General features: G+C 41.6%; 2 protein-coding genes and 2 pseudogenes across 2 annotated transcripts; 1 reads left to right on the top strand and 3 right to left on the bottom strand.

The window, feature by feature from the left end:
- Positions 1-18811: 18811 nt before the first annotated feature.
- On the bottom strand, positions 18812-19213 carry LOC132370032 (protein BEX1-like; annotated as a pseudogene).
- A 5656-nt stretch (positions 19214-24869) lies between these two features.
- On the bottom strand, positions 24870-26628 carry SCGB2A2 (secretoglobin family 2A member 2). The gene is given in 3 exon segments (XM_059929966.1): positions 24870-25030; positions 25033-25239; positions 26574-26628. Coding segments are annotated over 3 exon segments (423 nt in total).
- Positions 26629-39991: 13363 nt separating this feature from the next.
- LOC132370238 (secretoglobin family 1D member-like) lies at positions 39992-42708 on the bottom strand. Its single transcript, XM_059929965.1, has 3 exons — positions 42654-42708; positions 40763-40950; positions 39992-40057 (listed from the first exon to the last, which is right to left on the bottom strand). The coding sequence occupies exons 1-3, from the start codon at positions 42706-42708 to the stop codon at positions 39992-39994; spliced, it is 309 nt and encodes a 102-aa protein (XP_059785948.1).
- Positions 42709-59924: 17216 nt separating this feature from the next.
- LOC132370031 (ubiquitin carboxyl-terminal hydrolase 46-like) lies at positions 59925-61176 on the top strand (annotated as a pseudogene).
- Positions 61177-72089: the final 10913 nt, after the last annotated feature.

Below are 72089 nucleotides of genomic sequence, written 5' to 3'. Positions count from 1 at the left end.
AATTTATGTCAGAGAGTGTTCTGCCTATGTTTTCCTCTAAGAGTTTTATAGTGTCCAGTCTTAAATTTAGGTCTTTAATCCATTTTGAGTTTATTTTTGTGTATGGTGTTAAAGAGTGTTCTAATTTCATTTTTTTACATGTAGCTGTCCAGTTTTCCCAGCACCATTTATTGAAGAGACTGTCTTCCCTCCATTGTATAGTCTTGCCTCCTTTGTCATAGGTTAAGTGCTTTGACTATAGATTGACTCTGAAAGTTGGAGATCAATAGCTCGTGTTTGCATTACTGTCCTTCCATCTCCAAGTCTTGGGCTCTCTCTGTCCTAAATGATTCAGCACCTCCTTCCATTCTAATACTGTAACTCAAATATTTTAGGAAAGAACTAAGATGTAAATCATAAATAAAATCCTGTTTGTTCTATTAATGTATTACTAACCCTATGCTTTATTTATTTTTTTTTAATTTTTAAAATTTTATTTATTTATTTATTTATTTATTTTTGGCTGTGTTGGGTCTTCGTTTCTGTGCGAGGGCTTTCTCTAGTTGCGGCGAGCGGGGGCCACTCTTCATCGCGGTGCGTGGGCCTCTCACTGTGGCGGCCTCTCTTGTTGCGGAGCACAGGCTCCAGACTCGCAGGCTCAGTAGTTGTGGCTCACGGGCCTAGTTGCTCCACAGCATGTGGGATCTTCCCAGACCAGGCCTCGAACCCGTGTCCCCTGCATTGGCAGGCAGATTCTCAACCACTGCGCCACCAGGGAAGCCCAACCCTATGCTTTAAATTTGTCAATATCAATATCTTTTTATCTATCATCTTCTCATCCTAGACTGTAGTTCTCCTGGGGCAGCGATTGTGTCTGGCACTCCCTCCCTCTTTGTCATAGGCTTTTTGCCAAGCAGTTTATTAATAACGTTTGTGCCGTGGCTGATAAAGGAGGATGAGGAGCATGGTGATACCAGGGTTTGAATCTCAGCCCTTTTCTAATGGGATAAATGAGACACTCCTTTGGCTGGGAACTTACAGACTAGGCTGAAGGGACTTCTTTCAGAGAGGCATCATTTCTTACTGCCCTTCCCAGGGGTAGATGAAATTAAGCAGGTGTCCTCCAGGCCAGCTTCTGCCATCCACTCCAGTCCAGAGGTACAGGACGCGGTTACAGCTCTCTGGCCACAATCCGGCACTGTTCCCTTAAGGATCCCCTGGTAGAGGACTTGTGATTATAATGTTGGCCACTGGTGGGAGCTTTCTCCATCCGCAGCCGCTGTGATAACAGATAAGATCACGATCTGTGTAGAGTTCTGTAACTTCCTCTTCTCACTCAGTAATGCATCTTGGACCCCATTCTGTACCAGTGCGTGTATAGCAATTGGTGGTTATTTAGATTGTTTACAACTCTTGGCAATTGTAAACATAATTGAGATGACCATTATGGTCCCTACATTGCTTGGATTGGAGCTGCTTATAACCCACTCTTCGCCTGCTTGTAGGAGAGAGGTTGCCCCCTTCTCACAAGGAGAACTGGCTGTGAAATTGGGCAGTGGATTATGGGGTACGTGAAGCTATGCACCCCCTCCTTGGCTCCCTCAGGATCTGGCTGCTTGCAGGCTACTCATCTCTGCTCCTTTCCTGTCCCAGAGGGTATTCTAGGGTATAATTATCTGCATTTCTTATAACACTCTGGAATGTAGGTAAGGGTGTTAACATTCCCATTTCCCCCCATTTGTACATAACTGCTCTGCTTCTGCTTCCGTGATATTTTTTTGTTTGTTTTTTTGCTTGTTTTATTTTTTCTTTGCTTTCTTTCTCTCTTTAATTTTTCTTTATTATTACTTTTTGTTGTTGTTGTCTTCTTTTTCTTTTTTTCTTTTCTGTTCCTGCCATGTCCTTCAGCTCACTGGGGCAGGCCAGGGGGTGGTGCCAGTAGATGGTAGCTGTTCACCTGAGCTTGGGTAAGTTCATTTTGGCCTCGAATTCAGCTTTATGGAGCTGATCTTTTTATTTATTTATTTATGTTTGGCTGTGTTGGGTCTTCGTTTCTGTGCGAGGGCTTTCTCTAGTTGCGGCAAGCGGGGGCCACTCTTCATCGTGGTGCATGGGCCTCTCACTATCGCGGCCTCTCTTGTTGCGGAGCACAGGCTCCAGACGCGCAGGCTCAGTAATTGTGTCTCATGGGCCCAGTTGCTCCGTGGCATGTGGGATCTTCCCAGACCAGGCCTCGAACCCGTGTCCCCTGCATTGGCAGGCAGATTCTCAACCACTGTGCCACCAGGGCACCCCCTGGAGCTGATCTTTTGACAGCTCTTTTACTCCCATGTGTATTTTTCACTTGATTCAGAACTCGGAGGGGGAGATGTGATTATTCAACACTCTCACAAACAACAGTGTGGGCTCTGGAGACAGGATCCAGTCTCAAATCCCAGTCCTTTCATTTACTAGTTTTGTGACCTCTGGCATGTTACCTTCTCTGATCCTCAATTTATTCATCTGGAACATGGGGATTGTGATAATTAGCCACCGTTAGAGCTGTTTAAATAGTGGATATAATGAACTTAATACATTTCTTGACGCATTAAGTGCTCAATAAATGTTAATTATTTTGACCTACGCTCTGAAACAGTTCAAATGGCATAGAAATTACCTGATCCTTGCAGGTTAGTGAAAATTGTTTAGTAAATCCATCTGGTCTGGGGGCTTTGTGAGTTAGATCAGGGGTCAGGAAGTCATGGCCCATGGGTCAAATCTGGCCCTACACCTGTTTTTGCATGGCCTGTAAGCTAAGAATAGATTTTACATTTTTTAAATGATTGAAAAAATCAAAAGAGGAATAATATTATTCATTTATTTATCTTGGAAAACTATTTTTTTATTGAAGTATATCTGACATATAACATTGTGTAAATTTAAGGTGTACCACAGGTTAATTGGATACATTTATATATTGTAATATGATTGCCAGTGTAGCAATAATTAGCATGTCTGTCATATAATATAATTACCATTTCTTTTTAGTGGTTGGAACGGTTAAGTTCTAGTCTCTTAGCAGGTCTGATGATTATAATATAATATTGTTGTCTATATTCATTATACTGTGCATTAGATCTCTAGGGCTTATTTACTACTTGTTGCAAGTTTGTGTCCTTAAACAACATCTGTCTTATACCCCCACCCCCCACCCCCTGGTAGCCACCATTTTACTTTCTGTTTCTACACGTTTGGCTTTTTTAGATTTAGCATATGAGGATATCATACAGTATTTGTTTTTCTCTGTCTGACTTATCTCACTTAGCATAATGTCTCAAGCTCCATTCATGTCGCAAATGGGAGGATGTCCTTTCTCATGACTGAATAATATTCCGTGGTATATAAATATATACCACATCTTCTTTTATCCATTCGTCCACTGATGGGCACTTAGGTTGTTTCCATATCTTGGCTCTTGTGAATAATGCTGCAATGAACCATGGGAGTGCAAACATTTCCAAAAGAAGAATAATACATTGTGACACTTGGAGATTATGTGAAAATCCAATTTCAGTGTCCATAAATAAAGATTTATTGGGAGACGACCATGCTCATTTGTTACAGACTGTTTTCATGTTACAATGGCCGAGTTGAGTAGTTGCAGCAGAGACCTGTGTGTCCATCAAGCCTAGAATATTTACTACCTGGCCCCTTATGGAAAAAGTTTGCTGACCCTGAAGCAGACGACTGACACCTTCTAATTTCTTCTATGCTTATTATCCTATTCAGAAATATAGTAAGAGTAAGAGAGGAGGATTTTCTCCTTTGCCATGTTGAGCAGGCAGTGATGATGGCATAGCCAATGAGAGATGGTATGTAGATAGCAAATATCTCAATGAGGTTGTCATTAGATTCCCATTAATGTAGAGCAGGAAAATCTTAAAATGAAGCCTGAGTTGTCCATTCCTGTGCATTACAAGGTCAAGGGCCCACATTGAAATCCTGCAGTGTGTGTCTGTTTAGCGCAATCCTGGCAACCTTACTTGTTTCTTCTGAGCTGGACTATTGTCCTCCCTCTGCTCAAATAAATCCAGACCATTCTCTTCCAGGAGCCACTTCAGAATATGTTCCTTACCATCGATCAATGGAAAGAAATGATGTATGTGGAAGTATTGTGTGAAATGTGGACTAGAATAAAATGTTGACTATTATGGTTATTTTATACAAATGCGATTGTCTGGGTTTGTTTGGTTTGCTTGATCAACCCTGGCACAGCCTTTCCTGCTGCTTGCTGAAGGCCTATTTCTGGTTATCCTGGGTTTCGTCTCTGCTGCTGATGTTGGGTTCTGTCCTTTGGATGGAGAAGAGGATGCCTGCAGACCCAGAGCTGCTGTTTATAATCAATACTACTGTTGTTTTATTTTTGTTAACAGAGCTCACCCTCTTTGTCTGATGGAACTCAGCTACCTTCCATCAATGTACAATGACCAAGGACATTGTTATGCCTTTGGGAAAGGGTTGATAGGGGGATGCAACAGCAACTAGGGTGTCAATGACAAAGTCCCAGGTTCCCATCCTCCTATATCCAGGTTAACTGCCAAGCCTCCGGGTAAATGTCTAAGTGTCCTAGACAAGGCATCCTGTATTTCCCTTTTGCTTTTGGATTCTGTCATCGCTGCTCCAGGCAATTCTGTTAATCATTCCCTTTGTCAAGTTTACCCAGGGTTGGGCAGATCCCATGAGCAGATTCCCTTAAACTCACATGCCCCTGACTTGTAAGCCAGAACCATCAACTTCCAGTGCGAACTGTGAGGGCTGGAGATGGCTCAAACCAGCGGACACTCTCCATCGCTGTATGGTCCAGTGGGAGTTTAACACTGGCCTATTTTATGCTTGGGCAATGAGGCCTTGTGCCCAAATTCATAATTTTATATTATCCCTATGTCCCTCATTGTGGGGGGACCCAGAAGTTATAATAACAATCTCTAAAGGCAACGCCTTGGTAAAGTCCAGATAATTTGCCAACGATGTTCTCTCCTTCTGCCCCATTCCATCACCCACTCCCTCCTCCACCCACTCCATTCCAGCCACTGCCACCATAGACCACTGGAACTCTTCTCTCCAAGGTCGACAGTGTCCACTCAGCCACTAAGTTTAAAAGACAGTTTTTCATTCTTACCTTGCATTTCATATCTGCCCTCAAAACCCCCTCTTCCTTACCTCCTGTGATCTTGCACCCGGGAGGATTAGAACACCCATCTCCAGATGCTGCAGGGTCAGTGTGAGGTGTGACCCTCACTCTGGAATTCTGGTGAGTCTGAAGCAACCTCCACATTAGTCAATGGAAGGAGTAATGCTTGGCAGAAACCCCACTGCCAGATCCTGTAGGAAGGAAGGCAGAGGAGCTGAAGCCTTTGTGATGTGGCCTTGGTTAGTTAGCCAGATTAAAACCTGAACTCAAACCTGCATGAGAATCCCTGTCCTCTCTCTCAGCAGACACGTTCACTTCCTGTTTCAGAGGAGACAGAAGCCACGGGCTGGATTCCAAGCGGTCACGTCTAATAAGCCCTTTTCATGCCTTATCTTGCTTGACTCTGCAGATTTTACTTCACCCCTCCTTTCCACTGTGACCCCTCTTATGTCTCTGCCCTTGTTTTATAAGTCTCCTTGGTGGCTTCCCTTCCTTCTGTTTGTCTAGACTTTTCTGACAGTCAGTTCTCTTCTCTCTTCATGAGCTTGGCAATTTAAACCACACTCAGGGCTTCACTTACAATTTTTATGATCACTAAAACCCTGTCTCCAGCCCAGGGCTCTCTTGATAGCTCCATATCTGCTTATTGGATGTTCACGGGACTATTCTAGGTGCTTCCAACTTGACAGGTGGAACTCTGGTTCCTTCTTCCAGGCATCTTGTAGCACTCTGCCCCAGGCCCGACGTTTGTTCAGACACGTGGCACTACCTGCAGCTCCCAGACACATCGTTCTCACGGCTCCCTAGAAGCGGTTATGCTGCTGCGTGTTTCCTGCACCTGGAACTCCCTCTCTTCCTTATTCCCCATCCCCCGGTCTTCTCAAGATTAAGTTCAGGAGTCATTCCATCCAGGGTAGCCTTCCTTGAGTCCCTTTGCTCTTACCCTGTGTGCACACCAGTGTGGAACTCATTACACAGAATTCTAATTGTGTGCTTCTCTTCTTCTTTCCTTGCTGGCTTGTGGTGAGCTCTCTGGGGACAGAATCCCAACGACAGCACAGCCCCACTCTCTTGCCATTCTGCCGTTGACTGAAGGAAAAACGCACAACATAAGAGCTGTGAGCTTGGGTTTTATTTGGGGACCTTACTGAGGACTCTAGCCTCTCAGGAGCTCTGAGAGAACCGCTCTGAAGAGGCAGGGGAGAAGCCAGTATATATACATGATTTTTGGCTGTGGAATACGTGCAGGCAAGCATACATCTCGGTAAGAGATTACGGGTAGTCACAAGGATCAGATATCTCAGTTAATGGTTTGGTATTTTTGTGTGTGTGTATGGGAAGATGCAAGAATCTGGGTTCATTAAAATTCTTCCCGAGATGTCTCTGTCTAAGGGGACTGCTTCTCCAAAGCACAGTGTCCTGTTATCGTCCTAATTTCCTCAGTGACTTAATCCTTGTAGGACTGGGTGGTGAGAAACACCCTTTGTTCCTCTTTGTTTACATTGCTCTGTGTGAGGGAGAAGCTTTTTTTAAATCACAAATTATCCACTGATGTTAGAGTATATTTGAGAGTTTTGGCCAGAGGTTTGCTGTCTTGCTTGTGCAATCAAATCACTTGGGAGTTTTAGAAAATACAGGTTCCCCATGCTCCCCTTTCTGGAGATTTTGACTCAATAGATCTGAGGTAAATTCCAGACACTTGGACTATTTAAACTCCACTAGTGACTCTGTGGGGCAACAGGACTGGGAACCACGGAGAAGGTCCTTTACTAACGAGGGACACGTTGATGAACTGTGTTGTCAGTGAGCACATGGAAGGGTTTGGTAAGTCCCAACCGGGGGGCAGCAGTGGTACCCCCCTCAATCCCACAGGATGGTGGGGAGGTCCTGCAGCCAGCTCTCCCTCCGTCCCCAAGGAGCGGCGGGCACAGTAAGGAGAACCACGGAGACCTGGGTTCATACTGTTTGCAGTCTCAGATCGTAGGACAGTTACTCAGTTTATATAAGTTAATGCAGTTTTCTCATTTGTAAAAGATGGCTAATAAAAGTGCCACACCATAGGTTTTATATGATGAATAAATTGTGTGTGTGTGTGTAAAATTTACCAGTCTGACACAAACTTAACTCTCAATAAGAGTTGACTACTATTTTCTTGTCCTTTTTGTCAAACGTGTCATAGGTTCTTCCTAGTTTAGAGCACTGATGAAAGCCACATAATCACCAATTTTCAGAACTAGAAGGAAACCTAGATTCACTTCCTCTCTCTGAAACAGATGGAGAAGCAAACACAGCTCATGGTTTCTGAATCTGTAGACCCATGGACCCAAGGAGGTAGTCAAATCTCTCTTACAGCACTTGGAGCTGTGAGGAATTCTGCTGAACAGAGCTTGTGCTGGTGCAAGTATATTCCGTTACGAGGACGGGTATCTCTCAAAGAGGATTGTGTCCACATATTTTTATTACTACAAAAGCTTTTCCCACTGGCTCAGGGTTTTCTTTAGCTCATAGCTTATCCTTTTTCATGTCTGCCTTCCTCCTTGCCTAGCTGGCTCTCTATTTCAGTTCAGTCTTCCCATCCTTGGGGAATTGGTCCCTCACTCCCAATGACTTGGTCAGTGTCCTCTTTTATGGCTGGGCTGGTACAATGCGCATCTTTGGCAGCAATGACGGGGTTGTGGTTTACAAAAGTAAACTCAGTTAATGGATGCGAGCCCCGTTGGACTTTAGCTCTGTAACTGCAGGGGCAATATCTGGTTTTCTCTTCCTTGCTTAGAACAGTGCCTGGCCCAGAGAAGAGGAGCAGCAGACATTCTTTGCTGGAAACATACAGTTGTCACCTTCCATACATGCTCTTGGGTTGCAAAAATATCTGCAGCTAATAGCAATGGTGGTAATAGAAAGAGTAGCAACATTTGATTGCTAACTATGGCCAGACACTGTAGAAACACAATTTATTATATTTAATCCTTGCTACAAATGTATAAGCTATAAACTATTACGATTTCCATTGTATAGTTGAGGCAGCCGAGTGTAGAAAGCAAGCAACTTGCTCAAAATTGTACATTTTCAAAGCCAGAAAGTCCACCTCAAGCACTGATGATCTGTGCATTGTAAAGAAAGTGGTACTTTCAGGTGGGATGTCTAGTAGCGGTGACATGTCAGATAGACTGGAGGTGGATGCAAGTTAATTTCCATCTCAGTTGCCCCTTGCACCTCAGTTTCTGATCAAATAAATTTTTCTCGTAGAGGACTCCTCACTGTAGTTCCTTCATCTGTCTCTCTTTAATTCTTTTTTCCTTCTTTCGTTTTTTAGACAAGATTATATATTAACAACAGCAAACACCGGCATGGATATAAGCACCAGAAATTCTCATTCAGTGGGAATGCAAAACAGTACAGCCAACTTCGAAGGCACTTTGTTAGTCTCTTAAAAACTAAACATACTCTCACCGTATAAGCCAGCAATTATGCTCTCTGGTATTTACCCCAAAGAGTTGATAACCTATGTCCACATGAAAACCACACAAGGATGTTTGTACCTGCTTTATTCATAGTTGCCCAACTTGGAAGCAATCAAGATTTTTAAGTAGGTGAGTGGATAAATAAACCATGGCACATCAGACAATGGGCTGTTATTCAGTACTAAAAAGAAATGAGCTATCAAACCTTGAAAAGACATGGAGGAATCTAAATGCATATCACTAAGCGAAAGAAGCCCATCTGGAAAAGGATACATGCTGTATGATCCCCACTATATGATATCCTGTAAAAGGTAAAACTGTGGAGACAGTAAAAAGATCAGTGGTTTCCACAGGTTAAAAAGGAGGAAGAGATGAATACACATGGCACAGGTGACTTTCAGGGCAGTGAGACTATTACACATGGTACCATAATGAGGATAATTAGTATTATACATCTGTCGAACCCCATAGAACGTACAACACCAAGAATGAACACTAAACTATGGATTTGGGATGATAATGATGTGTCAATGTGTTACCAAGTCCAAGCTCATACTGCTTGCTGCTCAGCAAGCCAATAAATCGAGAGACAGGTTGCTGGGGCAAGGCATGACAACTTTATTAAGAAAGCCAGCAGACCGAGAAGATGGTGGACTTGTGTCCCAAAGAACCATCGTCCCTGAGTTAGAACTCAGGCTTCTTTTATACTAAAAGGGGTGGGGAGTAAAGTCAAACATTTCCTGGTTCCTGTCAGACTCCAGAGGGGATGTGTTAATTTCTTCCTTCCAGGAGTCATTCACAGGTGGGCTTTGTCAGGAGGTTTCCTGTGAGCTAAACAAAGGTATTTTAGCTTAATTCTCATTGCATGGGAAGCTGTGTTCCCAGGGATGGGCCATGATGTGTAATTTAAGCTTGTAGGCACATCTCTTTAGTGATTAACTTACAGCAAAAGCAATAGAATACAAAGGTTAAAGTAAAAGAAACAGATCCAATATGGAGTCAGATTTGTTCTTCCCTATTACAAATGTAGGTTCATCAATGGAACAAATGAACTAATCTGATGAGAGCTGTTGATAGTTGGGAAGGCTGTGCCCATGTGGGGAAGGGACTATTTGGGAACTTTCTGCTCAATTTTGCTGTGGACCTAAAACTGCTGTAAAAAATAAAAGTCTACTTTCAAAAAAGGAGGGACATATGTTGTTAAAATACCCTCTTCAAACAAGGGGAAAAAATCCATGGAGAAAGAAAAATCAAGGAATCAGTCATCACTTATAGACAGCTGATCAACTATCGGGGAATTAAAGGCAGTCTATTGAAAACACTATTAGAACTCGTTAGAATTCATCAAGTTAGCTGAATACAAGATCAGCATATAAACATCAAGCACAATCGATAAACCAACTGTTACCAGTACATAACATAATGGAAATAATGATAAATGGACGAAGGTAACGATAGCAACAAAAAAAATATTGCAATATATTTAATTGGAAATATACAAACCTTTAAGGATAACATCATGAAACTTTACTCCTGGATAAAAAAGGGGGTCTACCATGAGGTTTTTGTATAGCAGTCTAAATACACACACACACACACACACACACACACACACACACATATAATATATATATGATTGTTTTAAGTTGCTGATCTCTTAATGTCAAATGGATTTTAAAAACCCTGCATTTGTACTCTCCTCCCATTACAATTACTGTTTTTGATATCATAATTTACATCTAATTGTTTTGCGTATCCCTTAACTGCTTATCGTGGATACAGATGATTTTACTACTTTTGTCTTTTAACCTCCCTATTAGCTTTGTGTGTGGATGGTTTCCTACCTTTGTTGTATGTTGCCTTTACTGGTGAGCTTTCTCATTTCATAATTTTGTTTCTAGTTGTAGCCAAAAAAGGGGTCTAAATAAATGGAGGCACCCACCTTATTTTCAAGGAAATACGAAAGCATTTAATGATGTCAACTGTTCTCACATTACTCTACAAATTCAGTGCAGCCCCCATTAGAATCCTAATATGGTAGTTGTGGGTTTGTTTTGAATTCTAAAGTGCTGTTTGAATGTCTCAAAATTAGCACATACTCACGTATTGAGTGGAGAGGAGGAGCCCGACTTTGGTCCCAGGGTCAAGCCCAGCTCTGGCGCTTTCTGCTTGTGGGGACACCAGCAAGGTGCTCTCCCTCCCAGCCTCAGTTTCCCCATCTGTAAAATAAGGTGACATAATACTGCCTACTTCATGGGATTTGTCTTAGGATAAATAAATTAATACAGGAAAAAATGTCCAGCACAGTATCTGGCAGTAAAAGTAGCTATGACACTTACGTAACAAAAAGGAAAAAAATATAAGTACTAAGTCAAACAAAGTAAATCACCTCTCTCCCAAAGCCAAATATCAAACTGAGTCTACCTGACTTTGCCAGTGAGGAATGTTTACTTATCCTAAATGCTAACAAATTGTGCTTCAGAATTTGGCTCTGGTTCCATTGGGATTTCTCTCAGTTAAGAAGAGACCATTACTTTTTCAATCACTTTATTGTTTTATGGCCAGTTCTAAGTGACTGTTATTGTGGTTTTAATATTCTTAGTACTGACTATAGGAACAAGGGTATAGGAAGGTGGTGGGTGGAGATAGATATTATTTATCCCAAGACACACAGGGACTCTGGCGACTCATGTCTTCAGCAGGATGCTCTGGTCACTCGTGTCCTTTTGGCTGAGGTTGGAAATCCCAGAGATTCTTTAGGTCTTGCAACTGATGAACATATGTCCCACCTCCCCTTTCATAATCCCGCTTGTTCCAATTTACCAAAGACAGTAGGTTTCTGCATCATCCACCAGAATCTTAACACAGAGCCTTGACTCTGCATTTAGAAATCCCTGGACCTCAAAGAAACAGTTTAAAGTCTTATTTGGTGATACAGAAAAAATTTTCTATATCAAGTGATTTCTACTTCTTTCCTCTAATAAAATCAAAAGAGGACTTAATTTAGCTGGGACTGATAAATTATTAAAAATCATTTTGAGTGATAAATTACGATGCCATTTTTAGCCTGTAGTTCAGAATGATTGAAAAAATTGAATGGCATCGCTATCACAAAACTCATTCTTTCTGCAACTGCAAATTCATGTGACAAGTGTTTTTAGAGTTTACATCCATGAAGATGAAAAACATGAATAAAAGTACCTCATTTTAGCAATAATTCACAGTATCCATGCATATGTAAAATCAAAAGAGTCCTCATTCAGTTCATGAAGAGATACATTTATCAATAACATTTTACATCATGTATTTAAAAAGAATCAACAATTGAAATAAATGTCTGGTCTTCATGCAAAGCTGCAAGCATCTCTGCTGGTGCCCAAATCACCAATACACCTTATCTTACAAACTCCTTGAAGCCATTTTATTCCTTCTTCCCATGCCTTTCTGCATTGTGGAACTTATGAGATTTATGCCCTGAGGTTCCTCAGGGAAACGTGTGAGTGATGTAGCCACTCCTTACTACTCCCACAGACCCCCTGCCAGCCCCCCTCCTACACCTAATGCAGCTCAGACTTTGGGCCACAGCTGTGAGCTGCAGAGGGAAGCATAGAACATGGAAAAATCCACTAGGCATCAGAGATTGTTTCCTTCACCTTGTTCACCAACTCTTGCCGTGAAGTGATGGCCCTGTGATGTTTAAATCTCTTTTCTGTGTCATACCTTAGGCAGAAGGAGGTAGGAAAATATCAGAAATGCTTGGTTTGCCCCTGAATTCTCCATAACAGTTACTCATTGTGTGCACTGGGCTACTTGTGCTGTTCATGGTGCTGGGGGTCCAGCCAGGTACCAGTTGAGACACAACCTAGAGTTTGGGGACCATCATCCACTTATAAATTGACTTCATCCACCATATGGCATCAGTGGGGTACTCCCATGAGCCAGTGATATCAGGTACACTATTTGGATGGCCCAAGGCCTCCTCTCCTGAGAAGGCAGAGCTGTGTTCATCACAATACATTTTGCCTCAATAATACAATTTTTAACTTTGTATTTGGAATTAACTTCAAACATGCAGAAACATTGTAATGATATGTATAGTAGAAGACCATCATTCCATTACCCAGATGCACTTATTTTTTTTAAATTGGAGTATAGTTGGTGTACAATATTTTATAAGTTGCAGGTGTACAATAGATTCACAATTTTTAAAGGTTTTATTCCATTTATAGTTATTATAAAATATTGGATATATTCCCTGTGTTGTACAGTATATCCCTTGTAGCTTATACATAATAGTTTTAATTCCTTACCCCTATATTTCCGCTCCCACCCTCCCTCTCCCCACTGGTAACCACTAGTTTGTTCTCTATACCTGTGAGTCTGTCTGTTTTTTGTTATATTCACTGATTTGTTGTATTTTTAAGATTCCACATATAAGTGATACCATACAATATCTGTCTTTCTCTGTCTGACTTATTTCACTGAGCATAATACCCTCCAAGTCCATATATGGGGTTGCAAATGGCAAAATTTCATTCTTTTCTATGGCTGAGTAGTATTCCATTATATAGATATACACCAGATGCACTTATTGTTGATGCATTACTTGATTTACTTTATATACATTCTTTTGGAGACTTCTTCTCACAAAGACACAGGCCAAAGATTTCAATACATGGAAGAAAAATTCCAACAGACATGCACAGCCTTTAACGTGAAATTATACCCATATATTCCACTGGCCCCAAAGCTGTGGCAAGGCCACACATACATAAAGTCGGGGACAATGTAGGGACTAAAGAAACTACAATAAGCAGATCTTTTGTGGTTGGGAACCCTCCCATGTCAAGAAGAACATGTAGGCTGCATTTGAAAGATTGGAGGAGCACTGCATTAATGAAACTTCATGGGCTCCTGATTTCCAGGCAGTATTCCAGAGGTTTCCCTTACCATGTAGAAGACACTTGAATGTCAAGGGCTGTCCCTCCATCCGAAGTCCTTTTCTGCAGGAGTCAAGACTGCCAGACCAAGGTGAGGCACTGTTCCAATATGTCTGTTCTTCCTGGGGAACGGATGTTACCTAAAGCAATTCCGAGGGAGAGCTGCCTTGTAGCAGTGAAGCCAGGTGTTAACAACTCTTCCTGCCCCTCCCACAGTAAGGTGAGCTGGCGTGTCCTTGAGATACACGTTCTCATTGTAGGGCAGCCCCACAGGTGCAGGAGACCCCTGAGGACAGCAAGTCACAACCCCTTCACTGGTCCCTTCCCAAATAGGGGAGTTTGAGTCCTCTGCAAACACAAGTGCCACTTATGATAATGGAAATAGCAGATTTTCGCCATCTTTCCCCTGGAGAAGAAAGGAGTAACCCTATGGTGTCCATGACAGGTTGAATGAAAATGAAGGTTTTAAAAAAATTTTATTTATTTACTTGTTTGTTTTGACTGTGTTGGGTCTTCATTGCTGTGTGCGGGCTTTCTCTAGTTGCGGTGAGCAGGGGCTACTCTTCGTTGTGGTACGTGGGCTTCTCATTGCAGGAGAAGTAGTTGGCTCAGCAGTTGCGGTACGCAGGCCCTAGAGCATGCGGGCTCAGTAGTTGTGGTTTGTGGGCTCTAGAGCTCAGGCTCAGTAGTTGTGGTGCACGGGCTTAGTTGCTCCACGGCATATGGGATCTTCCCGGACCAGGGATTGAACCCGTGTCCCCTGTATTGGCAGGCAGATTCTTAACCACTTCGCCAGAGGGAAGTCCCAATCTCAGACTCTCTTGCCAGCTGCCTTCTCATTAGGTTCTCTAATAGAAGGGACTGATGAAGATAGGAAGGTGGGAAGAGGGCAGAAGTCATGTGCTGCGGTATTGTTTAAGGGAGAAAAGCTTTCTAGAATCCAGTTTAGAATATGTCTATCTGTGGCAGACCACTAATTGGGGACCTGATGCCTTCCCACGATCAATAGAGAAAGAGGCAGAGAAGCCAATCAATAAAATAAAGAATTTGAGGTGTGGCTCTGACTTGCCAGCCCTGGGCTATATGGACTATGTCAGCTTGAGAGAACCAATTTATCGTAAGTCTCAGTAAATGGAGATATACACTTTCTTCTTTACATGAGAGTCTGTATTGTGCACATCTGGTGTATTGAAACTTTTTAATGGGAATCTGGACCTCTCATAAAGGTGTTTTGGTCCATGTATCATTGGTTTTTTTTTGTTTGTTTTTTTTGTTTTTAAAATATTTATTTATTTATCTTTGGCTGCATTGGGTCTTCGTTGCTGTGTGTGGGCTTTCTCTATTTGCAGTGAGCGGGGGCTACTTTTCGTTTCAGTGGCTTCTCTTGTTGCAGAGCACGGGCTCTAGGCGTGCGGGCTTCAGTAGTTATGGCACCCGGGCTCAGTAATTGTGGCTCTAGCGGCTCTAGAGCACAGACTCAGTAGTTGTGGCGCACGGGCTTAGTTGCTCCGCGGCATGTGGGATCTTCCTGGACCAGGGATCGAACCCGTGTCCCCTGCATTGGCAGGTGGATTCTTAACCACTGTGCCACCAGGGAAGCCCCATGTATCATTGTTAAATCAGTCTTTCTGCGAGGGAATAAAGGCTGGGACTTCCGCCATCTTGCTGATTTCACTCTGGGGATATCCTAGTTCCTCTCTAATTTCCAGTAGCTACCACAGAGAGCATATAAAAGCTGCTGTATTTTTACATATTGTTGATACATCTAGCCACCTTACAAAGTATCTCATCTTACTATCTTAATACTGCTTGTTGTATTTCAAGAGCCTGTCTCATGTTTCCTGGCAAAACAATCATGCTCTCTGCAAATGAATGTGTTTTCTCTCTTCTTTGGAAATATTTAGGATTGGTTCATTTTATTATTTTTGTCACTACTTAGGGGGGTTGACACAAAGCAAGGCTGACTGACTGCATGTGACAGGCATATTTTTGTTTATCCTGGATTTTAATGGAAATGTCATTAGCATCCATTATTTTATTTTATTTTAATTTTTTTAATGATTTTTTTTTTTTTTTTTGGCCATGCCACGTGGCTTGTGGGATCTTAGTTCCCTGAACAGGGATGGAACCCAGGCTCTTGGCAGTGACATCACCAAGTCCTAACCACTGGACCACCAGGGAATTCCCACATCCATTATTTTAGAACTGCACTTGCTCTTGGCATTGTAAATTATTTTTTTGTACCTAGATAGTTTTCCTCTATACTTATTTTACTTTAAATTTTTATTAAGAATGGTCATTGAGTTTCATTAAATAACCTTCATCGGGCTTCCCTGGTGGCGCAGTGGTTGAGAATCTGCCTGCCAATGCAGGGGACACGGGTTCGAGCCCTGGTCTGGGAAGATCCCACATGCCGCGGAGCAACTAGGCCCGTGAGTCACAACTACTGAGCCTGCGCGTCTGGAGCTTGTGCTCCGCAACAAGAGAGGCCGCGATAGTGAGAGGCCCGCGCACCGCGATGAAGAGTGGCAAGTGAAGGCCGCGATAGTGAGAGGCCCGCGCACCGCGATGAAGAGTGGCCCCCACTTGCCGCAACTAGAGAAAGCCCTCGCACAGAAACGAAGACCCAACACAGCCATAAATAAAATAAATAAATAAATAAATAAACCCAAAGTTAAAAAAAAAAAAAAAAAAAAAAAAAAAAAAAAAAAAATAACCTTCATCTAGTCATATAATAGGGAGATTTCTTTTTTTCAGTTGTTGAGATGATGGTATTGGTAGAGTGTATGATATTGAACTGCACCCTGTGTATGTTTCACATTTTAATCCAAGGCCACCTCTGGCCTATATTTAATGATTTCAGAGGAGAACTTTTATATATACTCACACACACATACACACACACATTGGCATAATACTGTGGTTCTCAAAGCATGGTCCATGGGCCACTGTGGAACTCTGATATTCTTACAAGGGGTCCTGGGAGATCAAACTTTTTTAATAATAATACTAAGTTATTATTTTTCAAGTCACTCTCATTCTCTTACAGTTGTTCATTGGAGTTTTCCAGAGGCTATGTGATATGTGACACAGCAACAGATTTAATGCAGAAGAAAATATATTTCAGCAGTTTTCTATCAGTCATGTGTTAAAGAGACTTGCAAAAATCTAAACGATGGTAATCCCAATGCAATGCAATTTTTTTGTCCTTTTGGAAAATATAAACTTTTTAATAAAGATATGCTAGATATTAAAATATATGAATTTATTATGATTAAATAAAAAATAAATATTTTATAAATGTCTCCATTTTAAACTCTGTGCAAATGTAGATATTTATAAGCCACTTAAACAGAAGCTCTTTTTTGTGGTCCTTAATCGTTTTTATGGTTATAATGGATTCCCTTTTCTGAGAACCATTGACATAATATAACCACAGACATGTAAGTACATTTTATATATGTATCATTTGAATAATACTAACTACCCTACTTATTGTTTTCATTCCTAACTATCAATACTCATAAAAACAAGGAAGGTTGAGGGACCTCCCTAGTGGTCCAATAGTAAAGAATCCACCTTTCAAGATCCCACATGCCTCAGGGCAACTAAGCCCCCGTGCCACAGCTACTGAGCTCACTCCTCAACTAGAGAGCCTGCGTGCCGCAAACTACTGAGCCCAAGCACTCTGGAACCCACGCGCCACAACTAGAGAAGAGAAAACCTGCACACTGCAACTAGAGAGAAGCCCGTGCGCCACAACGAAGAGCCTGCATGCCTCAGTGAAGATCCCGTGTGCCACAACTAAAACCTGACGCAGCCAAAAAAAATAAATAAATAATAATAATAATTAAAGAAAATACAACAAGGATGGTTGAGAGGAAGTAGAAGTTGACAAAAGGATGATCAAGAAAGATCTCACTGAGAAGGAGACATTTGAGTAGAGACCAAGGAAACAAGAGAAATTGAAATGAGGTTAAAACAGGATTGGTATGCACTGCATATTCCTATATGTGTTCAAAGGCAAATAATAATAATAATAAACTTAAAAATAGTATTCAGTTGTTAGATTGTGTATATTTGGCAAATACACTGCTCAGAGTCAGGACTAAGTGGGCAATTAATAGATTTTTTTTTTAAGATTTTTTTTTGGATGTGGACCATTTTTTAAAGTCTTTGTTGAATTTGTTATAATATCGCTTCTGTTTTATGTTTTGTTTTGTTTTTCTTGCTGCGAGGTATGTGGGATCTTAGATCCCTGACCAGGGATGGAACCCGTACCCCCCCTGCATTGGAAGGTGAAGTCTAAACCACTGGACCACCAGGGAAGTCCCAATAGATCTGAATCCAATAATTCTTTCAGTCTCTGATATTCTTCCTTTACCTCCAAAACACATATATATCTTCATCCTTCTACTTATATTATCTCAGTGGTTTCTCTAAAAATGGTTATTACTGTTACATATGAGTCCAAGTTGGGGGACTAGAGCTGGGGATGTTCCTCAGAACCCATTGGGTGCTGAGAGTGGGCAGTGGGAGTATTTGCACTGGGTGTGGGCGTAAAGAGATGCAGTGCCTGTGGAGCATTTGAAAGTGATGAGTGAAACTGAAGCTTCCCCGGAACCTGCTTTTCTAAATAACATCAGTGACAAAGTACACCTCCCTGAAGAGATATCAGTATAAGTTTTAATACTCGTTCTGCCTTCCATTGCCCTGGAGCAGACCACTCCCAGAGCCCTGTCCTCGATACTCCCCCGACTCCATGCGGTCACTCAGGCACCCAGGCTTTCCTGATGAAGCCCTCAAGCATCTCTTAGGGCCTTAGGACTCTACTGGATCTTGGCGTTAGGTGGCAGATGAGGGAATAGGGAAGGGGCTTTCTGAGACAGGTCTGGAGGTGATGTTTCTCATGACTCCACATTCCATTGACCTGAACTCAGTGACATGGCCACACCCCAGGGAAACAAAGCCAGCTGTGTGTCCTGGTGGCAGAGGAAAATGGCTTGGTAAATAGCTCTCTGGTATCTGTTTTCTTTTTTTTTTTTTTTTCTTTTTTAAACTACTTTATTGACTTCACAATATATAATGAACATCTCTCCATGCAATAGATAAAACTCTCCTGCTGATAGAAACTTACAGATTGGGTCAGAAACACAACATTCAATTAGAAGCTGGTAATAGGAGACCCACAAGAAACAAGTAACACCAAAAGGTTTACAACAAAGGTATGTCACAAACATGTAAGTTTAGGAAGCGGTGTGTCTCCCTACTAACTTCAGGGAAAACATCAGGATTCAAGGCATAAGGCAAAACTCATCATGATGGTCATGGTGAGGGGGGTCAGGGCTAACTGCCCGCAGACTATGACTCGCTGCTTTTCCCTCAGCTGCCTCACATCCTCCCCAATCCTTTCCATATTCTCTTCTCTCATCCTTGCCTGTGGCTCTCCAAGACTCTGAGTCATGTCCCATCTACACTGCAGGATGGGCTGCCTAATGCAGAACCGCCTACGATTTCCTCTAGGTACACAATATTCACCAGCTTCCAAAGGGCCACAGGCTCTCCTTTATTAGCATCTTGCCCCTTTTCATCCTTGTTTTCATTCTCCTGGTTGGCATGTTCCGTGTTGAGATTTTTACTGCTTGTTCCTCTTTGGCCGCCATCGCTCCTGGGCCCATCCTCGCTGTCTCCTGCTCCTCCCGATTCAGGTGCGCCGCCGTGACACTTAGACTCGCAGACCGTTTTCTGTGGCCAAACGCCAGGCCGCGGGGGGCACGGGGGCTGCCGTCTCTGCCCCGGGACCCCTGGGGAGGGGTCCACAGGCCGTGTCCGCTCGCCCACCCCACCTCTGGGGACCCTCCTCCGGCTCCCTTACCTGCTCCCCCTGCACCTCCTACTCTTGGGGGCCGACCCCGACCCGCACTCGCTCAGGGCCACCAGGAGCAGGGACCGAGAAGGAAGCGAGCCACAGCCGGGCTGATATCTGTTTTTAGTATCCTTACTGTCTAGAGCATAAACTATTTTGTAAATTGTTGATCTTGGTAGGCAAACCCTATATTTCATTTCTTTTCCTTAAATTCTTTTTTTAAAAATAATTTTTTAAAAATTTATTTTTATGTATTTTATTTTTTGGTCCTGTCGCGCAGCATGTGGGATCTTAGTTCCCCGACCAGGGATGGAACCTGTGCCCCCTGCATTGGAAGTGCGAAGTCTTAACCACTGGGCCGCCAGGGAGGTCCCAATATTTCATTTCTAATCCTGTCACCCTCAGCAAGATCTATAAATAAAACACATTTTTCAACAGCTTTATTGAGATATAATTCACATATCATAGATGCATGCATTTAAAGGGTACACTGCAGTGGTTTTCAATATATTCAGGGTTGTGCAATCATCCCCACAATCCACCGCAGAACATTTTCATCATCCCCCAAAAGAACCCCCCAGACAGCAGACATTCCCCATTCCCACTAACCCCCTCAGTCTTCGGCAATAAGTAATCTACTTTGTCTCCATTCTCTTTTAATGTTGCTGATGAAAAGTCTGATATGAATTCTAGTTATTTTGTGGGAAAAGTTTAGATTTTTCTTTTCAACTTTGATTTTCTGAAAGTTCATGGAAACTAGGATTCATTCAGACATCAGTCTTTTTCACTCATCTATCTTAGCCCTCACTGAGCCCTTTTAGTCAGAAACTGATAAAACACATTGATCTTTACTACCATCCCCAGGCAATTGCCATCCTGTTCATTTTTTTTTTTTTTTTACTGAAATATAGTTGATTTACAATATTGTGTTAGTTTCAGGTGTACAGCAAAGTGATTCAGATATATATATATATATATTTTTTTTTTCCCAGATTATTTTCCATTCTGTTCATGTATTTTGTGAGAAGTGGTTTAACTCGAGTGTTTACTTCCAGGAGACGCAATATTTGCTTTAGTCCAAGACATGTGTTAGAAGTATAGCTAGAACGATGCATTTCTTTTTTTTTTTTTTAAACACATCTTAAATTTTTATTTATTTATTTATTTATTTATTTATTTATTTTTTATGGTTGTGTTGGGTCTTCGTTTCTGTGCGAGGGCTTTCTCTAGTTGCGGCGAGCGGGGGCCACTCTTCATCGCGGTGCGCGGGCCTCTCACTATCGCGGCCTCTCTTGTTGCGGAGCACAGGCTCCAGACGCGCAGGCTCAGTAGTTGTGGTTCACGGGCCTAGTCGCTCCGCGGCATGTGGGATCTTCCCAGACCAGGGCTCGAACCCGTGTCCCCTGCATTGGCAGGCAGATTCTCAACCACTGCGCCACCAGGGAAGCCCTAGAACGATGCGTTTCTGCCTGGACAGATGTTACTATCCCGTCTCCAGCTCCAAGTAGTAAGAGTCCTACAGAGTGTACTTAGAAGGAAAACTACGAGAAATATTTCCATGAGATCTTTTCCCCCATCCTCATCTTGCCATAAACTTCTAACACAACACTAAGGATTCTAGCCTCCTCACCGGTCTGTGGTTCCTGTTTCTTTCCACCAGAGTTTGTTACCAGTGCATTTTCCGCAGGGCATTTAGCCCTCACGTACCTACCGTCTGCTCTCCATTCCCTATCCCCTGAGTGCTGAAGCTACTTATTAGGTAATGAGGACCCCAGGTTGAACCCTTTTCCACTCCACAGAGCGACAGCCCAGTGCTGGAGACAGACACCTAAAAAATATATATTGGGTAAGTATTTGACGATTCATTGATTTATTTTTTTTTAGGAACGTGGTGTTTTTTTACCGAGTGATTGGAGATTTTCCTATGATCATTCTGTTCTGGATTTTCAGTTTGATTCCACGATGGTCAGAGAACATACTTTGTATGATTTCACCTATTTTGCCATTGTCAAGGTTAGTTGCACGAGGTGTTGGCATGGACATCCTTTGCTCCCGTCTCCAGGGTTCCTTCAACACTCCCACCTGCTGGACCTCTGGCAGTTGCTGGCGCTGTCAGCACGGTCCACTGTCATTCTCTCGAACTCCGCGTGGATTTCCAGGCACAAGTCCCTTGAACAGACACCCTTCGGCTATATCATTGGCCAGGCGGTGCACCTGGCAAACACGTGACCATGTAGAATGGGTACCCTCGCTCCACTGGGGCAGCTCTATGATGTCCTGAGGCAGATGGAGACCCAAGCTGTCCAAGTGCTGAGACCGGGGCTAGGAAGGGGCTTTCTGGGCCCGCCCCGTCTGGAGGCTGACGTCAGGTTCTGCAGTCCTGGGAGGGTGCCTCCTGGGATCTGCCATTGCTCGGAATCCTAGACTTCCTCCCTTCCAAGCCGGTGACCAGTCTGACTGGGAGATGGGAATTTCACTGACTACAGTCCCATTTGGCCTTCTGGCGCCCCAACGCAGCACCTTCTCTTGTGCTTCATTCCTATACGTGTTATACCTGACAGAAGAGTTGAACCTGGTGGGAGCTGAATTGTCCCGAGAAAGGGCCAGAGGTCTACCTGGTGGAGGGGATGGCCCAGTAAGGAAGAGGGACCCTCGGGGGTGTGAGCAGATGTGGCAATAACTTATCCCTGGTTACAGGATTGTGGGGATTGGTAAAAGTAAGGGGGGCTAAGGTTTGATTTAAAAATCTCTTGCTTTGGGACTTTCCTGGTGGCCCAGTGGGTAAGACTCTGCGCTCCCAATGCAGGGGGCCCAGATTCGAGCCCTGGTCAGGGAACTAGATCCCGCATGCATGTGGCAACTAAGAAGTCCACATGCCGCAACTGAAGATCCCACATGCTGCAACAAAGACCCGGCGCAGCCTAAATAAATAAATATTTTAAAAAAATCTCTTGCTTTGCTTTATTCTGATGTAGTGCACACTTTTCCCTTGACCTTCCTGACTTCATAGGTCATTGTGTGAATGAGCAGATGGACCACGTTGCCACTCAAGGGACCTGACTAGGGAGATTCACACAATTGAAGGGGGCACCAAACATCTCAGGAAGCGGGATAAATAATATTTTTGTGAACTATTTTTAAAAGTCAAGATCAGTGCCATATATCAAATTTTAAAATCAAGACAGGATTCACCCTGGCTTTTGCCTGCGTCACCTCTCTCACTGGCTCTGTTCCCAGCCCTGCACACTTGGAGCAGAGACAGAGAGAGCTGAGAAAAGTGCCCGGCCATGGCCAGCAGGGGTCAGAATGAAGATGAAGACTGTGGCGGATCAGGGAATTTGGGCAGGACCCAACTGCCAGAACCTCCCCTCTGGTTCCTGGGGAGATGGGGGTGGGTGAGGAGGGGAGGAAAACCAGTTTTCCAGAGAAGGGATTAATTTTTTTTTTAACATCTTTACTGGAGTATAATTGCTTTACAATGGTATGTTAATTTCTGCTGTATCACAAAGTGAATCAGCTATACGTTTACATATATCCCCATATCCCCTCCCTCTCGTGTCTCCCTCCCACCCTCGCTATCCCACCCCTCTAGGTGGTCACAAAGCACAGAGCTGATTTCCCTGTGCTATGTGGCTGCTTCCCACTAGCTATCTCACCCATGAGTTCTTTAATGAATAATCATGTGTGTGTGTGTGTGTGTGTGTGTGTGTGTGTGTGTGTGTGTGAGAGAGAGAGAGAGAGATGAAGCTCTCTAAAGCCTCTATTTTAATCAGATAACAAAAAAGAACTTCAGGTTTGCAGATACTTTATTGAAATGAAAATGTATTTGAGGTTTCAACAATTGTCTTGCAGTGTGTAGATCAAAGGACAAAAAAGAAAGACAGCTTGTGGTTTATACTCATCGCCAGTCGACGTCTTCTGAGTCAAAGATCTTATGGAAAGTTAAAACGGTTCACAGAAAATACTATTATATATGATTTCCTGGAAAACAAAAATAAACATCACTTAGATTTTCAACTCTTTCTTGTAAAGTACAATCTTGCAAAATAAACATTTCTTATTGTTTTCCTGAATCTGTCCACACACATCTGACATCCAAGAGAATTAGTTCTGGGAGTAAAATCAGAATGATCTCATCATTTATTCGATCATTCAGGAGACATTTATTAATGCCAAAGAAGTTCTGGTATTTCCAGATCTTTTCCCCACCAGGGATCCCTTGAGTAAGTTTTTTTTCTGCACATTTCTTGTTCCTTGAAATAACTTATCCATAACTCTGCTGCATATATTATCATTTTTCCACACAGAATTGTGAAAATCTCAGCTCCAGTATAAGGACCCATGTTTTGAGTTTTGAGTTCCTGTATGGCCTTACTGTCAGAAATATAGAAAATAGCCTGATGCCTTCTACCTTTGACTTTGTGGCCTACAAAATCTTGAGGCTGTGCACTAAGAATGATTTGTCTGAGCTATGTTTTTAAAGAAAAAAACCCATCATCCTTAATTGTAAGGATTATTCAGTAAAATTTTTAAAAATTGTAGTAAATACATATAACATCTAATTTACCATTTTCACCATTTTAAATGTACCTAACACCATATTCACTCTGCAATCAGTGCAACCAATCTCCAGACTGTCTTCATCTTGCAAAAAAGAAACTCTATACCTGTTATATAACTCCCATTTTCCTCAACATCCAACCCCTGGAAACCGCTATTCTACCTTGTGTTTCTATGAGATTGGCTATTCTTGAAACCTGGTGTAAGTGAAGTCATGCAACCCTTGTCTTTTTGTGACTGCCTTATTTCATGGATCATAATGTCCTCGGGTTCATCCATGTTGTACCATGTTCAAAATCTCCTTAGGTGATGTTCACTTTTATCTTTACACTTTTTGTACTCTTTCTAAATTGTCTACCATGCAATGTTTTAAATAATATATTAGGAGAGGAAAAAATTGCTAGAATAACAATATCAGTTTATAATTAGAGAGACTTACTCATTGTTAAACTACTGATTTTGGTTTGAAACAATTCCATCATGTTCATACCCATGATCTGCATTTGTCATTCATGGGATGCTTAATTAATGGTCAAGGAATCCAATAATTTATACTAACAAATTTTGATTGCTTGAAAATGCATTTTAAAGTCTTTTAATAAGGTGTATGGAATCTTCCTCAAATGCTTTATTCTGGACTCTTAGAAACATTCTTAAAACATCTTAAGAAGATGGGGAAGAAGAAGGGAATCTTTTTTGCTGATCACTCCCACAAGTGAAGGACTTCTTAAGAATCAGATGTTTTTTACCTTGATAGAAAGTGTGTGTGCATGTGTGTGTGTGTGTGTGTGTGTGTGTGTGCACGCGCACGCCTCTGTGTGTACAGGGGAGCTGAGGGGTAGGTAGCCCTTTGCCTGAGTAGTCTTTTCCCTCTTTTGTCTTTTTCATTTATATCATTCACTAAAGATTTCAGCACTGCAGCCTTGGATGTCAAAGTCATTGGACTCACCACACAATGAAATAAACTGAAATAAGGCACATTCATCACTTGCTTTGGCATAATCAGTGACAGACTTAGAACCTGCTTGTCCCTGTCCCATGGTTCTAAAAGCACATCAGAAAAAGCCGAAATTACCATCATCACATTGAAATTGCTCAGAGTTTCAACTGACTGATTGAGAAAACATTGCTTTAATTTGTCTACAGCATTTGCAGTGTTTTCATCGTTTATGAACTCTTCAAGAGATGCTCTGTATTCAGTCGTGGACACACTGGCATTGGCTGCTTTTGCAATCACTTCCTCGAGAAAGGAACAGCCAGAACCTGGGAAGAAAGCATGAAAACAGGGGCTCCATTATGGATGCGTGAACCTCTTTTGGGGCGGAACCATGATGTTTGTCATCCTCTCACATCCCAGTAGAGATGTCTATTCAGAAAGAGATTATGGTGAACGGTCTTGAGTTCTCAATTCTATGAGAGTAAACTCCGGATCTGGAATTTCTTTAAGCCCTAAAACATCCACCCCTCCTCTTGCTAGCCTCGAGAAGCCAAACACTATGTACGTTTGATTAAGGAGGGCGCTGAAGAAATAAGATGCTCTAACTTAGGGCAACATAGTAAACATTATCTGGTCTTCCTTTGTTCAGAGTCATGTGATGCTTCACCATTATCATTCAGAGTAGCAAGTAGCAAGATTTCCCAGTATTGTAAATGTATTGGGTCTAGAACATTGTCCATTAGCTCTGTTGATGCTAATTATTTTCTGCAACAAAAGGTAATGTACAAATGAAATTCTTGTTTGTGAAGTGATCTGTTGTGGCGACTTCAGGCAGTTGGGTAGGAGAAACAGCTCTGGAACTGAATTCCTAAGAGCTGGGTTTTACTCTAGGGTCTGCAATTTTTTGTTTAGGTGACCTTGAGCCTGTCAGCTTGAACACATCTGCACGTACTTGAGGAACAAACGAAGTGGGGTTATTTAAAAGAACTTTGTAAATTGAACAAAGCAAACTATGTGTGTGACATGTTGTTGAAGACCAGATTCTAGCTGCCAGGGCATTTTTCTCTAGCAGGATCCTCACTGTGGAAGGAGACCTCCAGAGGGTGTGAGCTCTTCTTTTCAGCCACCATTGAGCAGGAAGGGGCTGGGAGTAAGGGCATTCCAGAAGGGCTCAAATCAATTCTGAAAATGTGTGAAGAATGGGGGATCCCCACGTGGTGCAGGACACTGCTTCACACACCACAGCCTGAGCATTTTCTCCTGGGAGTTTTCCTGTTCTTTTTCATATTTAAGGAGAATCTATGAGTACCTCTTTCAGGAAACCCATCTAGATATAAATGCAGGGGATCATCAGAGCATCTCTCCCTTGCCCCACTGAAATGACTAATTCTAATAGTCAATCACAAGACTCATCCTGGTTTCATGGTACCTGTGATGATGGTGGGACTCCCTGAATGGCATGAGACACTACGTGCAGCTCCAGGGCAGAGGCAAAGCCCACGAAGGACCTTCCTTCAGATTTTCTGGAATTAGTGATGACGTTTAGGTCTATGACGTGCAGACCTGTCCTCTACTGGTGCTTGGGGATAGGGAGGTCTTGCACAGGGGACCAGACAACGACCTTAGCCCCAGACCTGTGCCCCCCCCCATCGGTACTCACCTGCATAGCAGTAAAGGGGGAAGGCGACCAGCATGAGGACTGTCACCGGCTTCATGTTGGAGCAGCTGTCGCTGGCAGTTCAGTCTAATGTGGCAGAGAAAAAGGAACTCACTTTGGAGGTGAGTGCCCAGAACTCCTCCTTTTATTCTCCAGGTCGCCACCCTAATCCTTCCCACAAATGAGGGACTGAGTCACCGGCTAAACCTGGCATTAGACCAGGAAACAACAGCAAGGATCAACCAGAACCCAGCCAGCCTGTGCTGTGTTGGTAGAAAACCAAGGAGACAGAGACTTTTGGACCCCAAACAATTTCAGAAGTAGCAACAATGCTACATGATTTTAGGTAAAATGAATGCAAAACTGCTTTCTGAATAAAGCGAAATACAACATTGTGAGACTGTGTTGTCCTCCTTGTTTTTTATTATTACTGTGATCGTCATTCTCTCTTCTCCCCCCCACCCCCCTTGTTTTTCCTCTCCTCTTTCTTCTTCAAAATGCAAATACCTTCATATCCTGTGTGTCTGTTTTGCTGCTTCACCAAGCACAAGAGCTGGGTGCAGTACCACATATATCCTCTGGGAAGCAGACTTCTCTTGCCCACAGACGCTTTTTCAGTAAGGTGCTTTTAAATTTGGGAAATGTTAATAATGGCTCGCCTTCTCTGAAGGTTGTTTTTTCAAAGACTATCTCACTTAGTTAACTCAGTTTCATGAATTCATTCTATTATAAATCTATGAATTAATTTTCATCTGCTTTTTGTTAGCTTTTTAGGGTTTTTTCCCACTGATTCAAAGGATGATGTGAAGTAGAATAAGTGAGTGCTTAGGGGAGGCAGAGCTGAATGGTGGGACGGTGATGGGACCTGGGCTCATGCAGATGTGGATTTGAGTCTTGGATGCAACACCTAATCATGAAGTGTCCTTGGACAAAGTCCTGGTAATTCTGAGCTCCCTTTTCCACACTGCTAAAATGGGCATAAATGATGCCATGCCTGGTTTTGTAAGGATGACAGACACTCTAGGTAAAGAACCTATCACAGGGCTTAAAACAGGGTAATCATGGATCGATGGGAGGTTCCATTCATCCACCCACCTAACCATACATCCACCTATCCATCCATCCACCCATACACTCACCCATCCGTCTATCCATCCACCCATCCATTTATCCATCCATCCACCCACCCAGCCAGCCAGCCAGCCATCCACCTATCCATTTATCCATCCATCCACCTATCCATCCATCCATCCATCCACCCACCCATCCACCCATCCATTTATCCATCTATCCATCCATCCATGCATCCATCCATCCACCCACCCACCCACCCATCCACCCACCCATACACCCATCCATCCGTCCATCTATCCACCCATCCACCCATCTATCGTTCAGCAATACCATGAGCTTCTCCTATGACTGGCCCTGTGCTATGTGCCACACATTCAGTTGTAGGGATAAGTTAGAGGAGGACCTTGCCCTTGTGGAGCTTACCTGTAACGAGGGAGGCAACAAACAAGCCTACAATTGGAAGAATATTATCAGAAAGTGATGGCTCTAACGAACAACAAAACAACCACTGGGGCTGCATCGTGTAGGGAGGTCCAGGCAAGCTATATGAGGAAGGACTTTTAAGCTTGGATGAGTGGACAATGATATCCAGGGGAAGTTATGGGAAATAGTGTTCTAGGCAGAGGGAACAGCAAGTACAGAGGCCTAGAGGGCAGATGGTACTTGGCATGACACGGAAAGAAAGGAAAGTGTGTCTCTTGGTGTCAGAGAGGGACAAGACAGCCTCATAGGAGAGAAAACCCACAGCAGTTGAAGCAGGGATGATAGAAAGGGAATAGGGGACTTCCCTGGTGGCGCAGTGGTTAAGAATCCGCCTGCCAATGCAGGGGACACGGGTTCCAGCCCTGGTCCGGGAAGATCCCACATGCCGCGGAGCAACTAAGCCCGTGTGCCACAACTACTGAGCCTGCGCTCTAGAGCCTGCGAGCCACAACTACTGAGCCCACGTGCCACAACTACTGAAGCCCGCACGCTTAGAGCCTGTGCTCCACAAGAGAAGCCACTGCAATGAGAAGCCAGCGCACCGCAACAAAGAGTAGCCCCCGCTCAATGCAACTAGAGAAAGCCCGCGTACAGCAACGAAGACCCAACGCAGCCAAAAATAAATAAATAAATAAATAAATTTATTAAAAAAAAAAAAAAAAGAAAGGGAATAGGAACAAGAGAAACAAAGTCAGCTTAGGTTAAAAAAAAAAAAAAAGAAATGGATGAGAGAGCCAGAGAAACAAGTCAATAGCTAATTACCCATGAATGTATTATTTGCAGTCTGGATTACTTGAGACTCATTTGTTTCCATCATTCAGCTGGGGCATAAATTGCCAAGAGCAATACTGATTTAGCAAGAGGCTAGAAATAGGGAAGAAGGTTATGTTCTTACATGTGTACTTTCACCCAGTTGACCATTGCTGGCGATCCTCATTCCAAAGGCAAGTGAACGACATTAGAATGAAATGTGTCCTTGGCCAGGACTTAATGGAGACTCTGCCTGGTGACCCAGCTGTTAGGGACCTGCCCTGTTACCTGCTAGGACACTGGACCCCCTCAGAGATTTCTTACTCAGAAAAAAAGAAGCCCTCATCATGTACGTGGTGCCCACAATAACGAGGTGTGTTCTCCATAGCAGGGGCTGATCAGTCTCAGGTGAATCAAATAACAATAACTTGGCTTGCAAAAGACTCCATTGCAAGCCAGCATTCACAAGGAGAAATAGAAGAAATCAAAAGGTCAGGATGCTTGTGTTGCTAGCTTGCTTTTTTTCTCTTCCCAAAAGGGACTTTGACTCAGGTCCCCAAATTCAGTTCAGAAACTAGAGGAGTGGGCTTCCCTGGTGGCACAGTGGTTAAGGATCTGCCTGCCAATGCAGGGGACACAGGTTCGAGCCCTGGTCCGGGAAGATCCCACATGCCGCGGAGCAACTAAGCCCGTGTGCCACAACTACTGAGCCTGTGCTCTAGAGCCCGCAAGCCACAACTACTGAGCCCACGTGCCGCAACTACTGAAGCCCTCGCGCCTAGAGCCCGTGCTCCGCAACAAGAGAAGCCACCGCAATGAGAAGCCCGCGCACCGCAACGAAGTAGCCTCCGCTCACCACAGCTAGAAAAAGCCCTCGCGCAGCTATGAAGACCCAACGCAGCCAAAAATAAAATAAATAAATTTATAAAGAAAAAGAAACTAGAGAAGTGAAGTACCTTCTGTTTTGGTGTTTGTGTGACATTTACTGACCACCTACAATAACCACCCATGGTATCGAGGTGAATTATTCACAGATTTTACCCTGACTACCTGGTGTCTCGGGGGAGAGAGGAAGTACTGGGTAAGAGAGAGTTATATTTGGCCTGGCCTTGCTCTCACAGAAGACCTGAGATATTCACACTCATATTTTGGTCATTTGAGGCCTTGTCATACTTAATATAAGTAGTAACAGTCAGTGACATTCATGCATTGGCCCAAAAGCCTACCAAAGTTATTTTGAAATTTAGATGATCATTAAGTTTTCTCTTTTTTTAATAAATTTATTTATTTATTTATGGCTGCATTGGGTCTTAGTTGCTGTGCGTGGGCTTTCTCTAGTTGCGGTGAGCAGGGGCTACTCTTCTTTGTGGTGCGTGAGCTTCTCACTGTGGTGGCTTCTCTTGTTGCGGAGCACGGGCTCTCGGCGCGCGGGCTTCAGTAGTTGTGGCTCGTGGGCTCTACAGCTCAGGCTCAGTAGTTGTGATGCACGGGCTTAGTTGCTGCGTGGCATGTGGGATCTTCCTGGACCAGGGCTCGAACCCGTGTCCCCTGCATTGGCAGGGGGATTCTTAACCACTGTGCCACCAGGGAAGTCCCGTTAAGTTTTTTTAAAATTGTAAGTTACTGAGATGAATCAGCTCCACAGTATTCTGGGGACAAGATACCTCCCCCCTCCACTTCTTTATTTTCACTCCTTCCATAAAACTGGTTCTGCCTTTCACCTCCAGGACTGTGGGAACATTAACCTGAGGCATGTTCTTTGGAGGTGAACCTCTTCTTCCTTGAGATCACACCAAAATCTGAAAGTCTTGAGAACTAAAATACTGCCTGCCATTGTCAGTAAACAAAGGATGTTGCAGCCGTCAAGAGCCCTGAGGGAACTCAGGATGGAGACAGACAGGCTGCCCATTGTCAAGTCCACCTAGCAGTCAGCCACTGCAGCCACCCCCGAAGGTGCGCCTGAGGAAACTCAGGATGAGAAAACACAGGAAACTGGCCCCAGATAGCTGAGGTGAAGATCAAAGGAATGATTTTAGTGAGCCCAGACTCTTGCATCTTCCCATACATAGAAAAGCGCTAAATTCCTTAACTTGAGATAACTGGTTTTCTTTTATTAACAGTAATCTTTTGTTCCGACTACCAGGTGTTGCAAAAACTCCTCTATATCCTGGTTTCCCCCCTTCCTTTTCGGAGTAGTTTTCTCAGCGTTCTTTGAGATGCTGTCTCCCAGGCCTGAAGTCCGAAGAATGTCCCCCCAATAAAACATAACTCTCAACTTTTAGTTGTGCAATTTTTTTTTCCCCCCCCTGGTAGAGAGGTACTTACCCAGGCCAGAAACTTCAGGAAAGGCCCTGGTCTTGTAGACATCTTGTCATCAGTGAGTTGTCTATTGTTCACATCATCAGGCCTTTCCTAGACCGGGTGCCCCCCTTGCCTTGGGCCCAGCCCACGTGGGGATTTCACAACTGTGTCTCTGTGCACAACGGGAATAGTCCTAGGAATGTCATGAGGCCTGAGCATGTTACAATATGTCTGTCCTCAGAACAGGGCTGGGCACAGAGCAGGAGGTGCCTACATGTCAGCTGCCAGCAATTAATTTTATAAAATTGAGAAACATGTTATGATAAATTTTGAAGGACTACTAGAGTCTTTAGAGACCACTGAACTAGGTGCTTCTACTTTACCTTCTCTAAAATACCTAAGAAAGTATCATGTTCAGATCTGAGGTGAAAAGTCCTGAGTTTGAAAATAAAGCGCTTTATCTTGATCCATGCTTACTTGATATTTTTCTGACTCCTTCTTGAAAGCGTTTTATTGTGTTATAATTTACATATATAACTTCTCTCTCAAACATATTCTACATACTGTTGGCTTATTAATCTTTTCCATACCTAGCACTAATCCGTGTTTACTTTGTTTTCAAAATTCCATAAAACATGAATGGCAAACAATTGTATAGCACTTACTCAATGCAAGGCACTGTTGGAAAACCTCTTTTAATCTTCATGACGACAACCCATGAATAGGACAATGATGAAATCTACTGGCCAAATAGGCACATGAAAAGATGCTGAACATCGCTAATTATTAGAGAAATGCAAATCAAAACTACAGTGAGGTACCACCTCACACCAGTCAGAATGGCCATCATTAAAAACCCCCAAAACAACAAATGCTGGAGAGGGTGTGGAGAAAAGCGAACCCTCCTACACTGTTGGTGGGAATGTAAATTGGTGCAGCCACTATGGAGAACAGTATGGAGGTTCCTCAAAAAACTAAAAACAGAGTTGCCATATGATCCAGAAATCCCACTCCTGGGCATATATCCAGACAAAACTATAATTCGAAAAGATACATGCACTCCTATGTTCATTGCAGCACTATTTACAATAGCCAAGACATGAAAACAACCTAAATGTCTATCAACAGATGAATGGATAAAGAAGATATGGTGTGTGTGTGTGTGTGTGTGTGTGTATATACATATATATATATATATATATATATATATATATATATATATATATATAAAATAAAATGGAGTATTACTCAGCCATAAAAAAGAATGAAATAATGCCGTTTGCAGCAACATGGATGGACCTAGAGATTATCATACTGAGTGAAGTAAATAGAAAGAGAAAGACAAATACCATATGATATAAGTTTTATGTGGAATCTAAAATATGACACAAATGAATGTATCTACAAAACAGAAACAGACTCACAGACATAGAGAACAGACTTGTGGTTGCCAAGGGAAAGGGCAGGTGGGGGAGGGAAGGATTGGGAGTTTGGGATTAGCAGATGCCAACTACTATATATAGGATGGATAAACAAGGTCCTACTCTATAGCACAGGGAATCAATATCCTGTGATAAACCATAATGGAAAAGACTATACCTATATCTATATCTGAATCATTTTGTTGTACAGCACAAATTAACACAACACTGTAAATCAACTGTACTTCAATAAAATTAAAAAGAAAAAAAAAAGAAATTTATTGGCCAAACTTAAGGGTAAAAGGGGTGGTTGAATGGCTGGAACGCTGGGAGAGCGACATAAACCAGGGTTTTCCCGAGCGAACTGGGATGTATGGTCACCGTCCCCATGAGGTGGGCACATCTTTCCTCCCCAGCTGCAGACACCGGGACAAGAGAGGTCAAATAACTTGACCAAGGGCACACAGCTAGTGGGTGGCAGAGCCAGGTGTTCTGGCTTGAGAGACAGCTCTCAACACTATTATTAACTGAGCTCCTTTGTTTGACCCTTATGGACTTTCACATTAAGGTTCACACGGATTTTTAAAAAATTTTTTATTTTATATTGGAATATAGTTAGTTAACAATGTTGTGTTAGTTTCAGGTGTACAGCAAAGTCATTAAAAAGAATGAAATAGTGCCATTTTCGGCAAGATGGATGGACCTGGAGATTATCTTACTAAGTGAAGTAAGTCAGATGGATTCTTGTGATCTTGACTCACACGATTGCCCTGTGTGAACTCCAGATTGAGCTCCGCGGGGGCCTGACAGTTTTCTTCTCCAGTCCTTTGCTCCATGTGAGCCCTCCTCCCCCACTGTCCTTGCCTCAGTCCCTCTGGGTTGAAAAATCCCTATTTATTCCCAATGCCACATCGAAGACAGTCCAGTTCTTGTGCCCTTTCCTGGCCCGTGAATCTGTGGGGATCTCCCTTCCCAGGTCCCCTTGGCTCTCTGTGGGCAGCTCTCTCCTGACCTCTCCAGAACCCTGATCCCAAGGCCCCTTCCTCCCTGTTCTGCTGCTTGAGGGCTTGGTCTGTGCACCTCTGATCTTTGTGTGACCCGAGTACTATAGTAAGTGCTTAGTTAGTTGTTGTGTCAGTGCTTTTCGGGATAGATTTTGAATTTATACAAAGACTTCACTGATTATATTACATGATTTTATTATTAGGTCCATTTAGAAAGAGAAGCTTATTTAAACTTGACTCTTTAGTAAAGGCAGTGATGAAACCCAACACTAAAACCAGGCATCAGCGTGACATCCTGGTGCTAACATCACCTTCTTTATGTTCCCGGATGAGGACTTTGGAGTCACAATAGGGAGAGGGCAGGTCAGGAGGGGAGGAAGTTGGAGCCCAAGCCATCCAGGGACTGGGTCACCTCCCTATTCCCAAGAATAAGCATTATCTTTATCCAGTCTAACCCGGATCCATCTACTGACTTGGAGCCGTGAGCCGGATTTGGAAGCCAAGCCAGGATCAGGAGTCACCTCCAACTCATTCTTTTTGGCTCATCCACCAAAACCCTGAACTTTACACAACTTGACATTTCCAGAAACTGTGCAGTTAAATATTTAATCCCCATACCCATGCGACAGTTCAAATGGTTAATTAGATACCTACACCATTCTCGTCTCTATTCAGCTGGCAATTTTCCCTCCACTTCATGCCCACATTTTCTTGCTAACCATAGGCATCCACAGTTGTGAACCTCTGGTCCTTAGGGACATTACGAGGGGTATATGGGAGAACTGATATAGAGTATTTCCATTGAGAGAACAGTGATTCTCTACTGTTCTGATTTACTGATTTACTCTCTCCTTCCACCCATGTCTGTGGACATTTGTCAATGTCTAGAGATGTTTTGGGTGTCCTCAGAGGGTGGGTGGTGTGCTGCTGGCATCAAGTGGGTAGAGACCAGGGATACTGCTAGACAACCTGCAATGCTCAGGGCATCTACTCAGAGAAGACCTCTTCACCCTCAAATGTCAATAAAGCCATGGTGGAGAAACCCAGTGCTAAATCAGCAGAGTTGAGGTACTTTTTCCAAGTGCCCTTTTTAAAGAGCTCATCTATTTGACCTCTGTCTGTTAGACACATGACATTATTCAACATGTGTCTTCTACAATGTATTTCCTTCTAATCCTTCTGATAATAGATTTAAAGCAGATCTTCAAGGAATGCTCTAGTCAAAAGACATAAGTATAGTAAAAGAACAGCAAGAAGGAACATGGGGATAAACAGTTAAGCTACAGTTTCTAATAAATTATTAATTATTAGAAAATAGTTAATGCATAATCTGCTGATTATATATGTTATCTACAGGATAAGATTGTAAGGTTTTTACCCACCAAAATGATTGAATTTGTCTCTACTGTTATATTACCTAATAAAAGATATTACTTATGATAAAAAAAAAAAAGAAACCCAGTGCTAGAGAAACATCTAAGAGCATTTGTCCTTGTGATGAAGGATCAATAGTGTTAGGTAGCCACACACTCTGGGGGCATTGAGTCCACCTTGGTGCAGACAGATACTGGCAGGAGCATGGGCACCTGTAGCTTCCAGTGCAGGAAGTTCAGACTCATGTCCATGGCTTTGCCCAGGCTTGCCCTCACTCCTGGAGGGGTGGGCTTTCTTTCTCCTCTCTGTCATCCTTATCCACTTTGCCCTTCAAGATCCAACTCAGCCACCATCTCCCTCACCAAGTCTTCCTTCCTGGAGGATGCCAGTTCTTAAGGGCTTTGTTCGTCCTTGAATTTCTAGAAGTCTTTCATTTCTGTGGTAGCATCTTATTCTCAGTGATATACTTCCTACCTTTCTTCAGTTCTCACTCACGTCTTGTCATTTAGTGATAATTCCTTAAGGAAGTCCATGAATTCTTTCAACAGAACACATCCAGTTTCTCCTAAGTTTGATGCAGTGTAGATTCCAAGTTGACTGGATATAATTTCAAGCATCATAACCTATTTTTTGGGTCACATTTTGCCCCTGACCATTTTTTTTGCCCTTTTTCTTCGATCCAGTCTTTTTCATTTCTGTCTTACAACTTCCTATATTTTTCAGGACTTTTATTTAAAATAGAGATATAGGAGGATTGTTCAAAAAGGGAAATATTGAAAAACAGCTTCCACAGAATAGAGAGCCCAGAAATAAACTCACACGCCTACGTTCAATTAATCTTTGACAAAGGAGAGAAGAACATACAATGGAGAAAAGACAACCTCTTCAGCAAGTGGTGTTGGGAAAACTGGACAGCTACAGGTAAATCGATGAAGTTAGAACACTCCCTCACACCATACCTAGAAATAAACTCAAAAAGGCTTAAAGACTTAAATATAAGACATGACACCATGAAACTCCTAGATGAGAACATCGGCAAACCATTCTCTGACATAAATCGTAGCGATGTTTTCTTAGGTCAGTCTCCCAAGTCAATAGAAATAAAAGCAAAAGTAAACAAATGAGACCTAATCAAACTTATAAGCTTTTGCACAGCCAAGGAAACCATAAACAAAGTGAAAAGACAACCTGCAGACTGGGAGAAAATATTTGCAAACAATGCGTCCAACAGGGGCTTAATTTCCAAAATATACAAACAGCTCATACAACTCCATAACAAAAAACAAACAACCCAGTCAAAAAATAGGCAGAAGACCTAAATAGATATTTTTTCAAAGAAGACATACATATGGCCAATAGGCACATAAAGGGATGCTCAATATTGCTAATTATTAGAGAAATGCAAACCAAAACTACAATGAGGCACCACCTCACACTGGTCAGAATGGCCATCATCAAAAAGTCTACAAATAATACATGCTGGAGAGGGTGTGGAGAAAAGTGAACCCTCCTGCACTATTGGTTGGAATATAAATTGGTGCAGTCACTATGGAGAACAGTATGGAGGCTCCTTCAAAAACTAAAAATAGAGTGGCCATACAATCCAGCAATCCCACTCCTGGGCATATATATGGAGAAAACGCTAATTTGAAAAGTACATGTACCCCAATGTTCATAACAGCACTATTTACAATAGCCAAGACATGGAAGCAACCTAAATGTTCATTCACAGATGAATGGATAAATAAGATATCATATAGATACATAATGGAATATTACTCAACCATAAGAAAGAATGAAATAATGCCATATGAAGCAACATGAATAGACCAAGAGATTATCATACTAAGTGAAGTAAGCAGACAGAGAAAGACAAATATTATATGATATCATTTCTATGTGGAATCTAAAATAATGATACAAATGAACTTCTTTACAAAACAGAAACAGACTCACAGACATAGAAAACAAACTTATGGTTACCAAAGCAGAAAGGGGGTGAAGGGGGTGGGGGAGGGATGAATTAAGAGTTTGGGATTAGCAGATACAAAGTACTATATATAAATGAGATAAACAACAAGGTCCAACAGTATAGCATAGGGAACTGTATTCAATATCTTGTAATAAACTACAATTGAAGAGAATCTGAAAAGAATGTATGTATAATAGATAGATAGATAACTGAATCACTTTACTGCACACCAAAAGCTAACACAACATTGTAAATCAACTATACTTCAATTAAAAAAAAAAAAAAAAAGGAGGGAATTCCCTGGCAATCCAGTGGTTAGGACTTGGCCTTTTTCACTGCCATGGTCCGGGTTCAATCCCTGGTTGGAGAGCTAAGATCCCACAAGCCATGTGGCCCAGCTGGAAAAAAAAAAGTCTGAAACTTAAAAAAAAAAAGAAAAACATCTTCCAAGGAGCAACACTAGACACTGTCCATTCCCATCCTCACCACGTTCTTGTCTACAACGTCTTTGGTCTCCTGGTATTGACATGTTCTAAATATTTTTTTCTCACTGTTCTCTACTGGTTCATCTATAAAAACCTATGTTATACCCTGTGTTTATGGGATTGCATACTTCTTTCTTCATCTACTCCCTCTTTTTTGTAAAGTGTATCCTCCAATACCTTCTGAGAAAAAGCTCATTGGAGACAAACTTTTGAAGATTTGCACTTCTGAAATATCTTTATTTTCATGCTTAAATGATAGTTGATTGCATATAGAATTATATTTGTATACAGTTACAAGTCAGAGCCTCTGAATTTTTAGTTTTACTCCTGAATCTTCTAGTTGTGTGTTGATTTAATTTTTATTCCCCATCTTTGGATATGACTTAGTGTTTCTTTCTGAAAGAAACACCTTTCTTTAGGGTAATGTTACAGAAAGTCACAAAAATGTGTTTGGATGTGGGGAGTGAGTGGGCTATTCAATTTCATATTCTTCATTTCTAGGAAATTTTCTTGCAGTATTTCATTGGAGATTTCTTTCCACCGTGATCTCTCATTCTGGAATTCTACTAGCTGGGCATCCTAGATCAATGCCCAGGGACGGGGGTCCAGAGCGGGGGAGTCCTCATGTGTGATGCCCATGGTGGGACTTGATCCTCCCAGAAGTGATTCCAATCTGGGTTTCTCAGAGTGTTGCAAGAGCTCCATAAATCCTTGTGTCCACCAAGCATAGTATGACTGAATATGTAATGTGTTTCACAAAATACGGACTAATTTAAGTGCACATATTTCCTGATGTGACTAAAAATACACTGATTATAAAAGCATTGCTATTAATTGATAATAGTAGATAACTGCTATCTTCTATTTCTCAACCAAGAAGTTGTATAAATATACCTACCTACATATACCCACTGTAATTTGAGCATGAGTGTAGGCTTAACAATAAGTCCTCTTACTTGAAACATTTGGAAACACATGCCCTCTAATATTTCAGATTTACAGAAGTGGTATCAGATTCACATCCCGATTTTAGGAGGGTCACTTTGGCATCAGTGAAGAGGATGTATTGCAGGAAGGGCATCACAGAGCCCCGGAGACCATTTTGGAGACTTTGGTCCAAGCTGGGAAGAACTAGGGCTGGGCTGTGATGATGGCTGTGGGGATGGAAAGGAGGGGCTTCTCAGAAGCGATGGTGTGGCAGTGGAGGGGGCAGAACTTAGTGAATTTGTAGATGTCAGGAGAGAGATGAGCTGTGTTAGGTTCATAAAACTCTCCCAAAGATATCCACATCTTAATCCCTGGAACTTGTAATGGTTATCCTTCCACGGTAAAAAAAGGACTTTGCAGATGTGATAAAGTTACAGCTTTTGAGATGGGGGATTATTCTGAATTCTCAGGTGTTCTCTAAGTGCCATCCCACATATTTTATATGAAGGAGGCAGAGGGAGATTTGATACACAGAGAAAAGGAGTAGGCAATGTGACCCCACAGGGCAGAGATTGGAGTGACGTGAACGCAAAACAAAGAATGCCATCAGCCATCAAAGCTGGAAGCAGCCATAACAGATTTCTCCCTAGACCCTCCAGAGGGAGCATGGCCCTCCTGACACAATGATTTCAGCAGAGTGTTACAGATTTTGGGCTTCTGTCCTCCAGACTTTGAGAAAATAATTTGATTGAAGTCACCAAGTGTGGGATAGTGTGTTATAGCAGCCACTGGAAACTAATCCAGGAGCCTATACTGTCTCCAAGTTTTCATTGGATGGTGGGTCCATTAGCCAGGATGGGGTAGGGGCACATGGAAGAGGAGTAGGTTATGGGCAGACAGTGTTTTCAATTTTATATATTCCTTTGGAAGTAACTGTGGAGGAGTTAATTTGAAGGGAGTTCTCCAGGTGGCAGCTGGTGGCTTGTTTCTGGAGCTCTTGGGATAATTTGAGAGAGGAAGCATTGGCCCAAGGTATTGGTGAGGGTAGAGACATCGATGATCAATGTGATCGTGCAGAGTCAAAAAGAGTTAACTGACAGTTGAACCCTGGGAATTGACTAAGAATTGAAAAGTAGATGGAAAATGAATTACACTGGACAATTCATAGGATTGAAACCACAGTAAAGGGAAGAGGACCAAGCAGTTTGGTTGTGGTTAGGATGAGGACAAACTATGAATGATGCTGCTGGTTGGGATTTACATGACTGGCCAGACATGCTGTGGGCATCCCTCAAATCTAGACCAGTAATAGGAATTTTTTAACTGCTTTTTACCATTAACCATCCTTTCATCATGGCAACATGAATGGGAAACCTGTAAAGAAATGCAGGATGATTCATGACCAAATATTTCTTCTTGGGAGCCCTACACCTCAGGTTGCCGCGGCTAACTGGACATTGGGTCGCTAAAATTAACTAGTGACGACACCCAATGGCTGCTTCATGATGAAAACCACCCCAACCCAAAGCCAGAGACTGTTGGATAATCAAGACAAATAGAGAAGTGCAGGGCAAGTCATTTATTGAGCAAGATGTTGAAACCTTTACATTTTCCAGGGATGATCAGGTGATCAACCCAAGACGAAGGATAGAAAACATTTCAAATCTGTGAAACCACACTTCACCAGTACTTTCCCCTGAAATAGAAAAAGAAAGAAAGAAAGGGGAGGTCATTCTTGCTGCTGCTGGAGATGACACATTAACACAGACTCTCATTCACAACTAAGTTGTCAATGAAATTTCAACCAGCAAAATGGAAATGGAAGGGCCCAAGGCAGGAACCCAGGCTGTATGGTAAACGATATACACCTGGTACAATCACAAAAAACTTTGCAGGTCAGGAAAGAATCCTTTCCATAGACAAGCAAATAAACCCTGAGGTGGTCATCCAAGAGCGGGACTCAGGTTTCCAATGGAAGGAGGAGAATGCAGTTTGGACAGAGCAGTTCAGCCATTCTTTTCTCGGATGTCCCAGGAACTCTACATGTTCACACCAAAGGGGACACAGAGTTATGAGATGGGGACAGGGGTGAGAGGAGAATTGGCAAGCACTGCTCTCAGGAGATTCCCAGTCTCATGTTGTGGAAATTCAACCTGACAGCACATGTCCTCCCCCGTAGGACACTCTGGAGAACCTGGCGCCCAGGGAGGTGACCCCAGAAGGAAGAACATGCCCAGATGCTCTGTGCAACCTTCCTTAGGAAAGCTCAGCAGGTGGGATGTAATCATTCTATCAGAAGTGAGCAGCGAGGCAGGTGCCCCCCCTTAGAGCAGCACACTGACCCCTTCCCGGGATGTACAGCTGAACAGAATCCTCTGTGCAGAAAGAAGAAAGAAATTACCAGTGTTTTTGTAAGTAGCAGTTTGTTTACAAAGGAGAACTGATTCACGCATTTCTTCACTTCCATCTTGGCCTCAACAGCTTCTGGAGGTGCATTATATTTCTGAAGTTTTGCCTTGTATACTTCATCAGGTTTCCAGAAAAAGCCTGTCAGATCATCAATGAGGGATGAACAGACGAACGCATTGCCTGGAGCAGAAGAAAAAAGAGGAATGACGCAGGGAAAGTCACCTTTTTCCCCATGGTTCCCTGAACTAGAACTAGACAGGAACCCCAGGAGTTTTACGATCTCATCACGTAATTGTGCCAATGGCAGTGCAAGACCCTAAGGTTGTGACTTCCTCAAGACTCCAGAGCAAGCAGCTGAGCCAGGACTAGAAATCACTTTCCCGATCCCGAGTTCAGTTTTCTTCCTTTTTAAAGTATACCCACTACTTTCCAAGGCTCTCTCGGTTTGCTGAAATTCACTTTCCCTAGATTTCAAAAAATTAAGTTTTGCCTGTCAGTTGAGTGACACCTTATTTTGTCTTGGATATTGGGGAAGAGGAGATTACAGTAATCGAGTTTTCAAGTGAATGGTAGAGTCAGATCTTACCAGAGAGCAGAGAAAGGAGAATAAATCCAGAGAAGAGTAAGTAAACTATATGTTGGCAGATGCTTTTTTGAGACTAAATTAAAGAATAGGATTGTATCATTGGATGCAGACATAGCTAAAAAAGCAAAAATCTGATCAATTTGAACACATTTGAAGCGTATCCACAAAGTTATGATTGGCTCTTTTGTTCTGCAGTGAGGTACAGAATTCCTAGAGAAGGTGAGAGGTGGGAACTGGAGCTAATTCCTGACCCCACTGGAACGGTGCTGAGACCGGAAGTAATCACTTTTCTTGGTCTGGATTCTCCATCCCCCCCAAGTCTTGGCAACCACCTGGCAGCCTGGGATGCACTCTACCAGGCTCTGATCTGACCCCTGGTCAGACATCCAACTATGCAGAGAATTTGAAAGGACAGCACAAGGAAAGAGAAGGACATTTAGAAAGTCGGATAAAAGAGAAACACTCAAAGAGACTGGCATCAGTATTGAGGGTTTGAAGGTGTGCAAAAGTATTAATGAACACATGGCTGGAATTAATTGTAGAAAAATAAAGTTTGTGGCTCTAATGATTATACTAGTTCTACTACCATTACTGGTAGGACGCCTAGGAAACTAGTAGTATTTGTAGATATATAGAATTCTCCTTATTCTCAGGCTCCATTTGAAGATCTAGTATTCAGAGATTCAGAGAACACTGGCTCTTCTTGAACTGAAAACTCTCCCTAAACCTTTCCAGCTGTAACATTTTCTGAGTCTGAATCTATGACTTAAAAAGGCTGTGTACTCAAGTGTCACCTAAGAAACTCTAGGAAGGAGAACATGTGATAACTACTAGATACCTGTTTGTTACCTAGAGCTGGACTCTTGACACACTTAATCCCACTCCATTGTCATAAACTACTCTTGGTGGGCACTGGAAAACCCAATGATAAGAGGAGAGTTGGAGAGATTAAGCATTTTGTTCAAGGTCAAAGCACTGGTAAGTGGCAGAGCTGTGATTCACATCCAAATCTTATTATGTCACGCTGCTTCTGAAACACAGATCACAGACAAAGAGTGAGGCTTTGGGTGGAAAACTCTTAAAATTTGCCTGCAATGACTTTTTTGGTAAAAGTTCTAGAATATATTGGGAATTGATCAAATGGGGCCCGGGCTTCTGGGGACTCGAAGTCAAGTAAAGGAAGAGGTTTGGATTCTGATCTGTTCACACCTCGCCCCAAATAAATTCACTTAGTGAAAATACCTAGAGAAAGGTCCTCAACAGGGCTGGTGCTGGGCGGATTAGAAAGGATACTCACCCTCGTAGCAGCAAAGGGCCAGAGTGACCAGCAGGACAGGCAGGGACAGCCTCATGGCTTATTTTGCTTTGAGTTTTCAGCCTTAGTGAACAATAAGCAATTAGGAGCTGGACTCAGGAGCTTGGGGAGCCCAGGGTTATTTGTACCTGGAGAGCTCTGCTTGTCCTGCCCATATAGACACGTGGCAGGTGGTAAGGTCTGGCTTCCAGCCCTTCCTTCCTCAGTCAAGGCTGATGTCATCCACCAGTGTCACAGTCTCCAATGACTTGGTCAAAGTCCCATTTATAGGCATTACTGACACCACGCACCTCCCCTTTGTAGCAAAAACTGAGGTGGTAGTTTCACAAATGTGTAATCAGTTAAGGGATGCGAGCCCTCCTGGATGTCAGTGCCTGGTTTTGCTCATCTTTGCAGAGCATAGTGCCTCGCACAGAGAAGAGGATAAGCACATATTCCTTGAATAAATGAATGAATATGGATGAACAAACCATTAGCTTGGTTAGGGGACATCTTTAGTGTTAAATGATGCCTGCTGTGCCAGGTTTCCCTTGGGCAGCCGAGGGAGAAAGGTTAGTAGCCTGGTGACAATTGTGAAAGAAATCAGTGATTTTCAGTATCCCAAGAGAAAAGAGTGCAAAGAAGAAGACTACCTCCCCAAGTACTAATTTTCTACTCTTAATGTTTGAAAAAGTATCACAAGAGATTTCAGATCAAATCAAGCTCTAATCTGATGAAAAGAGCCTCCTCTTTACTTTTCCTAATCAAATAGGAGGATCACACCTTCTGAGTCACAGGGTCCTAGCAGTGGAGAAGCCTGCAGAGTCTCGTCCTCTCTGCAGCCATGAGCAGAGGGCTTATGGAAACACAGGGAGAGGCATAGACAATTCCCAGTAAAGGCATTGGGAAGCGAGGCTGCTTATAAACGCGGGCATATTTGAGTGGCACTCAAGAATATGTGGAATTCTGACATGGAGGAATGTTTGCAGGAGGGATCACAAGGGCACAGCATGAGAGAGGACAAGACAGCATAAACCACATGGTTTGTTGGAGGAATATCAGCTACCCAGGTTACTCTGAAACTTACAGTAGCACATGGTAGAATAGGGAAGGTTTATGACTGGAGAGACAAGGTAAGCCAAGTCAGGAGAGTTTCCACTGTACTCTGTGGGCAGCGGTGGAAGAATGGATGGGTGAGGTGAGACACATCTAGATTTTTTTGCCCCAGTGCTTTCATGCTGGGTTTCAGCTCTTAAGTCAAAGTCTCATGGGTTTTTCATACCCATTGTGATGGCTACTATAAAAAAAAATGAAAAGAGGGAAGGGAGGAAGGAAGGAAGGAAGGAAGGAAGAAAGGAAGGAAGGAAGGAAGAAAAAACCTAGTGTTGGCAAAGATGTGGAGAAATAGGGACACTTGTGCATTTTTGTTGGGAATGTAAAATGGTGCAACCGCTAAGGAAAATAGTATGGCGGTCCCTCAAAAGATTAAAAAGAATTATGATATGATCAATCAAGTTCACCTCTGAGTATATATGCAAATGAATTGAAAGCAGGGTCTCAGACGCATATTTGCTTTCCTGTGTTCATAGCAGCATTATTCACAATTGCCGAGAGGTAGAAGTAACCCAAGTGTCTATAGACAGATGAATGGATAAGCAAAATGCGGTAGATACATATAATGGAATATTATTCCTATTCAGCCTTATAAAGTAAGGAAATTGTGTCACATGCTACAAATGGATGAAACTTGAGGACAGACAGTGCACTAAGTGAAATAAGCCTGTCACAAAAAGACAAATACTGTATGACTCCACTTATGTAAGTTTTCTACAGCAGTTAAATTTATAAAAACAGAGAGTAGAATGGTTGTTGGCAGGGGCTGGGGGAGGGAGACTATAATGTCCAATAAAAAATTGAATCATCAAAATCACAGTGAGCTGATTATAACTGGAAACATACCATTGTTGTCTTCCATACAGTTTCTTTGGGAAGCAAAACCTTCTGTAGCTAATAATATTAGCGGTAATAAAAAGAGTTGCAAAGTTTTTTGGTTACTAACTATGGCCAGACAATGTGCAAACATAATTTATCATATTTGATCATTGTTGCAAATCTATAAGCTATTACACTTCCCATTTTTACAGGTGAGTCAAGTAACTTGCATACGGTAAGAAACTTGCTCAAACTTGCAGTTTGGAAGCTAGTAGGTCTAGTTCAGGCATTGATGGTGTGTGGATGGTAAAGTAACAAAGTGGTACTTTCAGTAGGGGTGGTGGTGACCTGTCAGAAAATATATTGAAATATACATAAATGGAAATTTGCAAATCTTTTTCAGGATAAAATCATGAAACTTTACTCACAGATATAAAAAAGAATGTAAAAAAAACCCCAAAAACCAACCAACCAAACAAAAAACCCAGAGGCGCATGCCTTATTCCTGAAGGAAATATTAGAAAATTTAAAGAAGTCAACTATTCTCAAATGATTCTACAGATTTAATCCAGCCCACGTCAGAATCCGAATCGGTCAGTTTTACACTGTTTTGAATTCTGAAGTGCTGTTTGGATCTTTCAAAATTAGAATATATTCATTTATTGAATAGTGGGAGAACCCTGACTTTGGCCTCAGGTTTAAGCCCAGCTCTGACACTTTTTACTCGTGGGGACACCAGCAAGGTACTCACCCTCCCAGCCTCAGTTTCCCCATCTGTAAAATAAGGGTGATATAATACTACCTACTTCATAGGATTAGTCTTAGGATAAATGAATTAATGCAGGAAAAAATGTCCAGCACAGTGTCTGGCAGTAAATATCAGGTATTACACTTATGTAACCAAAAGGAAAAAATATAAATACTAAGTCAAACAAAATAAATCACCTCATTCTCAAAGTCCGATATCAAACTGAGTCTACATGACTCTACCAATGAGGAATGTTTATTTATCTTAAATGCTAACAAAGTATGCTTCAGAATTTGACTCTGGCTCCATTGGGATTTTTCTCAGTTAAGATGAGATTGCTTAATTTATTGTTTTGGTCATGTCTAAGTGACTGTTATTGTGGTTTTAATATCCTCAATACTAATTCTTGGAACTAAGGGTATAGGAGGGTACTGGGTGGAGGTAGATATTATTTATCCCAAGACACACAGGGACTTTAGACTGATGTCGTCAACAGGATGCTCTGGTCACTTTTGGCTGATGCTCATGTCCTTTTGGCTGAGGTTGAAATCCCGGGGACTCTCTAGGGGTTAAGTCTCTAGTTAATACCTACATGGGGAGATGGAAACATTTAAGACATCGCTTCTGGATCATGATGCCCGCAGATACTTTTACACTATGTGTATCATGTGGTTACACTGGTCGTCAATTCCCATCTCCCCTCTGACATTCTTGTTCCAATTTACAAAGACAGAAGCCTTACATTTCATCAGATCTTACACAGCACTGACTCTGCAGGTACACTCTCTAGACTCCAAAAGAATAATTTAGAGTAATATTTTGTGGTAGACAAATTTTTTTCTGTAGAAGTGATTTCTGGTTCCTTGCTTTGAATAAAATCAAAGGAGGACCTAATTTAGTCATGGCTGATAAACCATTAAGAATAATCCTGAGCGATAGTTCATTATGTCATTTTTAGCTCATCTGCCCAGAGGAATTCAAAGAATCTAGTGACATCACTACCAGAAACTCATTCTTTTCGCATCTGCACACTCATGTGACAAGTATTTTCAGAATTTACATCTATAAAGATGAGACGCATGAATAAAATTGCCTCATTTTAGCAATAAATGGTATTATCCATGCATATATAAAATAAAAAAGTCTCATTCAGCTTATTGAGATACATTTATCAATAACATTTTACATCATGTATTTAAAAAAGTATCAACAATTGAAATAAATGTCTGGTCTTCATCCAAAGCTGCAAGCATCTCTGCTCGTACCCAAATCACCAATGCACCTTATTTTACAAACTCCTCAAAGCCATTTTATTCCTTCTTCCCATGCCTTTCTGCGTTGTTGAGCCTATGAGATTTATGCCCTGAGGTTCCTCAGGGAAACGTGTGAGTGATGTAACCACTCCTTACTACTCCCACAGACCACGTTCCGGGCCCTCTCCTACACATAAGGCAGCTCAGACTTTGGGCCACAGCTGTGAGCTGCAGAGGGAGGCACATGACATGGGAAAGGCCATTGGGCATCAGAGACTGTTTCCATCGCCTGTTTGCCAACTGTTGCCATAATTCAATGGTCCCAAATGTCTAAATCTTTTTTCTGTTTGAACATGGGGAAAAGAAGGAAAAAATAGAAATACTTGGTTTGCTCTGGAATTTTCTGTAACAGTTTCTTATTGTGTGCATTGCCTTACTTGTGCATTTCATAACTCTGGGGATCCAGTCCAGGTGCCATCTCAGACACAACCTGGAGTTTGGGGACCCTTCATCCAACCACACATTGACCTCATACATCATCTTCCACCAGCAGATACTCTGCCGACCCAGTGATATCATGTACTCTCCCTGGGTGGCCTGACTCTTCTTTCCCCGGAAGGCAGAAGTGTGCTTATCACAAAATAGTTTGCCTCAATAATACCATTTTTAACTTTGTATTTGAAATCAACTTCAAATTTACAGAAAAGGTGCAATGATATTTCCACTGGAACACCCATACTCCTTTACCCAGATCCACCACTTGTTGATGTGTTACTTCATTTGCTCTGGTATGCAGTCTCTTCGAGGGAATTCTGTTCTAAACACATTTCCAACAGATATGCAAAATCTTAAACATCAGTTTATCACCGCATATCCCATCCCAATCCCAGAGCTCTGGCAAGATCATGCACAAATCTAGTGGCAAATCAAGGACTAACTAAATTACAAGGAACAAGCCTAAAGTGGCCTAAAGCCCCCTCAGTGACACAAGAAACATGCAGGTTGCATTCAGATGAGCTGTGGGACATTGCACCTATGAAATTGTCATAGGTCCACGAGATTTCTAGCGGTTACTCCAACGATTTTATTCCACCATTAGAAGACACTTGAATGTCAAGGACTCTCCTTCCACCCTAAGCTCCTTTTCTGCAGGAGTCAAGACTGCCAGACCAAGGTGAGGCACTGAACGGATGTTACCTGAAGCAATTCCAGAGGGAGAGCTGCCTTGCAGCAGTGAAACCAGGTGTTAACAACTCTTCCTGCCCCTCCCACAGTCAGTAAGGTGAGCTGGCGTGTCCTTGAGATACACGTTCTCATTGTAGGTCAGCCCCACAGGTGCAGGAGACCCCTGAGGACAGCAGGTCACAACCCCTTCACAGGTCCCTTCCCAAATAGGGGAGTTTGAGTCCTCTGCAAGCACAAGTGCCACTTATGATGATGGAAATAGCAGATTTTCACCATCTTTCCCCTTGAGAAGAAAGGAGTAATTCTATGGCATTCACGACAGGTTGCATGTAGTTTGTTTGTTTTTGTTTGTGTGTTTAATGAATTCTGGAAGAAGCACATGAAGAGGAAGCCAAATAACCTCCGGACCAGGAAACTGCTGAGCCCACACTCACTGTAGGATCCACAAGACCATTTGCTTTGTTTAACTTTGTAATTTGCTCACCACAAAGACCTTTCTTTATGAACAGTCTTTTGTAGTGAAGTGGACAGTAAGCCTTTTGTTCTTTGTGGATATTGGTCCTCATTAAGCCCCATTGCCAGATAATATTATGTACTCATAGCCTTCGCATCTTCCCCCAAATCCCTCTCATTGTAGATCTGCTGCTTTTTGGGTTTAAGACATAATACATAAGATCTTACAGGAATTTTTCTGATCCCAAGATTACTTAGCACACAGGTATTGACCAATAAAGCTTATGGATTGGTTAACTGACATACTTATTATGCCAGTTAAGTCGTGTTTATCATGTTGTGGGCAACAAACTTACCAGGTATTAACTGTTCTATAAGTCAGACAAATGGCCTCCCTCAGGCCGAATAATGAAATCAAGACTCTGTAGATTAAATCCCTGTGTGCCAGATTGGGTCTCTATTTTCTCTTTTTTGTTTGTTTGGTTGTTTTTTTTTAAAATATAAATTTATTTATTTATTTATTTGGCTGTGTTGGGTCTTCATTGTTGTGTGCGGGCTTTCTCTAATTGCGGCGAGCGGGGGCTACTCTTAGTTGTGGTGCGTGGGCTTCTCACTGCAGTGGCTTCTCTTGTTGCGGAGCACGGGCTCTAGGCGTGCAGGCTTCAGTAGTTGCAGCTCGCGGGCTCAGTAGTTGTGGCTCATGGGTTCTAGAGCGCAGGCTCAGTAGTTGTGGCACACAGGTTTAGTTGCTCCGCGGCATGTGGGATCTTCCTGGACCAGGGCTCGAACTTGTGTCCCCTGCGTTGGCAGGTGGATTCTTAACCACTGTGCCACTAGGGAAGTCCTCTATTTTCTTAGTTCCAGATTTTTTTTTGTCCTATTCGTCTTTCTGATGAAGGCCCGCAAGTTACATATCCCAGACTCCCGTGCCAGCTGCCATCTTGTTAGGTTCTCCAATGAAAGGCGTTGATGGGAGATTGCAAGGTGGGAAGAGGACAGAAGTCATGTTTTCTCAGCATCTGACTTCACCTCTTGCAGTGGTCGTAAAAGCAGTGTCTATAGTACCTACAGCAGCCCAGCCATGGCAATGCTTAATGAATTATGAAAAATGACCACCCAAGCAGGGCACATTCAAGGAGGCTTCTTGAATGGTATGACATAAAGATAAATCAAGAAAGCATCTAGTCTGGTGTAACGGTCAGCCTTCAACAACTTGCACGGGGTCAAAACAGAGAAAGACCTGATCTCACTGCATGCTGGGAACTGAGCAACAGGGACTTCCGGGGAAGGGGGCATTACTGCAACCGGGTAAAACCCAGGTTGACTGAAGCTATTTGCAAGTGCCCTGGACCAGTTCCTTCCACCTCAACACCTGGGTTCATTGAACCCACACGCAGGAATCCTCTCTGGAATTGACCTCAAAATGTCTTTGGGGATTACGTATCCCATGCCCCTTTTGTCTCCCTTCCTGGGAAAAGAGAAGCTGGGATCTGAGGCCCAGTTTTTATTGAATCTCTGGGGAAAATGAGTAGTAAGAGAGAGGAACCATCTCCAGTTAGAGAATGCGACTCCCCAAGTTCTCCCAGCAGAACTGATTCAGCAAATTGATTCTATAAATTCCCTATTGACTGAGCCCATAATCTGTGCTTACTTGGGACTACAAAGAAAGGGATGAAAATACCAAGCTTCTTCTTCCCAAGATGTGCAAGGTGGGAATGATTTGGAGAAATGAAAAGAGAGAAACCTGTTAAAATTAGGCCCATTTTAGTAACATAAATGAGATTTAAACCAACACCAAGCCATTTTTTGGAAAAGAGGAGAGTCAGAGTCTTTAATAAAATGGTCTTCCTCTCAGCTAGGCAAACATACTGGGAATGGGAGAGAATGTTCAGTCAATGCTTTGCCGAGGCTCAAATGTGGTGATGATTTGGGGTAGTTCCTTTAGTTTGTTCAAATTCTCCAATCACAGCCTTGGAGCATCTCCCATGGACCCAAAAGCCTTAGATTGAAGATTGTGAAACCAGACAGAACTCTCAAGCCATTTAACTTGCTGCTGCTTCATTTCTTGAGTATTTTGATACCAAAATTATGTCTGCCTCCTTTTTCACATAAGTTTCATTCTCTGGTAAACACCAGGACACAGCAAAGAGAGGGACTTAGAGGCAAGTGAGAGTGACTTTCCTAACACTAATCAGGAAGGTCAAACTCAGGTTCCTCAGCAAGGTGTCAGTTCATTGAGGCTTGAAGGATGAACAGCCCTCCAGGCAATCAAGGTGGATGCAGAGATATATAGAACAAGGAGGTGGAGCCTCAGTCGTTACCACGAGAAGGAAGATGTCCAGTGCTCTCCTGGAATCCCACCTAGTCCACGGACACTGACACCCACATTCTCCCTATTCCTCTATGCCCATAACCCTGAATCTCAGGAAAACACTTGTTTGTTTGTGTTCCCATGTATATGGTCATTTATGTGCACCAATGAAGAGGACTCATACACATCTGTTTTATTCCTTGACATGCCCCTCCACTAGATTCATCTCTTCTCCACCCATATTGGCTGTTAGGTGAAATTCCATAATTATGGTCTCCTTCCTTTATCATAGCCACATAGAATCTCAATCCCCAGTGGAACACAAGTTCTTCTGGGAGTGATATTTCTATGAGCCTCATGGTCAGTGGCATTGCTGGGCCCCCTCATAGGGAAGGCTTTGCTCCCCTACTGAAGGGAATCACTTGCATGCTTCCAGCTCGCATTGGTTCTGTTCTGCTTCTCACAGTTCGCAGTAAACCTATTGATAGTGTCCAGGAGAGTGATCATAAAGTGTAACGCAAGTCAGATCACACTGGAGTTCCCTTTTCTTTGCGGATGGTGATTTTCTTGAGCCTGGACTCTGGAATCCATCTTCTCTTCAGTTCCGTTGCCACTTCCTCATCATCTCTGACCTGGACTTGCCCAGGAGCCCGTTTCCCTCATCAGTCGTTCTTTGTCTGGGTCCTCCCTGCAGTCACGGCCATTCACGCATAAACCTCCTGTCAAACACGCGTTTCATGTCAGGCACTGTTCTTGTCACTGTGGATACATCAGTGAAGAAAACAGACAAAAATCCCTGCCTTCCTGAAGCTCATGTTTTAGCGAGGGGAGAGAAATAATAAACCAAATAAGGAAGTAAAATATATGGTATATTAGAAGGCAATAAGTGCTATGGAGAAAAATAAAAGTAGGGTGTAGGAGTGATTTAATTAGGAGTGATTTAATTTAATTAGGAGTGATTTAATTAGTGATTTAATTAGTGATTTAATTTAATGTAAGTGCTTGACATTAAGTTTTGATTGCCAAGGCTTCCATTTCAAAGACATCCAACTCGAATAAACATATTACCGGCTACACAACTAGATAAAGAGCCAGACCTTCCCACCCATGAAGGTCCCCATCTAGAAAGCTCTGGGGGACCTAAGTAAGTGACTGCTTGAGTGATCCTGCCCCTTCCTTCCAACGCCCTCATTCCTGCTCTTATGTTTTAAATTCTTCATTAAAGAGTGACCCACAAAACCCTAGCCACCCCACCCTCAGCTCCAATAACACAGAACCCCAGGTCTGAATTCTCTCTCTCTCCACCCATGACTTCTATACGTGGCCCGGGGCATGCAGTGTCCCCTCCAGGACATGTGAGTAATAAACCTTGTTCTTCCAAATTCCCTGATGGTTGTTGCTGAGGTACATCTTGCAATCATAATAAGAACCACAAGGGCTGTTCCAACCACGAGATTAGCTCCGGTGGGGACAAGTCTGGGGGGGGATCCACCCAAGTACTATGGGCCCAGGGGAGTACCCCAGGCATTCCTAGCCGACAGCATCACTATCCACAGGCTGAGAAACAACACAGAACAGGTGGACGCAAATGGCCTCACTGAAGAGGTAATGTTTCAGCCCAGATTTGAAGGAGTGAGAGAGAGCACCAGGCATCTGGGAGATGAGCTTTCCTGGTGGAGGGACTCTCCAAGGTCTGGCTGGACAATTCTCTTAGTTTTATATAAATGTGTATTGTCCTCAATTATTCTAGGGTGCAATATTCCAGGAAACAGCACACTGTTCAGTTCTGTTGACCAACGTGCTGAACAACCATCACAAGACCCCAGAGGGTGTTCACTTCTTAACCTCCCAGCGACCGGTCCACTTTTTCACCTTCCATTCGCCCCCCCATCCCCATGCAATCTGGCTTCCTCCCCAACTATTTTAGCAATAATTTCTTACACTTTATTTATTTATGATGTAAGAGTGGTCATCCATTCTATTTTTTAAAAATTTTATTGGAGTATAGTTGATTTACAATGTTGTGTTAGTTTCAGGTGTACAGCTAAGTGATTCAGTTATACATATACATATATTCATTCTTTTTCAGATTCTTTTTTCATAACATTATCACAGAATATTGAGTAGAGTTCCCTGTGCTACATAGGTCCTTTTTGCTTATCTATCTTATATATAGTAGTATGTGCTTGTTAATCCCAAGCTCCTGATTTATCCCCCCAGCCGCCATGTTTCCCCTTTGGTAACCATAAGTTTGTTTTTAATATCTGTAAGTCTGTTTCCAGTTAAAGATTTTTATACAGTAAAAGGTAGAAGTCTCCTTTTCTTTCTTCCAGATGGTTATTAGCATTGTCTGACCAAAAGATAAATGATCTTTTAACTACTGAATTGTAACATCGTTTATGCTATATATTAAGTTCCCTAGATGTATAGATCCATTTTTTAAAAATATTTATTTATTTATTTGGTTGTGCTGGGTCTTAGTTGCGGCATGTGGGATCCAGTTCCCTGACCAGGGATCGAACCTGACCCCCTGCAATGGGAGTGTGGAGTCTTAGCCACTGCACCACCAGGGAAGTCCCTATGGATCCATTTTTAAGCTATCATGTTCCACGGCACAGTTGCCATTTCTGTGCCAACACTAACCTGGATCAAGGTGAATTTTTTTAGTAAGTTTTAATATCTGACACAGCAAGTGACCATTCAATGTTTTTCCCAAACTTCTTGGTTATTTTCAGACATATATTCTTCCATATGAATTTAAAAATAATTTTATCCGGTTCCTGATAAAACCACAGTGGAATTCAGGTTTAAAGCGCATTACATTTATATATCAGTTTTGGAAAGATGGACATTTTTATAATTAGTCTTCTAAAGGCACATATGTACCGTACTTGTCAGATTTGTTTTTAGGGATTTTATGAATTTGTCACTTTTGCAAATGGGCTATCTTTTTCCTGTCTAATTCTCAATGGCTATCTCATACATCTTATAAAATCTGTTGTAATTTTTATATATCAAGCATGTATCCAGCCACTTACAAAGCAGCTTACCTTATTATTTTAATATTTCTAGTAGTACTCTGTATGTCTCATATCTCCTGGTGAAAGAAAAATATTGTCTGCAAGCAAACATTTTTTTAATCTCATCTTTGGAATTATTTATGATTATTTCCTCCTCTCATTTTAGTGTGACACTTAGAACTTACAAATCAATGTTGACTAATAATGAACATATCGGGCATTTTTGTTTTCCCCGATTTTAATGGAAGCACATTTAGCACTCATTATTTCACAGTGATGTTTGCTGTTGACTTTGAAAAATGATTATATTGGTTCAAATAGTTTTCCTCCCTTCTTACTTACAGTTTTACTAAGAAAGTTCACCAGAATTTATCTAATAGATTAACTTTAATCTATTCATGTAATTATGAGGTTTTCTGTATTCATTTGCTTTTTTTTAAATTAAAAAAATTTTTATTTTATTTTATTTATTTATTTTTGGCTGCATAGGGTCTTCGTTGCTGCACACGGGTTTTTCTCTAGTTGCAGTGAGCGGGGCCTACTCTTCGTTGAGGTGCGCAGGCTTCTCATTGCAGTGGCTTCTTTTGTTGTGGAGCATGGGCTCTAGGCGCATGGGCTTCAGTAGTTGTGGCATGCAGGTTCAGTAGTTGCGGCTCGTGGGCTCTAGAGTGCAGGCTCAGTAGTTGTGGCGCACGGGCTTAGTTGCTCCGAGGTATGTGGGATCTTCCAGGACCAGGGCTTAAAGCAGGCAGATTCTTAACAACTGCGACAGCAGGGAAGCCCTATTCATTTGTTAATTAAAAATTTTGATATTATTTCTGGAACTCCTGTATATATATCTTTAACCTTTTGAACCAAGACTCCTCTCTGGCTTTCATTTATTGGTATGAAGAAAAAATTTACTATATATACACACATATATTTACGTACTACAGCAGTTCTAGGGACTGCTGAGGGGACACTAAGACTCTTTCAGGGGATCAGAGAGGATAAAATTATTTAAAAAATAATACAACAATGTTATTTGCTCACATCAATCTCTCACAAGTGTACAGTGGAATTTTCCAGAGGCTACATGACATGTGATATTGCAACAGAGTAAAGACTGAAGCATATTTATGAATTCAGCTGCCTTCTTTTGAGCCAGACATTAAAGAGACTTGGGAAAATGTAAACAATGCTACTTTTCTCATTGAGAAAGAGTCATCTGGGTAAAGACCAAAGAAGAAAGAAAAACTGAAGAGAGAGTAGAACAGGATTTAAGAAGAGCTGCACACTGCATATTCTTATGTGTTAAAAATGCACTTAAAAATAGTTATTTAAAATACTCTTCAGTTGTTGGACTGTGTGTTTTTGGAAAATACACTGCTCAGAGTCAGGACCAAGTGGGCAATTTCTTTGATTTGGTTGCATTAGTTCTTTCTGAGTCTCTGATCACCTTCCGTGACCTCCAAAATACATATGTATCCCCATCTTTCTAGTTATTTTTTAAATTATCTCAGCGATTTTAAAAATAATGTTTTTTTTTTTATTACATCTCAGTCCAACATGATTGGCCAGGACAGGGGAGATGTTGCATGACAAGCTGGAATTCTGAGGGTGGGGCAGTGGGAGTGTTCCCACAGGGAGTGTGCAATGAAGGGGTGCGCTGTCTGCGGAGAAGTTTTAAATGATCATAAAATGGAACAAAAGTCAGCTGCCTTATATTAGCACCATGAGCTAGTTTTTCTAAAGAATATCACTGATTACCTACTCCTCCCTGATGGACATTCTAGATAATTATTACACTCACCTGGAGCAGATTGCTCCCAGTGGCCTGTTCATGACACATCCTGAACACGTGCGGTCATTCAGGGACCCAGACTTCTTCCGTTGAGTGGCTCCAGCATCTCTAAGGGCCTTAGGGCTCTCCTGGATCTCTGCATCCAGTGGCAGACATTCTGGAAAAGTCAAAACTATGGAGACATTAGAAAGATCAGTGGTTGCCAGGGGCTGGGGAGAGGATGGATGAATAGGAAGGGCACAGAGGATATTTAGGGCAGTGAAACTCCTGTTCTATCATGGTGGGTACATATCATTATACATTGCACAAAATGCATAAAATGTACAACACCAAGAGTGAACCCTTAATGTACACTATGGACTTTGGGTGATGTTGATGAGTCCCTGTAGGTTCCTCAGTTGTAACAACTGGACCACTCTGGTTGGATGTTGATAGTGGAGGAGGTTGTGCATGTTTGTGAGGAGGAGGTATATGGGAATTCTTTGTACTTTCAGCTCAACTTTGTTGTGAACCCGAAACCATGGTAAAAAGTAAAGTCTATCAAAGAAGGGGAGGGACTTCCCTGGTGGTCTAGTGGTTAAGAATCTGCCTTCCAATGCAGGGGATGTGGGTTCGATTCTTGGTTGGGGAGCTAAGATCCCACATGCCATGGGGCAGCTAAGCCTGCGTGCTGCAACTACTGAGCCTGTGCTCTAGAGCCCGTGAGCCGCAACTAGAGAAGCCCGCGTTCCGCACAAAGGAGCCTGTGAGCTGCAGTGAAAGATCCCGCATGCCACCATGAAGATCCAGCGTGCCGCAGCTAAGACCTGATGCAGCCAAATTAGAAAAAAAACCAAAAAAAACAACAACAACAAAGGGAAAAAAAAGAGGAAAACGTGCTTCTACAAATACTCTCTTCAAACAAGGGGAAAAAGTCCATATTAAAAAAATGCCAATGAATTAGTCACTATTTATATTGATCAATGACCAGGGAAATCTAAGAGAATCCACTGAAAAAAAACCATCAGAACTGATAAGAATTCACAAAGTTAGCTGAATATATTGACAATGTACAAAAATTGATTCCTTTTCTATAAACCAGCTGTTACCATTACAGAACATCATGGAAAATACAATAATTAGCAACAGAAACAACAGCAGCTGTGTAAATATTGAAATATACCTACCAGAAATATGCAGACTTTTAAGGACAAAAATCATGAAACTTTACTCACAGGTATAAATGGGATCTGAATCAACAGAGGCACATACTTTGTTCCTAAAGGAAATACTGAAAAATTTAAAGATGTCAACTGTTTTCCAATGATTCTAAAAATTCAATGCTGCCCACATCAGAATCCCAATGTGATAGATTTATGTTCTGTTATGAATTCTAAAGTACTATTTGGATTGTTTGGCTCTCTCAAAATTAGCATGTACTCACTTATTGAGTTGAGAGGAGGGACCCAACTTTGGTCCCAGGCTACCTGGGTTCAAGCCCAGCTCTGACGCTTTCTACTTGCGGGGACACCAGCAAGGTGCTTACCTCCCCAGCCTCCATTTCCCCATCTGTAAAATAAGGTGACATAATACTGCTTACCTCATACAATTTGTCTTAAGGTACATGCATTGATACTGGAAAAAATGTCCAGCACAGTGTCTGACAGTAAATGTCAGCTACTACACTTACGTAACAAAAGGGAAAAGATTGTAAGTACTAAGTTAAACAAAGTAAATCACCTCCTTCCCAAAGTCAAATATCAAACAGAGTCTACCTGACTCTGCCAAGGAGGAATGTTTATTTATCTTAAATGTAAACAAAGAGTGCTTCAGGATTTGGCTCTGGTTGCACTGGGGATTTTTCTCAGTTAAGATGAGATCGCTTAATTTATTGTTTTATGGTCATGTCTAAGTGACTGTTATTGTGGTTTTAATATCCTCAGTACTAATTCTTGGAACTAAGGGTATAGGAGGGTGGTGGGTGGAGATAGATATTATTTATCCCAAGACACACAGGATCTCTGGATTCCTGTCCTTAGCGGTATACTCTGGTCACATATGTCCCTTCTGGTTGAGGTTGAAATCTCAGGGCTCCTCTAAGGATTTGGTCTTCTAATTGGCCAACACATACCAGGAGGATGAAAACTCTTAAGGGGTCACTTCTAGATCGAACATCTACACATCCTTTTACCACATACACAAGTGTGGTCACACTGACTCTCGTTTCCTGCCTCCTCTTTCACAAAGACAGAAGACATACTGTCATCCGTCAGAATCTTTGTACAGACCATTGACTCTGATGTACAAATCTCCAGACTTCAAAAAAAATAACAATTTATTTTGTGGTACAGAAAATTTTTTCTGTAGAAAGCGGTTGCTAATTCCTTGCTCTTAGTAAAATCAAAGGAGGACCTAATTTAGCCTGGATGATAAATCATTAAGAATAAATTTGAGGGACTTCCCTGGTGGTCCAGTGGTTAGGATTCTGCACTTCCACTGCCAGGGGTCGGGGTTCGATCTGTGGTCAGGGAACTGAGATCCCTCAAGCCGCACGCCAAAAAAAAAAAAAAAAAAAAAAAATTGAAAAAAAAATTGAAACTTTGAGTGATTTATTATAGAGTGACATCACTACCACAATTTTATTCTTTTCACATCTGCACATTCATGTGACAAGTGTTTTCAGAATTGACATCTATAAGGATGAAAAACATGAATAAAATTGCCTCTTTTTAGCAATAAATGATGTTACCCATGGATATAAAAAATCAAAGAAGGTCCTCTTTCTGCTCGTTAAGAGATGCACTTAACAATAACATTTTATATCATATATTTAAGAAGTATCAAAAATTTATATGCTGGGTCTTTATCCAAAGTTGTAAGCATCTGTACTGGTACACAGAACATCAATGTATTTTATGTTGTAAACTCCTCAAAGCCATTTATTACGTCTTTAATTGCCATTGTGCACGGTTGTCCCTACAAGATTTATGCCCTGAGGTTCATCAAGGAGATGTGTGGGTTGATGTACCACTGCCTACTCCTCCCACAGGCCACCTGCCAGCCGCCCTCCTACACTTAATGCAGCTCAGACTTCTTGCTACAAGCCGTGAGCTGCAGAGGGAGGCCCAGGTTACCGAAAAGGCCATTGGGCACCGGAGACGGTTTCTTTCACCTTGTTCACCAACTCTTGCCTTGAAGTGTGATCCTATCACGCATCTCTTTTCTGTGTCCTAACATAGGAAGAAGGTAGGAAAATATCAGAAATGCCTGGTTTGCTCCTGAATTCTCCAAAACCGTTTCTCATTGTGTGCACTGTGCTAATTGTGAGCTTCATAATGCTGGGACTCCAGTCCAGGTACCAGTGGGATACAACCCAGAGTTTGGGGACACTTTGTCTGCTTGTAAATTGACTTCATACACCATCTCCCATCAATGGGGTACTCTCATGGCCCAGATATATCAGGTACTCTCTCTGGACAGTCTAAGGCCTCCTCTTTCAAGAAGGCATAACTTGTGTTCATCACAATACATTATGTCTCGGGAATAAAATTTTTAACTTTGCATTTGGAAATAATTTCAAGCTTACAGAAACGTTGCAATGATGTATATGCTAGAAGAACACCTGTATACCTTTACCCAGAGCATCTTATTGTTGACGTGTTACTCCATTTACTTCAGTATACAGTCACTTTAGGAGAATTCTACTCAACAGTGACTTGGGCCAAAGGTCTCAATTTATGGGGCAAAATTTCCAATAGGTATGCAAAGTCTTAAACAGCTCATTACATCATATATCCCTTCCCAACTCCAGAGCCCTGGCACAGTCATATACAAATCCAGTGGCAAAACAAGGGCTAACGCGGAGCAGCTAGGCCCGTGAGCCACAATTACTGAGCCTGCGCATCTGGAGCCTGTGCTCCGCAACAAGAGAGGCCATGATAGTGAGAGGCCCGCGCACCGCAATGAAGAGTGGCCCCCGCTTGCCACAACTAGAGAAAGCCCTCGCACAGAAACGAAGACCCAACACAGCCATAAATAAATAAATAAATAAATAAATAAATAAATAAATAAATCTTTAAAAAAAAAAAAAAAACAAGGGCTAAGAAAATTATATAAATCCCTCTCTATGTCACAATGAACATGCAGGCTGCATTCGAATGACTGTGGAGCTCTGTCCATATGAAACTGTCATGAGTCCATGAGATCTCCAGGTGGTACTCCAGTGGTTTTCTTCCACCACTAGAGGACACCTAAATATCAAGGACTCCCCTTCCACCCTAAGCTTCTTTTCGGCAGGAGTCAAGACTACCAATGTCTACAAATAACAAATGCTGGAGAGAGTGTGGAGAAAAGGGAACCCTCCTACACCATTGGTGGGAATGTAAATTGGTGTAGCCACTATGGAAAACAGTATGGAGGTTCCTCAAAAACTAAAAATAAAGTTGCCATATGATCCAGCAATCCCACTCCTGGGCATATATCCAGACAAAACTATAATTCAGGCCACCACCACCGCGCCTGGCCTCCCTGCAAAAGCTCCACCATGGCCGGTCCTGTATTCACCTTATAAAGATGGCGGTGCGGGATTGCTGTGACCTTTAGACTAATGACTGTCTGAAACATCGTCTGCATCTGTAATATGGGCACCAATGCCTCTGCTCTGGAAAAAGACAGTGGTCCAGAGCAGTTTCCAATCAACGAACACTACTTCGGATTGGTCAACTTTGGAAACACATGATACTGTAACTCCATGCTTCAGGCCTTGTACTTCCGCTGGCTGTTCTGGGAGAATGCGCTGGCATACAAGGTCCAGGAAAAAAATAAGGAAAACCTGTTGACATGCCTGGCAGACCTTTTCTACAGCACCACCACGCAGAAGAAGAAGGTCAGCGTGATCCCACCAAAGAAGTTCATTTCGAGGCTGAGAAAAGGAAACAATCTCTTTCATAACTACAGGCAGCAGGATGCTCACAAATTTTAAAATTATTTGCTAAACACTGGACATCCAGCAGGAAGAGAAGAAACAAGAGAAACAAAATGGAAAATTAAAGACTTCCCTGGTGGTCCAGTGGTCAAGACTCCATGCTTCCAATGCACGGGATGTGGGTTCAATCCCTGGTCAGGGAACTAAGATCCCACGTGTTGCCCAGCGTGGCCAAAAAAATAAAGAGTAAAGTAAAAAAAAATGGAAAACTAAAAAATGGCAACATGAACAAACATGTGGAGAATAATAAACCAGAACTGGGTCCCTGAGGTTTTTCAGGGAACGTTCACCAATGAAACTCGATGCCTGAACTGTGACACTGTTATTTACAAAGATGAAGATTTTCTTGACCTTTCTGTGGACGTGGAGCAGAATACATCTATTACCCACTGTCTAAGAGACTTCAGCAACACAGAAACACTGTGTAGTGAACAGAAGTATGATTGTGAAATGCACTGCAATAAACAGGAAGCCCAGAAAAGGATGAGAAGTCAAAAAGCTGCCTATGATTTTGGCCCTGCACCTCAAGCGATCCAAGTATATGAAGCAGCTCCTCAGGTACACCAAGCTATCTTACCGGGTGGTCTTCTTGCTGGAAGTCCGGCTCTTCAACACCTCCCACGAGGCGGTGAACCTGGACCACATGTACGACCTGGTCGCAGTGGTGGTTCACTACGGTGGTGGTTCACTACGGCAGTGGTCCTAATCTTGGGCATTATATTACTATTGTGAAAAGTCATGGCTTCTGGCTTTTGTTTGATGATGACATTGTAGAGAAAGTAGATGCCCAAGCTATTGACGAATGCTATGGCCTGCTATCGGGTATATCAAAAAATTCAGAATCTGGATATATTTTATTCTATCCGTCAAGAGAATAAGTTAAAGGACTGTGAGACTAATTCAAGTGGGGAAATGTTCAAAGCACTCTTACCTGGTTTCTTTGCAGACGTCCCTCCTCCCCAGCGGCCCACCAGTGGTGTTATTCTGAGTCTCAGAGGTCTGGCTGTGTGACTCTCTCCACCTTTGTTTTTCTACATGAAGCACTACCCTGGGTTTCATGTTAGTCTGAGGTAGAGTTAACTGCAGTCAGATTGTAACAAGGTTTAGAGGAATAACATTTGCTAATTTTAGGATCGGGTACATGCTGTGCCACTGGCTGTGTCTAGCTGAATTAGAATGACATTTCTTACGAACGTCCACAAGTCTATTTGGGGTCTTTGCTAATCTTCCTCAATGGCTTCCAGGGTCTCCTTTCAATGCATTCCTTTAACTTGTCGCTGGAAACATTGCTCCCCGTTTTTAGCTTCTCTGCCTCTTTTCCGACAGAAGGACAGAAGAATGGGGTAGATGCTCACATTTTAGAGCTGCAACTATAGCTTTAAGTTTGTACGAGTGAAAATGCTTAAAAGTGAGTAACCTTGCCGGTGTTAGAATTCCAGGGGCTGAGGAGGTGTGGAGCTCAGGGCAGGCAAAGCCGAGAGGAGGAAGCTTTTGTGTACAGTGGAAAGCTGCTTTTCTTATCTTTCTACCAAAACCAAGTTTCAGGAAAATAGCTCTGTGCTCTTTGTTTTTAGTGATGCTTTTCTTCTGTCCTGTGAGTTGTAGCTGTCTTTCATCCGGCACTGCTAAGCTTTCCAAGGTATCTTTCTGATCCTGCTGGTGTTTCGCAGTCAGTGGTGGCAGGGCTGAGACACCACAGGGACTGCCTTCCACCCAGTTCTCCTTAGTCAGGCGGCACCAACACCCGCCTTCCCCAGGAAGAACGAAGGCGCTGCACCTTTCCTCCCATCTGTCACATGGTACTACTGTTCACGTTTTAGCATTTCAGTCTGTGTACTGAGGCCCTGGCAAGTCCCAGGGCTAACATGAAACCTTCCCTAGAGGAGATACTGGAGTTAAGCTGGGGATACAGCTAGGTCAAAGGAAGTGTCAGTGGGCAGGCGGAGGGATGAACACAATGGCGTTTCTTTGGCTCAGACTCCCAGGATGCTTGACAAGATGGAGTTTTTTGGAAGAACCTCATCTCACCATAGTTCCTTTTACTTTTTTCACTTTTGTTATATACGTATTTATTAAATCATTTGAGTATTGGTACCTTTTATTAAAAGGGTCGATATGGTGTTTTGCTGTTGAGCTGGTTTTTGGTTTCCTACAAGTATTATAAGTTGTAGATCTTGGTTTCCTTTGGGAAGACAGTTGACTTCCATACGCTGTAATATACTATGAACCTGTTATTTTGTTACCTAATAAATCAGCGAATGAACATGCAAACTTTTGACATAATGTGAACTAAAATTGAAAATGTTACTGGCCATTTTGCAACAATTAAGAGCATAGCGCTTTATCTAGATGAAAACTGGATTTCTTACCTTTGAAGTATCTTGAACTGTTTATTGCTCACAACTTCCGTAAGCATGCCAACACTTCATCTATTCATGCTTGAAGTGAAATATTTTACTTTTCACTAGAGAAGACAAAAACAGGGTGATCTTCACGTTATACAAGTAATGAATATATACCTTGTCTTGGTTAGAGGTGAATTCATATTTATAAATACTTTGCCTTTTTTCCCTCTACAAAACATATGCAGTAATCCCTTACCTGGAAGGTGAGTTTTTATTTATTTATTTATTTATTTATTGCCACGTTGGGTCTTTGTTGCTGCACGCAGCCTTTCTCTAGTTGCGGCAAGTGGGGGCTACTCTTCGGTGCCGTGCGCAGGCTTCGCACTGCGGTGGCTTCTCTTGTTGCAGAGCACAGGCTCTAGGCGCATGGGCTTCAGCAGTTGTGGCTTGCAGGCTCTATAACACAGGGTCAGTAGTTGTGGTGCACGGGCTTAGTTGCTCTGAAGCATGTGAGATCTTCCCAGACCAGGGGTCGAAGCCGTGTCCCCTGCATTGGCAGGCAGATTCTTAACCACTGCGCCACCAGGCAAGCTCCTTTATTCTGTTTTTAGGGAGGAACACTTTCCAACTGAAGGTGACTGATATAGGGGGCTGTTTGTACTATACATAATCCATATATTTGACTGCAGGTTGCAAAGTTTGAAAAAATGATGGATGATACCTAATATATTTGGAACTGATACATGAGAAAAACTATTGAAATTATCTCTGAAATGAAAAAAAACTATAATTCAAAAAGATACATGCACCCCTTTGTTCATAGTAGCACTATTCACAATAGCCAAGACATGGGAACAACCTAGATGTCCATCGACAGAAGAATGGATAAAGAAGATGTGATCTATCTATCTATCTATCTATCATCTATCTGCCTCCATCTATCTCTATCTATCTATCTATCTACAGTGGAATACAACTCAGCCATAAAAAAATGAAATAATGCCATTTGATACTAAGTGAAGTAAGTCAGAAAGAGAAAAACAAATACCATATGATATTACTTATATGTGGAATCTAAAATGACACAAATGAATTTATCTATAATATAAAACAAAAACAGACTCACAGGCATAGAGAACAGACTTGTGGTTGTCGAGGGGGAGGAGAGGAAGGAGGGTTGGATTGGGAGTTTGGGATTAGCAGTTGCAAACTATTGTATATAGAATGATAAGCAACAAGGTCCTACTGTATAGCACAGGGAACTATATTCAATACCTTGTGATAAACCATAATGGAAAAGAATATGAAAAAGAATGTGTATATATGCATAACTGAATCACTTTGCTGTACAGCAGAAAATAAAACAACATTGTAAATCAACTATACTTCAATAAAATAAATTTTTTTTAAAAGGCTACCAGAACTACAATCCTGCAGCCTGTGGAACAAAAACCACATTCACAGAAAGAGAGACAAGATGAAAAGACAGAGGGCTATGTGCCAGATGAAGGAACAAGATAAAACCCCAGAAAAACAACTAAATGAAGTGGAGATAGGCAACCTTCCAGAAAAAGAATTCAGAATAATGATAGTGAAGATGATCCAGGACCTCGGAAAAAGAATGGAGGCAAAGATCGAGAAGATACAAGAAATGTTTAACAAAGACCTAGAAGAATTAAAGAACAAACAAACAGAGATGAACAATACAATAACTGAAATGAAAACTACACTAGAAGGAATCAATAGCAGAATAACTGAGGCAGAAAAACGGATAAGTGACCTGGAAGACAGAATGGTGGAATTCACTGCTGCGGAACAGAATAAAGAAAAAAGAATGAAAAGAAATGAAGACAGCCTAAGAGACCTCTGGGACAACATTAAGCGCAAAAACATTCGCATTATAGGGGTCTCAGAAGGAGAAGAGAGAGAGAAAGGACCCGAGAAATATTTGAAGAGATTATAGTCAAAAACTTCCCTAACATGGGAAAGGAAATAGCCACCCAAGTCCAGGAAGTGCAGACAGTCCCATACAAGATAAACCCAAGGAGAAACACGCCGAGACACATAGTAATCAAAGTGGCAAAAATTAAAGACAAAGAAAAATTATTAAAAGCAGCAAGGGAAAAATGACAAATAACATACAAGGGAACTCCCATAAGGTTAACAGCTGACTTCTCAGCAGAAACTCTACAAGCCAGAAGGGAGTGGCATGATATACTTAAAGTGATGAAAGGGAAGAACGTACAACCAAGATTATTCTACCCGGCAAGGATCTCATTCAGATTTGATGGAGAAATCAAAAGCTGTACAGACAAGCAAAAGCTAAGAGAATTCAGCACCACCAAACCAGCTCTACAACAAATGCTAAAGGAACTTCTCTAAGTGGGAAACACAAGAGAAGAAAAGGACCTACAAAAACAAACCCAAAACAAATCAGAAAATCGTCATAGGAACATACATGTCAATAATTACCTTAAACATGAGTGAATTAAATGCTCCAACCAAAACACACAGGCTTGTTGAATGGATACAAAAACAAGACCCATATATATGCTGTCTACAAGAGACCCACTTCAGACCTAGGGACACATTCAGACTGAAAGTGAGGGGATGGAAAAAGATATTCCATGCAAATGGAAATCAAAAGAAAGCTGGAAAAAAAAAAAAAAGAAAGCTGGAGTAGCAATACTCATATCAGATAAAATAGACTTTTAAATAAAGAATGTTACCAGAGACAAGGAAGGACACTACATAATGATGAAGGGATCAACCCAAGAAGAAGATATAACAATTATAAATATATATGCACCCAACTTAGGAGCACTTCAATACATAAGGCAACTGCTAACAGCCATAAAAGAGGAAACTGACAGTAACACAATAATAGTGGCAGACATTAACACCTCACTTACACCAATGGACAGATCATCCAAAATGAAAATAAATAAGGAAACAGGAGATTTAAATGACACAATAGACCAGATAGATTTAATTGATATTTATAGGACATTCCATCCAAAAACATCAGATTACACTTTCTTCTCAAGTGCACACGGAACATTCTCCAGGATAGATCACATCTTGGGTCACAAATCAAGCCTCAGTAAACTTAAGAAAATTGAAATCATATCAAGCATCTTTTCTGACCACAACACTATGAGATTAGAAATGAATTACAGGGAAAAAAACATAAAAAACACAAACAAATGGAGGCTAAACAATATGTTACTAAATAACCAAGAGATCACTGAAGAAATCAAAGAGGAAATCAAAAAATACCTAGAGACAAATGACAATGAAAACACGACAATCCAAAACTTACGGGATGCAGCAAAAGCGGTTCTAAGAGGGAAGTTTATAGCTATACAAGCCTACCTCAAGAAACAAGAAAAATCTCAAATAAACAATCTAACCTTACACCTAAAGGAACTAGAGAAAGAAGAACAAACAAAACCCAAATTTAATAGAAGGAAAGAAATCATAAAGATCAGAGTAGAAATAAATGAAATAGAAACAAAGAAAACAATAGCAAAGATCAATAAAACTAAAAGCTGGTTCTTTGAGAAGATAAACAAAATTGATAAACCATTAGCCAGAGTCATCAAGAAAAAGAGGGAGAGGACTCAAATCAATAAAATTAGAAATGAAAAAGTAGAAGTTACAACAGACACTGCAGAAATACAAAGCATCCTAAGAGACTACTACAAGCAACTCTATGCCAATAAAATGGACAACCTGGAAGAAATGGACAAATTCTTACAAAGGTATAACCTTCCAAGACTGAACCAGGAAGAAATAGAAAATATGAACAGACCAATCACAAGTAATGAAATTGAAACTGTGATAAAAAATCTTCCAACAAACAAAAGTCCAGGACCAGATGGCTTCACAGGTGAATTCTATCAAACATTTAGAGAAGAGCTAACACCCATCCTTCTCAAACTCTTCCAAAAAAATCGCAGAGGAAGGAACACTCCAAAACTCATTCTATGAGGCCACCATCACCCTGATACTAAAACCAGACAAAGATACTACAAAAAAAGAAAATTACAGACCAATATCACTGATGAATACAGATGCAAAAATCCTCAATAAAATACTAGCAAACAGAATCCAACAACACATTAAAAGGATCATACACCATCATCAAGTGGGATTTATCCCAGGGATGTGAGGATTCTTCAATAGACGCAAATGAGTCAATGTGATACACCATATTAACAAATTGAAGGAGAAAAACCATATGATCATCTCAATAGATGCAGAAAAAGCTTTTGACAAAATTCAACACCCATTTATGATAAAAACTCTCCAGAAAGTGGGCATAGAGGGAACCTACCTCAACATAATAAAGGCCATATATGACAAACCCACAGCAAACATCATTCTCAATGGTGAAAAACTGAAAGCATTTCCTCTAAGATCAGGAACAAGAAAAGATGTCCACTCTCACCACTATTATTCAACATAGTTTTGGAAGTCCTAGCCATGGCAATCAGAGAAGAAAAAGAAATAAAAGGAATACAAATTGGAAAAGAAGAGTAAAACTGTCACTGTTTGCAGATGACATGATACTATACATAGAGAATCCTAAAGATGCCACCAGAAAACTACTAAAGCTAATCAATGAATTTAGTAAAGTTTCAGGATACAAAATTAATGCACAGAAATCTCTTGCATTCCTATACATTAATGATGAAAAATCTGAAAGAGAAATTAAGGAAACACTCCCATTTACCATTGCAACAAAAAGAATAAAATACCTAGGAATAAACCTACCTAAGGAGACAAAAGACCTGTATGCAGAAAACTATAAGACACTGATGAAAGAAATTAAAGATGATACCAACAGATGGAGAGATATACCATGTTCTTGGATTGGAAGAATCAATGTTGTGAAAATGACTATACTACCCAAAGCAACCTATAGATTCAATGCAATCCCTATCAAACTATCAATGGCATTTTTTACAGAACTAGAACAAAAAATCTTAAAATTTGTATGGAGACAAAAAAGACCCCAAATAGCCAAAGCAGTCTTGAGGGAAAAAAATGGAGCTGGAGGAATCAGACTCCCTGACTTCAGACTATACTATAAAGCTACAGTAATCAAGACAATGTGGTACTGGCACAAAAACAGAAACATAGATCAGTGGAACAAGATAGAAAGCCCAGAGATAAACCCATGCACCTATGGTCAACTAATCTATGACAAAGGAGGCAAGGATATACAATGGAGAAAAGACAGTCTCTTCAATAAGTGGTGGTGGGAAAACTGGACAGCTACATGTAAAAGAATGAAATTAGAACACTCCCTAACACCATACACAAAAATAAACTCAAAATGGATTAGAGACCTAAATATAAGACTGGACACTATAAAACTCTTAGAGGAAAACATAGGAAGAACACTCTTTGACATAAATCACAGCAAGATCTTTTTTGATCCACCTCCTAGAGTAATGGAAATAAAAACAAAAATAAACAAGTGGGACCTAATGAAACTTCAAAGCTTTTGCACAGCAAAGGAAACCATAAACAAGACGAAAAGACAACCCTCAGAATGGGAGAAAATATTTGCAAATGAATCAACCGACAAAGGATTAATCTCCAAAATATATAAACAGCTCATTCAGCTCAATATCAAAGAAACAAACACCCCAATCCAAAAATGGGCAGAAGACCTAAATAGACATTTCTCCAAAGAAGTCATACAGATGGCCACGAAGCACATGAAAAGATGCTCAACATCACTAATTATTAGAGAAATGCAAATCAAAACTACAATGAGGTACCACCTCACTCCTGTTAGAATGGACATCATCAGAAAATCTACAAACAACAAATGCTGGAGAGGGTGTGGTGAAAAGGGAACCCTCTTGCACTGTTGGTGGGAATGTAAATTGATACAGCCGCTATGGAGAACAATATGGAGGTTCCTTAAAAAACTAAAAATAGAATTACCATATGACCCAGCAATCCCACTACTGGGCATATACCCAGAGAAAACCGTGATTCAAAAAGACACATGCACCCGAATGTTCATTGCAGCACTATTTACAATAGCCAGGTCATGGAAGCAACCTAAATGCCCATCAACAGATGAATGGATAAAGAAGATGTGGTACATATATACAATGGAATATTACTCAGCCATAAAAAGGAACGAAATTGAGTCATTTGTTGAGACGTGGATGGATCTAGAGACTGTCATACAGAGTGAAGTAAGTCAGAAAGAGAAAAACAAATATCGTATATTAATGCATGTATGCGGAACCTAGAAAAATGGTACAGATGAGCCAGTTTGCAGGGCAGAAGTTGAGACACAGATGTAGAGAATGGACATATGGACACCAAGGGGGGAAAACTGCGGTGGGGTGGGGATGGTGGTGTGCTGAATTGGGCGATTGGGATTGACATGTATACACTGATGTGTATAAAACTGATGCCTAATAAGAACCTGCAGTATAAAAAAACAAACAAAACAACTAATACTAAACTTTCATTGGATTATTTGTATGGAAACATGTTAATATAAATGTTTCAGACATTACATGAAATTTCTAAAAATCTTATATTTGTATTTGTATGGAAATATGTATGGAAATATGTTAATATAAATGTTTCAGACATTACATGAAATTTCTAAAAATCATATTTGTATTTGTATGGAAATATGTATGGAAATATGTTAATATAAATGTTTCAGACATTACATGAAATTTCTAAAAATCTTATATGTTCTGGTATAATGTTATAAGTAATAATCCTAGTTATTACTTTAAAATGTATATCTCAGAAATAACTAATTTTCTTGTCAACTGCATTATTATGAACTGTCATCAAATCTTTAACCGTGGTCATTTTTAAGTCTTTTGTCATTTACAGACAGTTCTGGGTGTACTCTGATGATTTTGCAAATATGTTCCTATAAAAGGGCTTCATCTTCAAGAAATACATGGAAAAGACTCTGACAAGTACAGGTTTCTGGTAACGGACTGTACTGCTGAACTGAATGAATAAGCATTTTCAGAACTCTAATGAAAAACTGATGAACTCATAAAAGTGCTAACAAAAGATCAAGATGAAAAAAAAAATTAATTACATGGGACTGAGTGAACTGATGAGGATGAGTATAATTTTTGTGACTTTCTGTCTGAATTTAAAAAAAAAAAATTCCACAAGGACTCAGAGGCAAAGAATATACAAATCAATTTTCACTGCAAAGTAAAGGAGCTGTTACAGTGGAGGATTACTGGACTGAATGTCAATACTATGACATAGTATGAGTGTGTTTCATGTTTGGTAATTGCAATCATTGTTGCTTTTGTTGTGGTCATCCATGTACAATGCTTGGTGTCAGTCGATTTATCTCTTGTAAAAATAAAATACAGTGTGTGTGTGTGAAAAAAAAAAATAAATAAATAAATAAATAAATCACAGCAAGATCTTTTTTGATCCACCTCCTAGAGTAATGGAAATAAAAACAAAAATAAACAAATAGGACCTAATGAAACTTCAAAGCTTTTGCACAGCAAAGGAAAACATAAACAAGACGAAGAGACAACCCTCAGAATGGGAGAAAATATTTGCAAACGAATCAACGGACAAAGGATTAATCTCCAAATTATATAAACAGCTCATGCAGCTCAATATTAAAAAAACAAACAACCCAATCAAAAAATGGGCAGAAGACCTACATAGACATTTCTCCAAAGAAGACACAGAGATGGCCAAGAAGCACATGAAAAGCTGCTCAACATTACTAATTATTAGAGAAATGCAAATCAAAACTACAATGAGGTATCACCTCACACCAGTTAGAATGGGCATCATCAGAAGATCTACAAACAACAAATGCTGGAGAGGGTGTGGAGAAAAGGGAACCCTCTTGCACTGTTGGTGGGTATGTAAATTGATACAGCCACTATGGAGAACAGTATGGAGGTTCCTTAAAAAACTAAAAATAGAATTACCATATGATCCAGCAATCCCACTACTGGGCATATACCCTGAGAAAACCACAATTCAAAAAGACACATGCACCCCAATGTTCATTGCAGCACTATTTACAATAGCTAGGTCATGGAAGCAACCTAAATGCCTATCGACAGATGAATGGATAAAGAAGAAGTGGTACATATATACAATGGAATATTAGTCAGCCATAAAAAGAAACGAAATTGGGTCATTTGTAGAGATGTGGATGGATCTAGAGACTGTCATACAGAGTGAAGTAAGTCAGAAAGAGAAAAACAAATATCGTGTATTAACGCATATATGTGGAACCTAGAAAAATGGTACAGATGAACCGGTCCGCAGGGCAGAAATTGAGACACAGATGTAGAGAACAAAAGTATGGACACCAAGGGGGGAAAGTGGCGGGGGGGTGGTGGTGGTGTGCTGGATTGGGCGATTGCGATTGACATGTATACACTGATGTATATAAAATTGATGACTAATAAGAACCTGCTGTATAAAAAAATAAATAAAATAAAATTTAAAAACTAAAAAAAAAATAAATAATTAAAAAAAAAAAAAAAAAGGCTACCAGACCAAGGTGAGGCACTGTTCAAATATATCTGTTCTTCCTGTTGCCTGAAGCAATTCCATGGGGAGAGCTGCCTTGCAGCAGTGAAGCCAGGTGCTAACAACTCTTCCTGCCCCTCCCACAGTCAGTAAGGTGAGTTGGCGTGTCCTTGAGCTACATGCTCCTCTTTGTAGGTCAGCCCCACAGGTGCAGGAGACCCCTGAGGACAGTGAGTCACAACCCCATCAAAGGTCCTGAGTCCTCTGCAAACGCAGGTGTTAGTCTAGGGAGGAATGCAGTTACCCTGTGACATCAACAACAGGTTGAATAAAGTTGTTTATGAATCGGAAGAAATGCATGGAGAAGCAAGGCAAATAACCTCAGGACTTGTGAAGGAACAAGAAGCTGCTGAGCTAATACTCACTGTAGGATCCTCTAGACTGTTTATTAAATTTATTTATCACACTGTGGGCAACAAACCATCAGCTACAAACTCTTCTGAGGAGAGACAAATGGCCTCCAACTGGCTGAAAACCGGATGAAGACTCTGTAGATTACAATCACGGTGTGCCTGAGAGGGTCTCTGTTTTCTTAGTTCCAGAGTTGTTTGTCCTACTCATCTCTCTATTGCTACTACTGAAGGCTGACGAGTTATACATACAGACTCTCTTGCCAACTGCCTTCCTGAAAGCTTTTCCAGGGGAAACTGGAAAACTGATGGGAGTTTGAAGTTGGGAAGAGGAAAGATGTCATGTTTTTTCAGCTTTGGCATGAAGTCTTGCAGTGGTCGTAGAAGCAGTGTGTGTGATACGCACAGCAGCCCAGCCATGGCATCGTCCACAGCTGTGGCTGTCACGTACAGGCTCCTGGTTTCTTGCTCAGACATCTTGGTTCCAACAACAGCAGCCTCAGCTTT

The sequence above is a fragment of the Balaenoptera ricei genome, chromosome 8, assembly GCF_028023285.1.
Source record: "Balaenoptera ricei isolate mBalRic1 chromosome 8, mBalRic1.hap2, whole genome shotgun sequence".
Classification (NCBI taxonomy): Eukaryota; Metazoa; Chordata; class Mammalia; order Artiodactyla; family Balaenopteridae; genus Balaenoptera; species Balaenoptera ricei.
This window is presented reverse-complemented; position numbering and strand designations above follow the sequence as displayed.

Excerpts from the sequence above, each read along its gene's own strand:
- LOC132370238 (XM_059929965.1), bottom strand. The coding sequence starts at position 42,708 with ATGAGGCTGTCCCTGCCTGTCCTGCTGGTCACTCTGGCCCTTTGCTGC. Across the intron at positions 40,951-42,653 it reads GGCCCTTTGCTGCTACGAGG|GCAATGCGTTCGTCTGTTCA; the intron begins GTGAGTATCCTT and ends CTTCTGCTCCAG. Across the intron at positions 40,058-40,762 it reads TGCTACTTACAAAAACACTG|GGGAAAGTACTGGTGAAGTG; the intron begins GTAATTTCTTTC and ends TTTCTATTTCAG.